This window comes from Ochotona curzoniae, unplaced genomic scaffold (assembly GCF_017591425.1).
Source record: "Ochotona curzoniae isolate NIBS_2020 unplaced genomic scaffold, NIBS_Ocur_1.0 contig_3819, whole genome shotgun sequence".
In the NCBI taxonomy this organism is placed as follows: domain Eukaryota; kingdom Metazoa; phylum Chordata; class Mammalia; order Lagomorpha; family Ochotonidae; genus Ochotona; species Ochotona curzoniae.
This window is the reverse complement of record NW_024466004.1, coordinates 42,251,541-42,323,629: the sequence shown is the minus strand read 5'-3', so window position 1 is coordinate 42,323,629 and position 72,089 is coordinate 42,251,541.

Here is a 72,089-nt window from a genome sequence, read left to right as displayed (position 1 = left end):
TATTTGTGTTGGAAAGATAGCACAGATTTACAGAGAAGGAGAGACAGAAAGGAAGATCTTCCATTCATTGATTCACTCCGCAAATGGCAGCAACTACTGGATCTCAGCTGATCTGAAGCCGGGAACCAGAAGCCAGGAGCATCCTCTGGGTTTCCCACATGGGTACAGTGTCCCATGCCTATGCAGGGGAGCAGCCGGGACATGATCCAATGCCCACATAGGATCTTGGCGCTTGCAAGGCGAGGATTTAGCGCCATCCCACTGCCCCCATTATAGGAAAGTATTTATGTATTTACTTGGAAGGCCGAGTTAAGAGAAAGAGATCTCCCATCTTCACTTCCCAAATAGCCACAATGACTGGAGCAGGACCAGGTCAAAATCCGAAGCCAAGATCCAGGCGTCCCAGAAAGTGGCAAGGTCCAAGCACTCAGGCCATCTCCCACTGATGCAATTCCAGTGATTAAATCTGTGCTCACATGTGTTGTTGGTGTCACAGGCAACAGCATAACCTACTATGCCACAAAGCTGGTCCCAACACAAGGCATTTCATACCATATAAATAATTTCATAATTTTCTTGTACATTAGATATCTAATTTTTTAGAAGATTCTAGAAAACGTAAAATGATAAATGTCTCAATTGTACTATACACCTTAAAATATTCTAAGGATTTATTAATAATAGCAAATATCTAAGATATCTTTATTTTATCTTTTTAGTTTATTTTGATTTCTAATTTAATTTTTAGATATTGTTATTATTGTTATTTTAAATTCAAGAGGCAGACAGATAGGGAAAGGAGTACCACCAAATGATGAAGAAAAGGAAAACTATTATTTTGTTTTAACAATTTTCCTTTTAGTACATAATCTCACTTAAATTATTTAAGTTCATTTTCATGACAACATAATAAGCAGAACACAACTGGTTAAAAATCCAGAATAGTTAAGTGATTTGTCAGTGGTTGCACAACAGGAGGACTCAAAGTCATGCTGGTCACCACTGCTGGTCATCCTTTTTGCTGCCCAGGCATTTGGAATGGCAGGAAAGCATGTTTATTCCAACTGATGTAGCATATCCCCATGAGAGACACCAACAACATGACTCTCAAGCTCCTTTTTTCAAATAAGTAATATTTACATGGGTATAAATCTAACTATATTTCCTAACCCACAGAAAAGTGTGTTTTTAAATGGCATGCAACTAATATTAGAAATAATATAAATCATGGTACATTAAAAATATAATAAAGCCCACGTTTGTTATTTGTATGTTATAATTGTCACTTTTGCAATTAAGATATTTGCTAAAGGATTTATTTTGAATTCCCAAATGTAATTTTATCACATTTGTGAGTTATATATTTTAAACTGCCTTGATTTGATGCTATCTGTGGAATAGCTTTCCATTTTAAAACATGCCAACCTGTCTTCAATTTTATCATGTGGTTACGTAGCAACACTAGTTTAATAATATTATTTAGCTCCTTGTGTGAATTTTATTCCAAATAAGATTCCGAAGTTCTGCTTCTACTCACTAGTTTTTTTTTTCTACTTTGAAGAAAAAAAATTCAATAAAAGTCAAAAACCTTTTTCTTTTATGTATCTGAGACTACATTAACAAAGGTGGGCAAAAATGTTATATTGAGATTTAATTTTTTCTTGGTTTGCACTTAAGATGCATACAATATTGATGTTATAATTTGATATGGAAGGGAAACAAACTAGATTTTCTTCAAGATTTGCTTAATATCCCATGAGCAATTCAAGTACTTCCAGTTCTAACTTCCAAGTAATTATAGCTTAAGATAATATACAAGTTACATAGCATGTCTTGTTGGATACCCCAAACAGTTTTGTGTCTGAATGCTCTCCTTGGCCAAATGAAATTCGTCTTAAAGTTATGTTTTCATCATACCCTCATCTTAATACAACATTATACTTCCAAAAAGCATGGATATGACAATAGATGTCATTGAATAAACACTTCAAAATTTCTTTTTTGGGGGGGATATGACAGGGAAGGAATATGAGGAGCCAAAAACAAAAACAGTTTCACATTGCCAGGGAAGCTAGAAATACGATTGTGAGGCTGGGTGGGCATTTTCCACCTAAGAATCCTATTTTTGTCACCTAGAGATGGTGGTGCACAGGTTTCAATGTAACACTACAGGTGGTGGTTGTGTTTGTGTCTGGCCATGACACTCAGGGCAAGCACGGATGTGTAGCTGCCGTTTTCATTTCATATGTGTCAGTATGGAAAAGCACGAGCTGTTACACCAATTTTGGTTGATTTTCAGGGTCATTTATATTATAGCTTAATTTTACGTAACTCTTAGAGTTGCACATTACAAAAATAATATGACCTTTTTGAATCTGTTTTTTTAAAAAATATGTAGAGTTAACAAGATAAATTTATATCAATCTTCTAATCCAGTTCAACAAGAAGACCAGATATTTTAGTTCCTGATGCCTCCACTCTATGCAGCTGTACAGACACACAGAACCATCTTCAGCCCGAGGCACACAGGGAGGGTTACTCACTCAACCACATGTTCCTGGATTACTCATCATGCAGAGGATGCTCCTTAGTGATTCTGGATTATCAAGAGGTCTAATTCCCCCCACAACTGCTGTATTGCACAAAGTTGCCATTCCAGCATGTTACAACATTTGCAACCCTGCCCTGGGATGAAAGTAAAATGAGAACAAGGTTTTTGGTAAGAGCACATTCCACCAAGGGAGGTAGATAAAAAGCTGCTTTGGGTCTCAAACTATGTGACAAACAGTGAGGGAGGGGTGATATCAACTGCACCTAAAATATCATCAAGTCAAGGGTTACAAAATATTTGCTAAAATAAAATTCAATCACTCAATTTGTTCGCCTGATGACGTCCCCAGTAATAATGCTCAGAAAACAATATAAACTTGCTCATTAGTATACATACTGGAAAATTCAGGAGATTCAGACCCAGCCCCACTTGAAACCTGGCTTTGTTACACATGCCTGTTGAACTTTGGAAAAATACTTCATTAAAAATGTGTAAAGTGCTAAAATTGGCATAACCCATTTGTGCTAGTAGTTAATATAATGCCTTCTAATATTAAGCTTTCATAGATGGTTAACTCTTATAATGTATGTTATTATAAATAATTTTTGCCCTGATGAATGAGCATCAAAGTATCAATTGTGAGGCTTATCATGAGGATTATAAATAGCATTATAAGTGGCTTGGCACAGTGACATACATAGCAAGGTAATCCTCTGTCTGCAGTGCTGCCCTCTCATATGGTGACCAGCTCATGCCCCAGCTGCTTTACTTCTGAGCCATCTGCTTGTGGCCTTGGAAAGCAGCAGTGGATGGCTCAAGCCCTCGGACCCCTGAATCTATGTGGGAGACCCAAAAGTAATTCCTGCCACTCAACTTCAGATCAACTCAGCTCTGGCAGTTACTGATATTGGAGCGAATGAACCAGTGAATGGAAGATCTCTCTCTCCAAATAAAAACAAATAAAACTTTTAAAAAAAGGAAAAAAGAAACAGCTATGCAAGGCATTTGGGAAAGTCAGTAGACAACAGATAGCAACAACTCAGACTTTGGATATGGTCAGGGTAGATTTGAATAGTGGTTGAGAGTTGAATGCACTCTGATATCCTGTGCTATAATTTCTAACAACAAAAAGAAGTCAGCTGCCTAAGTCCATTCTCAGAAATCACTATTACTGGCATCTCAATGCAGAGGACTCAAGATTTTTCTTTAGCTGGTCTCTAGAGTAAAATATGAGATCCAGAGTTAACTTTGAAAGCGGAGTGGTTACATAATAAAATATCTAATCACCTAATAAAATACTCACAGTGTCACTTTTACTGATGAAAAAAGGAACAGTTCATATGTGAATATGGTTATACATTACAGAGCCAAAACATTAACAATTTCATAATCCTAACATGCATTTTTCTTTTCCTTGCTCCTCAGGAGCAATAAACCTAGAAAGCAAAAAAAAAAAAAAAAAAAAAAGACACATTCAATTATTTCTACAATGATTTCTTCCGCTTCTCTTGAGAGTGAGAGACAGAAAGATACTTTTGTATATGTGCTTATCTATCCCTCTGAGTTCAACCTAATCCTATGGTGTTTGAGAAACCAGCCAGCAACACTTATGCACTAGACCAACAGATGATTTTAATTATGTAAATTATTGACACTACCTATACTAACTCTGTTCTCATTAACTCACCTACAGTCGCCTTTCTTGGAATAGAAGTTGTTGATCTCCTGGCTTTGACTGGCTCAGCCCTGGCCGTTGTTGCCATTTGGGGAGTGAATCAAAAGGTAGAGGCTCTCTCTCTATTTTGTTCTCTCTCCCTCTGTCTTTCAAATAATCAAACAGATCTTTTTAAAGGATCTGACAAACTCTGCTAGTAAGAATTAATCCTGTAAGTTTTTATTTCCTATTAGATTCATGACTTCTGTGGTCACCAATGTGTATGTTGTAGTCCCTGCAAATTTAGGCACAACAGACATAATCTCCTCATAAAATATCAAGATTCCAGAGTATTTCATATTCACAGCATCTTCAATATGTGTGTTAATCTCTCTAATAATCTCTGTTGCTGTCATGCCATAAAAGAGCAATCTTACGTGTATTTCCTGCCCCTGTTTGGGGCAGAGGGCCAGTGTTAGCAGAAAAGAACACTCTAAAGCTTAAAGAGATGTGAAGCTTTAGCACTTCAGAAGAAAATCTTGAATAATGCTAAACAAAAAACCATAGCTGGACATAGTACATCACTGGTAAGATTATACACACTAAAACCGTGTCAGGCACTGTTCCCAATCATGGTGCCTGTTTCTTTAGGTTCCCACTGTCATTTTTGTGCCTTAACTGAAACACCAGTATTTCCTACTGGTGTTGAACAAGGACAAGGAGTTGAGGAGATTGAGTTTAAATCTTGACTTGGCTCTTGAGTTTATACGTTAAAGGTTTGCCCTTTCTAAGTTTTAGTCTCTCATCTGTGAAATGGAGATAAGAATTGCTCCAAAAATGAGGACTAAGTGAAATAATCACTACGCAAATTCTAGTACTCAGTCATAGATTAGAACAAGGGTTGTTGGTTTTCTTTTTTCTAGGTATTGTATCCATGTTTACCATGTCTGTACCAAGCTCCAGGGTAAACCTCTAAGCTCAACCAATACTTGCTATTCAATTGACGTAATAATTTCAGTCTCATTCTTGCTGGGGGGAAGTCATGATGCTAAGTTTCAGTCCAGAGATTTTGTTATCTTAAAAGTAGTTCAAAATCTACATGTTTTTTGCAAGTAATGTGGCAATGATAGCCATCACCAAACGATCTCCAAACTGTCCAAATTTCCAGAACTGCCTTGCATGTCATGAAATTATAACCTAAATGGAATTTTAAGAGAGAAACAGAAAAGAGCATATTAACAGTAACACGTTTTGGGGTATAGATAAAGCAGGCATATTCTATACCCCAGAATATAGATATTATAAGAAGTGGTGACATTAAAGTTGGCTTTCAAATAGCTGAGTTTAGAGGACACTCTTTCCAGACTGCAGCACTGATATTAGCAAAGAGGCTAAAGCATAAACACATGAAACCTACCAAGGAAAGTAAGTGGTACAATCTGCTTTGTTCAGAAACGATGTTTTCAAAGCAGGGTGCCCGATCCTTTACCAGAAACCCTTGGAATCAGATATAATTTGGAATTCAGAGCTTTTCAGATTTTAAAGAAGGAATTCTGTTTACATGGTACATAATAAAACATAGCCTGCAGGCTCTGGCAGCACTTAGTAACCAAATATAGTAATATTTCCACAGCAAACATACAATTACTCACACAAAGTGACATGCACAACACATAGTCTTATGTCAATACAGATCAGATTTCACCATAAAATGAATTGTGTAAAGACAGTGTCATGTTTATTTATGGGTAAGTTATTTTGTAACCTGTAGCGGCACATGCTGACTGCAAGGTGAATGGGGAACACATGAAGAGGCCTGATTGCCTGGCTTGGGAGCAGGGAGCATGCTTTTGTTCAGAAGCTGATGATAAATAAATTGTAAATAACTTGCATTTTCAGTTTTTATTTATCTTAATGTCTTTTTGAAAATGTAATTGTTCTTGCTGTTATATCTTACTGCATGGATGTTTTCTCCCAGGTTTTAATTGGTTATTGCAAATAGTTCCTCGTGTTTTAACACCTGTAGAGGGCGATATAGCGCCTACCGTAATGAAGGTAGAAGACATCCTCATCACTTCCCAAAACTCCTTTCTGGCTTATGTTTTAATCACGAGAGGGTCCATGTAGCCTCCATGTAGCCCTTTGCAACTGAAATCTGCTGAAGAGTCCAACTGGAATTGACAACTGTTATTGACTGGGATGAATGTGATCCCTGCTCTCTAAGTGCAGTGAAGCCATTTACCAAAGTTTGCAGTCCATTCGACCACAAGTTCTTCAAAGATTAAACTGACTTCCTTCTGTGGATCTCCACTGAGGTTTTTGCATTTGAAATACAGATGCAGTTTGATTTAGGTAGAAATTTTCCTCAGTTTCCTAGATTTGTTTACATGCCTTCTTCCCCTGTCACACATCCATAAGTATGTCTGTTTTATTTTCAGTCTCTCCATTGAATCTCTTAATTTGGATTCAATCCTGCTACCAAAATAAGTAGCAGATGCTTTGAGCATGAGCAGATGCTTCACCTATGCCTAACATAGTTAAGGTATAAATGTTAGCTGGAATGTAATTACAAAACAGAAGTGTGGGTTTTCTTTGGGTCTGCAGGTACACAGTAGCTACATTGGGGCAACTAAGATGTGAAAACACTGTGTTGCTTGATGCTGTGACTTTGCTATCTGAGGTCCTCTTTAGCACATAAAGGCTCTCATCTGTGTGTTCCTAAATTTACCAAACTCATTTGAAACATTCAGTTCCCAACTTGCTATTTGCCAGTCAGCTTCCCCTTTGCAGCAGTTTTCTCTCATTACATAGTGAACACTTCTTAGGGAATGGCTTAAATATAAACTTCAGAAATCAAGGTACCCAGCTCAACCTTATGAAGTTTTGAAAAATAACACTTACGATCGAAATAAAAATCTAACTTAGAACCTCCAGTCAGGGAAAAAAAAAGGAAAAAATGTGTGAGAATTTGGGAAGATTAAACACTTTTCTCCTTTTCACAAGTATGGTCAGGCTTCAGAGTATTCTTTTTTCTTTTTTGATGTGGATAAAAATAACTCAAGGAAGAAAACATCCAGTGAATTTTTGAAACTGTGTGGGAGGGTATGTGAAGGAGCCCTTTCAAGGAAGGACGGCTGAACTGTAGGCAGAGTTTGAATGAACTCATCTCCTGGTAGATTGCACAGTTTCATTTCCCCAAAGCAGAACAAAATGACACCCAACTGATACGGTTGCTTCCAGTAGAATTCTTGCCGATTTTTAACCATAAAAAGCACATGTTTTGTAACCTGTCAAATCATCTGGTTTTACCTCTACAAGGTAGCTGTTATGGGAGCCGGAGAGATTATCACAAATGTATTCTGGACGAGAAAGATGATAATTAATTCAATAATGGTTGTTTATGAAGTGCTTGCTGAAATGACTGCTAGATTAAATGAGCCTCAGTAGTGCAGTAGAGTTAGCAAGGTCATGTCTAACAAGAAGAAAAAATATATAGATCTTTTAACAGTTTACAGATGTTTCTACTGCAAAAGTCTTATTGTTAATATTGCATATGTCTAAATCAAAAGTTTCGACAAATTGAGGCCACCCTGGAATTGCTCAATGGTAGTCCCCTCACAGTCTTCACAAATGGCAAATCCTCATTAATCCATACAGAATCTACTGTTACGGCACTAATCACATCAAATTTATCAGGCATCAATTGAAAACTTACATGTCACTCCAAGGGAATCCAGAACAAAATTCAAATAACTTTATTCATTCTCCTAAAAACAAAATTCAGTGCTGATTTTAATTGTACTGATTGAATACAACCCATTAACCTATTTATTCCTATGTGTCAAACATGAGAAAGAATGATTCACTGTCTTTCAGTACCAGTTAATGAATTGAAGAAAAATAAAATAATTCTAAGTGAATGCCCTTGTAATTCTGTTCTGCCTTCGAAAGAATAATAATAAAACCAGCGATGATGACTACACAACAAAAGTTCATTCAGAGAAAACATTAACATGAAAAAAAAGCAATGTCTCACTTCTTTAGAGATGAAACTTAAATTCTGGCCTTGTCATGGATTGGACATGGCCTCATTGCCCAGCAGTTATCTGTCCTTTTTCTGATGGAAATTCTTCATAACCTGACTGTGTTCCATTCCTTTGAATTGTCCTGGGCTTCCTAGTTTGGAGAAATTGCTCACGGAAAGCTGGGGATAAATGTGCAACAGAGTCACAGAATATCACACACACACACACACACACACACACACACACACGGGGAGCAAGGTCTCAGAAACACATCGTGTGCAGAATCACATTGCAGATACCTTGATTGTGACTGCCATAGTCCTCATTCCTGTTTGCATAGCTACTGCAGTAAATAGCAATAACACCCTGGTCACCCTGTGTGGATAAAACCTCAAATGCCCCAACTCTGCTGCGTGTTGGGTATTTGTTTGGTGAGAGTCAACTCTGCTAAAAAAGGATTCTATGAATTCCTTGATTTGACATAAATAAATTTTGACTGATGTGAGAGACTATTCCATACTAAGCATCTTGACCAATGCACTGCTCACATTTGCAGATTTATTCTATCTTAGCAGAGGAGTGGAGAAGTGTTATATAAGGGCTCTGACAGGAAAGTAGAGAGGCCAGAAGCACTCTATTAGATTGAGAAAATGAAGTGAAATCTCTGGGTGGACACTTTTGCGCTGCACCCACAATATTATTCTCGATTTGCTAGGAAGAAAGCAATTTATTCTGTCACTTTCTGGGGACTTAGAGCTAATTGGCCTTTCATAGTTATGTGATTCTGCAAATGAGCATAAAAGTGAAAGCTGACAAAAATTCAAACAGGAAATCTGAATCTGCCTATTTTCATAAGTATCTTATAATGCTTTGTAGAAAGGGACGAGATTTTGATTAGAATAGCAAATTTCTCCATGCAAAGGGAAATGCTCCAAATTACCCATCACTGTAACAAACAAAAGATTGCTCTTCATTCAGACTCCTGGATGAAATAAAATGCATGCTGTTTTCTGAAATCCATCCTCTGCTGGCACCCCCCAGACCATTCACAGCAGCTGGTCAGTACAGCCAACAGTGGGTGTGTCTGAGGGTATGACCTCTCCTGCCTTACCACCTCTTCTTTGCACCCCTTACTCCAATCTGTTAAAAAAGATGTGCATTATACATCACATCTCAGAGACAATCAACACAGTGTGTCTACAAATACAGCAGCCAGAGAAGAGAAATACAAAGAAAAACAACTGAAATCTTACTAGAAATGAAGCTGAAAAAGATTAAGTCCAACAGTTACTCCCCTCCCCCCAAAAAAATGTCTCCCAAGATCAACAAAGAATGTTAAGGAATTTTCAAATTGTCTGGCACAGATGACAAAATGAAGGGAAATGAGAAAAGCAAACGTGGGCAAATATGGAGCTCCATTTTCCATGCACAGAATATATAGGATAAATTTGCTGAGGCAAACACACTGAGGTCGTGAATGGAGTTGAATACAGCCTAGGCCAGAGCCAAACCTGCCTCTTGAGTTTTTGGTTTGAAATAACTTTCTCATCAATTATCCCTTCTCTCTTTAGCTCCTTCATAACTATCCTCCTCCATTGCCCTGCTCTACCCGCTCCCTCTCTTTCCAATGACTGATCACCTCCTCTCTAGCTAGCCACATGACAAAATATATCCAAAAAGCTGCATGCCAAGCTGACCAATCAAGGATTTGCACCAAGTAGTTGTGCATTTTGCAGAACTTCACAACAATGAGTAAAAACTTACGTTTCAAAAAAGCAGCTCTCCTGTCTGCTAGCTCTTTTTCCATACCGAGGCACGAAAGCTCCTTTTTTTTCCCCTCTGAGCTTGAGCTTTCAAAGTTATTTTCCACTCTGATGATTACAGACAGCTCAACAGACAAAGAAAAAGGGGATTTTAAAATAGGTAGTCACTACTAATATGTACTTTGCTCTTTTTGACCAGGAAAAAAAAAAGAAGCCCAGGTGTCATTTTGCCATTTCTTAATCATCAATGCTGAAAAAAAAATCACACTCTAGAAATGCAGACATAAAAATGCATTTATACTGATGACATCAGGAAAAAGGGGGTGGGTAAAGAAAAAAAAAAGGCCTATCTTATTCACCAACAATGCCCTGTGTTCCTACAGAAACATGGAGAGCCAAAACAACAGAACGACTACTATCATGAAGTGTTGATGAACGAAAATTTAAACTGAGAATATGATTAAAATAAGCCTGCTATTATAGAAAGTGATTTTTGAAAACAGATTCTAAAATCAATATCTCAATAGCTTCCCTTGCAGGTATGTCATGCTTTGTCAGTTGTGTGTCTCTGTGTGTGTATTTCAAAATATCTGCCTCTTTCATTGTTACAGTTTAAATTGCTGGTCTGCTACTTCTGCTTCTTTGCTTTGCAGTAGTCTTCTTACATTTAAATGGCTGGGGAAAAAAAGCACCCTCCAAATTACAAATATGGTCTCTATAATGCTATTTCAGAAAGTTTAGGGGAAAGTTGACCTAGGGCAAGGCGAAATGTCACTGCTATTAATTTCAGTAACAAACACAAAAAAGCAAGATAGGTTGCTGTGGGTTCATGTTTGATGAGCTGTGCCATCACTCTTCATCTTTTCTCAAAACTGCTTCCTGTGCCTTTAAAGTATGATATTTAAAATTTAATGTTCTTACGTATGGTTTTAAAATATTAAGCAGCTTCCATTTGCTGAATGCTCAATTCAAACTATTCAACTTGCTAGGCTATGTATCGGGTAGTCTGTGCCACATGATTTTTTTCACAAAACTCTGCATTATTTCTTGGCGCTGTGTAGATTCTGTGCTCATTTTCTCCTTATGTGAAGAGTAACTGAGGCCCATGCTGATTGCATCTTGGATGAAATACGAACTCCCTATGAGTGGCAGCTGACATTCCAATCCAAGACTCTTTGGGTTCTAAATTGACACCTTTCCTCAATATTATGCCATCTTCCCCAAATTAGCTTCTTAGGAACATTATCTGTAAAATAATGTGAAGCTAATGGATTTATTCCTTGTAATATAATCCATAGAAGGTTCCAGTGACTGTCCTGAAATGTCCCATAAATGAATCAGCCCAGAATTCAATATGAAATAGAGAAGATCTGTACTACACTCTAAAAAGTGATTGTCAAAGATTTATTAAGAACCAAAGCTTCTCTGGTAAAGGATTGCTTCCCTGGTAAAGGGATGATGTTACCTGCATATAAGCAGCTGAAGTTCTAAGGGGTGAAAGTAACCTAGCATGGACATCAAAGGAGCACTGGCTACAGAATGCCTCACAGAGCTGGCCATGGTGGAGAATAAGAAGATTCAGACATTTATAAACATAGCTGTAAACACACAACAACATTTATTCTCATATTCACAGTTTGATAAATTTTAAACTCTATTACACACTTCCCTGACTTCATAAACATAGCTTATTGCACATAATTTTTTTCTTTCCTTCATGACTTTCAATCACCACTCTGCATTTCAATCACTGTTCAGTGAGATGCAAGCATCCACGTGTTGTTTAGTCCTTGCAAACCATCTGCCTGGACATTAAGTGGCCCCAGGCTTTAGGATGACTAAGGTTCGCCTGCCCTTGCTGTATGGGCTGTTGCATTCTTCCCTGTCAGATGTCTTCACTTGCTGCTTTCATTGTGACTTGGCTTAATTCTAATCTGTTGTTCCCTGGCACGACATAAAAAGCCTTTCTGATCTTTGGCTTATTTGTTCAACTTCATCCCCCAGGGTTTTTTTTTCCTCCCATTAATACTATTCTCTATAATTCTCTTCCAGTAATTCACCAGTCCATATAGCTTCTAAGCACTACACGATGTTTCACACTTCTGTAGCTGCACACTGAATGCCTTTTTCTCTACTTGTCTACTAAAAACTCCAACCTGGAAACATGAATCCTTAGAGTGAAACTTCCCTGGAGGTGTTATTTTCCAAATCCAAGGCCGAAATCAGCAATTTTAGACAACACCAATGCTGGATATATAGAGCTAAGTCTCAATATAACACAACATATAGAAGTAAACTTTTGTTTATAAATTTGTTCCCCCCCACACACACAAAAACACAAGTTCCTTTTTAAGAGCTTATCCACTTTTACACGACTTACACTTAACTCATGGTGTGATATACAGAAGGTGCTCAATAAATACTGATAGATTCAGTATGTACTGTCTTGATTTTTTATAGGGCAACTCACCTCTGGAATGAAGCAATCAAGTGCTGTGAGATTTGCCTTGGATTTCTGAATGGAGCACAGGTTGTTACTTATAGTTAACTAAGCCATAAAAGGCAAACACATCAAGCAGGTTATTAGTACAGGGAAAAATCTCATGACACAGAGCAGCCAGAGGAGCCTTCACGAGAGAAGTGAGTCTTGAACAGGACTCCTTAGGTTGGTGTGCAGTCATCTGGAGCAACCTTGATGGCAAGCGAGTTGTTTATGGAGCTTGTATAAAATAAATGCTATTCATCTCTGTAAAGATGTTATATTGCCTTCTTGGTCTATTAAAAATAAAGTATCTGCTATAATGTTAAGGTTTCTCTGACTTTAGCTGACTCTTCTTTACCAAGGGATTGGAGCCAGGCAACCTCATTCACTCAGACAAGATCAGCAGCAGAGATATACTTACGGTCAGCTGTGAGACAAAAGAAGGTTAAGTTTAGGAATTTCCCTGAGGTCAAGGAAAGAGAGTAAGATTAAGGCTTGGTTTTGTTTTGTTTGGCTTGTTTTCTTGATTTTTGTCTTAAAGTCTAGATACAAAGTGGCAGGCAAACACATACAATTTGTATCTGCTTATGTACCACCCAGTTGCCTAAAACAAGCTGGCAGAGATCCAAATACATGAGCGGTTACTTGTTGCCTTCTAAGGCCCACATTGTAAGAAAATACAATTAGGAACCAGAGCCAAGGATGGAACCCCAACACTCTGTATGGGATGTGGGCACAGAACCACAAGCCAATATGTCTGCCCCTTGGATTGTTTTCTACAGTTCCTGTGCTCCTTGGATTTAGATTAGAATGCTACAGTAAGACTCCAAGAGGTCGTATAACTCAACAGATAATGCTGGAGCTAAGTCTCTGATTTCAGCCTTGATGTCTTGTCAATCACTCAACTTGTAGTCAATATGTAGCTTTTAGCAAACTGAATTTTGTTTAATTGAAATCTTCCATTTACTTTTCTCAGTAAATTTTCCTTTGAACAGAGACTTTGCAATATTACAAAATAAACCAGTGTCAGTTTTCAATTGGTTTAAGGAAAATAAGAGAAAACAATCCAAAGGTTTTTTTGTTTGTTTGTTTGTTATATAACCTTGACTCAAGCTTTGTTCCTCAATGCAATTTTATAATTAACACATTTGAAGTTTCTTACGACATAGAAAACAAATTTAAAAACTAAAACAGGAGCTCATCCAAAAAAAAAAAAAAAGACACTCTAAAAGCCACTGCAGTAGGTCATAAATGAGTGCCTATCAGCAGAGTTGCAAATGTAGAAACCACTCATGTAAAAACAGAAACCAAAGGAAGGAGACCTTGGAATTGCATGTTATAACACTCAAACAATTTGCTTTATGTATGTATGCCACTGTGTCACATACATTGAAATCACAAACCACACTTCCAAGTGACTCACTCTGTAAAGCCATGCTATTTTTGGACACAAACATCTCTTTCTTTTCATCTTTTTATAAGATATTTATTTTCCCAGTACTGAATGGCAGGACTTGGTATAACGTTTTGTTTATCGCAGTTCAGTGATACATTAGCTGTGTGCTACTGACTTGCAGTGGCTTTCATTTGGAACAAACTGCAAAATGCTTTTAAGTTTCTCACCTTCAATTTCTTTTCCTACATTTTCTTCACATTGCTTTTCCGAGGGAACGAATCTCCATGCCTTCTTGATGAAGAAAGACAACCTAATGGCTGAGTAGGCTTTAATTTCCACGCTTCTGGCATTCAAACTTGATTTGCATTGTCATGTGGAATTATTTGGTATTCAGAATAAAACACTGCTTCTTTCTCCTTTTTTTTTCCTTTCCCTTTTGTAGACAACCAACTGCTGGGAAATTATTGTCAAACTCTTAAAATGATTTCCCAGTGATTGCTTGTTAGTACAATATAATTTCTTTCTCAGTCCTGGTCTCCTTTCAGCTCTGTTTTGGGGACCAATGAATGCTCTGCATCTGCAGCTCACACTGCACAACTCAGTGTGGAAACACACTCCAAACACACAAATCGCTCTACTCAATTCTGTAGCTGCACTTAGGGGTATCTTCGTGAATGAATAGGAGAAGGTGAAAATTAAAAGGTGAAAGTAAAAGAGCAAGGTCATAAACTTAAAAATCAAAAGGAAAAATAGGGCACGGCAAGATGGCTTAAATGGCTAATCCTACCCTTTCAAATGCCGAGAGCAAGTATGAGCACCAGTTTGTGTCCTGGCTGCTTCACCTCTGATCCAGCTCCCTGCTTGTAGCCTTGAAAAGCAGTATAGGAAGGTTAAACGCTTTGGGACCCTGCAACCACATGGAAGACTTGGATGAAACTCTTTGCTCCTGGCTTCAGATTGGCTCGACTACAGCAGGCACAACCACTTGGCGAGTGAAATGGCAGATGGAAGATCTTTCTGTCGCACCTTCTCTTTCAATCTGCCTGTTCAAAAAAAAGAAAGAAAAAAAGAAAGAAGAAACTAAATGCATCAAAAAGAGGAAAAAATAATTCAGCCTCTTTAGAATGCAAAACTGAATGTCTGATAATGAAAGATAAGTGATCAGAACTGGAACCCTTGTTCTAAGATGCCCTTGGTGAATCAGGATGGACATGTGGAGAAACAGCTGTTATTCAAGATGGACTATAAAGTGCTGTACATATGAAATGAAATAAAATGAGTTTTAAATGGGACCAACTCATTTGTTTAGTCCCCACCTTCAAGCTCCAGCATCAAATATAGGCAGTGGCTCATGTACCAGCTGCTCCACTTGCAATCCAGTGCTCTGCTTGTGAAGTGGGAAAACATTAAAGGATCATGCAAAGCCTTGGGATCCTGAACCCACATGGAAGAACTGGAGGAGGCTCCTGGATCCTGGCCAAGGATCAGCTCAGCTCCAGCCATGGCAGCCATTTTGGGGGTGAACCAGTGAACAGAAGATCTTTCTCTGCATCTGTCCTCCTCTCTACAAATATGCCTTCCCAATAAAAATAATAAATACATCTGTTTAAATGAGTCTTATAGGAATGCAATGATGTGATTCATTCTGATTCCAGGGACAAAGATAGGGGGAGAATGCAAAGGAATGTGAGGAGTTGAGGAGGGGCAAGAGAAAAGTGGCTAGCTCAAAATGAGAGACGGAAATATCTCTAGGTTAAAAAAGAAAGGAGAGCAAAATGGCAAACAGGGCAAGATATAATTTTCAAATAATTACCATAGGATATACTTAGGAGGCTGCGAATCTAAGAACTTTCTAAGTACTAAAGGTACAAAGTAACCTATTTTATCAGGAAAAAAAAATATATATATATGCTTGTGTTGCTCTCTGAATATTTTCCAGAGGAAAATTTGTTTCCTTTACAGTTATAATGTTTGTTCAAATTTCCCTCTCTTCCCCCTCCCTCTCCCCTCCCCTACCCAATCTTTTTTAAAAGCTGTGAAATCCACAAGTCTTTAGCAGATGCTTGTACCTACGCAATCTTTATCAATCAAAAGAAAGACATGATCATTTCAAGATGTCACATTTGTTTAAGTCCTGAGCTCCTCCAGCTGCTACTTCATAATAGTTAAGAAAAAGTCAGAAGGTATTTCTCCAATGATTCATCAGATATTCACAATAGCAAATAGTTCAATTGAACAGTACAAGTAACCATAGTATCTTACAAAGGAATGAAAACATTCAAAATGAAGCAAACCATCACTAGTCAATTACCACCATATTTCAGTCAGGGTGTGAAGTCTAAGAATATTCCTACCAATCACATTAAGCCAAGGTGCTCAGTCTCTCTCATATCTATATTAAAAGGGAGGTATATTCTGGTGGCCTGCAAATTAGAACAAAATAAGCTGCTTTTCACATGCCACACAGCAATGGCTGCAAATAGAAATTTAAATACTTTATCACAATCCTGCCCTGAGCAAGGAAATCCAAAGATATTAATTGAACCAACATAACAATTTAATCAAATAAGTTTAAAGTGCACTAAATGTGCAACTTACATTTTCAATAAAAAGATTAAAAGGATACATGCCCAACTCTAATCTAGTCTCAACTAGTTTCACACAGCTAGTTGTTCTTACATTTTCATCTGTACAATAGTCTCATATAATAGATACCACATTACAGGTAATAAATTCAAAACACACAAATAAGTATGCAACAAAGCAAGTGAACGACATAACAGATGAAAAATAAGGCAAATTGAGGGTATCACTGAAACTTTGTAAATGCTAGCATTTTAGGGGAGGACCATGTTTTAAAACTTTTGTAGTGGTATCAAGCAACATTAATGAAAAAATTTAAAACAGGCATCCTTTCTTTTAACTTTTAAAAACAGAAATGGGGATTTGGGACAGAGCTTAATGTAAACTAAAAATCTGTTTTTGGATTTAAAAAAAATGTTATTACTTGGAGAAGCTGCAAACACATTTAAGCCCATAACATTATTAAATGCTTGGCCAAAAATTCATTTCAGGTAGGTTTCTTTACATCCAAGTGACCTGAATTTGAACCTGTGTTTTGCTGGCTAAAAGTAATGCAACTCATTATATATAAAGGATGGAGTTTAAATCTCATGGAAAGCTTTCTCAATATCTGTTTTTGCAGTGCATAGTAAATAGACTTAAGTATACTTTTGCGAACACCTATAGCTTATAACCATAAGAAGCATGTGCATGCAACTGTTCTATTTCATAGAATATTTGAGTATATATATCATAATTCTTTACACATTTTGTATACATATGCATAATTCAAAAACCCAATGACTCTATTTCTAAAGGTTAGCAAAGAAGGTGTGATGAAAGCTACAGTTTTATTTGCCCTTAGTGTTATGTAGTGCTTCATGGAAATCATAAAGTCCTTTGTGTAACTAACAGCAAGATCCGTTAGATGGACTTACCCTAAGAATTATACAAACACCAACTTCCATGGCATTTTTTTTATATCAAACCAACTCTAGTTTAAAACGCTTTTTCCAGTTACTAAAAGGCATGCTCACTTAAAAGATCTGAAGTCCCACAAAAGTGCTGCAGTGTGTTATTTCCTGGAAAATTCAGAATAGGATCTGTCAGGTGTATCTGCTAGCGTAACAAACATGTCACTGAGATTTGCATTGGGAATTAAAACATTCTGTAGCCTGACAAAAGGCTGTGTGTTTTTAGCAACCGTGACGAGTAGAAGGCATTGCTATACCTAGACATTGTGAGTTAAAAACCCCTCATCAGACAGCTTGAAAAAGCACTTTAATCTCATGATAGAGCTTCTCTGAGTGGCAAACCATGCTACGCAGAACCGCAGCGGCGTCTCCAACACAGTCAACCAGGCAAATCTAATTCTGTCTCCTAGCGCATTGTTTTACATTCTTGGATTTATACCCAACGTAAACTGGAACAATAGATGCAACGAAGTGCATGTGTAGATGATGAGAAATGTCATCATCCCTTAACGTTGGATGTGAAACAATAATATTTGTGAGGTAGTGCTGTGGTCACTATGTAAGCAGTATTATATCCATTCGGGAGCGTATGAGATAAACCCATAAGACTCACCCCCATATTTAAGTAAAAAGAACTGCATGATGGAATGGGGCTAAGGGTTTCTCTATTATAAAGCACACCCTCCAAAAGTCCCCTTAAGTAACTGAATTTCTTGGTTTCAAAAGAATGCCTAGTGAATGTTTCTCACAAGATTTTGCACATCAAAATGAATCCATGCACATCTTAATCATACATATGTGATAACCACGAGGAATTATCCACATAAAATGGAAACACTGTAACCAGCCTGATTTTGTTTAAATGCCACAGGCTTCATTATTTTAGGTAATTAATGGAAAATAGACATCAAGTTAACAGGAACTTCATAAAGTTCACTAACTTAGAAATATTTCCATCATTTAAATCTATACATATTTTTGACACACAAGGCAGTATAAGGTTTACTTTTATAAAGATCTGACAGACAAAAAAAAAAACACAAAGGGTTTATCATGCATGAACAGAATTCAACTTGCACAAGTAGGAAAAAGATTGGCCAGCAATTATTGTATAACTTTATAATTTTAAACACGATGTCCACTTAAATTTTCTATAGAGGACTCCCTTTTATTAAATATCTGGCACACTAGATTCAATTCTGATACCTGAAATATAATTTCCACCTAAATATATTTACTCCAAGCCTGTGGAACTTCAGTGAACCACAGACATCATTAAAATACGGTTTTAGTGTTACTCACTTCTAAAAGACAAGGAAAGCTATAAATCCATAAGCTGCCATAAGCTATCTCTCAACCCAGAATTTAGCACTTTTGGGGTTCACTTTACTATATAATATTAATATTTTCATCATTCCTTATTCATGCTTCTTATTATGCTAGATTCTCAAAATCAGAAGCACTGACATGTCTGCTTTTACAATAACAGGCAAGAATTGAATGCATTCTTCCTGTCACAAACTCACAATCATGATTTTAATACTCAACTACATGCTTGGGTAGAATTTATGATCCCATTTCCAGGCCCATGAAATGGGGCCACAGAAGTGATATATCCAAGATGAACATTTGAGCAAACCTCTTACTGATGTCAAACTCTATTGCAAATACTTGGAAATGTTATAGTTCATTGTACTCATTGTTTATTCTCCAAAACGTAAGTGGTTTCTGAGCTCTGACCCCAAATGCCATTATTTTGTGGGTTTTTTTTTCTATGAGACTTAAGATCTTATATTTTCTTATTTCCTGTTTTCTTCTAAGCAGAACAGACAGGAGATGGGAAAGTCGGTTTGTAGACCAGTGTCTGGAGACATGTGACTCAGCTCAGTCGATTTAATCCAACACTCATTTATTGACGGGAGTTACCAAGCTGATGGGTCTTTGAAGGAGGAGGAGTTCTCAGGATCTTTACTGAAACAGACAGATGACAGGAATGGTGAATAGTGAATTGTTATTATAGTGGAGAAAGTGAACTGAGAGGTGTTAACAGCTGCTGAACTGGGTGTTGGGTTATCATTATTTTCCTCACAGGGAAGAATTCTGTGTAAGGAAGAAGAAAAGCAATTCGTGTAACTGAAGAAGAAGCTAAAAAGCATATTTTTAGTGACACATTTTTCTTAGCATTCACTTTATTAACTTTCTTCAAATTTAAAAAGTCTAGGGTTAAAATGTGTATTCATATTTAAATAAAACATTATACGAAGTCAATAATTCAAAGGGAAAAATATACCTTGATGTTTTAAAATTGTGCTTGTAAGTAATTGGTATTGGATCCGTTTAACTTCAGTCTGATTTTTAATTTTCCCATTTCCCTGTGAACTAGTTTCAATAATTAACCTTCTGTGACATTTGATTTTTTTATCCTTTATATAAAACTCTTATTTATAAAATTTTCTTAAGGATAACATGAGCTGTTACATTTGAAACAATTAACACAGATTCTGGCAATAAATAAACTCTTAACTAGTGATGTATACAATCATTTGTGATTGTCTGCTTGCTCTACAACAGAAAATAATCTGTCTAAAACTCTGATTGGATAATGCATACAATAAGCAATAAATCATAACTTACAGTTTCCTTCGCTGAATCCTCTTGTCAGTAATATGACAATCTTACTTTTAATAGTGTAACCAAAACCTGCCATCACAAAGCAGTTAAATCTGATGAATTAAATCAGAAATTTTCATGTTCCTAATGTTAGTACAGAATTGCCCTTTAAATTGATCTCTTTAGCTTCAAACTTTCTCTTAGAAATATCAAAGGCCATCATGTTGGATCAAGATAATGTACTAAAATCAAGATATATTTCATTCTTGAGAAATACTTCTAAAAAATAACAAGGATTTTTACAAAATAATCACACAAAAAAGTCTATCCTTTTCCTTTCCCAGTAAGAATACAAAAGCAATACCATCATATAAAGAAAAGAGGCAGAATCCACAAATAAATGGACTCTAAAGAACAAAAGATAGCTAATAGTTCAAGATAATTCAAATAGCAGGCTTTGATGTTCTTTTTTAGCTGCCCTATTAAATACTTTTTTCACATTCCAAATGTGCCAAATATAGAAAGCATGTACACAAAAGAAACAATAAAATGCTTGTTCATCTAATAACAGAATGCCAAGAACAGACAACCTATCCCACTACAAAGTGTAACTGAGATTGCCTGCACCACAGTTTATGATCAGAAACCTTGAAGGAAAAAATGCCATCAAATGAAATGATGTCTCTAGTGTGAGCTCATGGTCACAGCAAGGCTGAAAGACTAGAGACATAAAGCCCTATTAATTGTACTTCCCAGGGGTCACCAAGCAACCCAGTTTGTCTGGAAAAATCCTGATTTACGGCCTTTATCTGTTGTAATTATTATTAGAATACTTTCAACTCCAAAAGTGCCCCAGTTTGGACAATAAATTATACATTTGCCCTCGGCTTATCCCACTCCTTTTCGCTTCTTTCTCTCCCTCCTAGCAAAATGAAGGGCAAGCTATTTTAATTCTTCAGGGCAGGTGAGAGGGAAGGAAAAACCTTACCTTGTTTCTAAGCTCAGCTATTCATTAGATTACCTATCATTTTCTCAAAACAGGACAGAGTTCCAGTCTGAATTGCACCTGACACACTTCTATTTGCCCAGAAAACATGCGAGTGGAAATACCCTTACCTTCCACCCCAGCCCATGCTCTCTTATGAATTTCTACCTAATTCTACGGCGCAAAGTTCAGTCTGCTTGCTGAATTGTACTTGAAAATTTCAAGGCATTATATCTTACAAGAGGACTCCTTAATATAATTGCTGCTTCTTAAAAAAAAAAAAATCAGATGTTCAACTTAGGTTATAAAGCCAAGAATAGCAGTTCATAGCAGCTGCAAGAAAGGCTGAGTACCTTACAGCAAGAGGCCCTTAATCAAAAAGCAATCTTTTGGGATGAGTTAGTAGTGCTTTGCCTCTGGCACTAACCAGATCCCTTACTTTCATTGTATATGTCCACGGGAACCTAATGATGAAATACATTAGATCTTCTCACAAAGGGAAGTAGAAACACACTTAAAGCATCGCCTTATGGGAAGACATGGTGCTTCTAAAGCAAGGTGGGGTGGAGTGGGGCAAGGAAGTTCTGCAGCAATGACGACATGCAAACAACAATGCATTTTGCAAGCAAATGTCTCGACTGGAATGGGCAGATTCTCCCCTTCTAAGAGTGTTTCTAGGAAACTCTCATGTGGAGACAAACAGGACAGTTTGCTGCTGCCATGAGAGGGTTAGGCTGCAAATCTCCGTTAAAAACAAAACAAAACGAAACAAAACAAAAAACTCACCTTAGTTATGACAGCGTCCTTGTGTCTACGAAGACATAAGCAATGTATAGTGCCTTGGAATATAAGAATGTACAAATCTGCATCATTGGCACATAGAAGACAGGAATTTGATTTAATTGAGTTATTTTGCTTGTGTTTTACTTTCACACACACATACAGACCTACAGATAATGCTCGTATCTATACATACACAGATGTTTGATGTCTCTGTTACATACCTCCCCACACTTACACACACATGCACATACACACATAGCTTCACACCCATCAAGGTATGTAGTACATTTCCGGCACAGATCTCACTTCCCTTGTTCTTGGTCTCACGACCCAGTGCAGCAGGATGGGATGGCAGGAACAGGACAGGAGGTAACAGCTGAGACCGCCTGTTGCCTTCAGAAGAGCTGCTGTCACTCACTGGGTTCTGTCAGCTTCAAGCCAAACTGGTGAAAGCAAAGCATGAATTGAGGTGAAAGGGGATAAACAGGCCCTGTTTGGTCCCCCGCCCCCATTTGTTTTGTTTTCTTTTTAAACTTCACTGATTTGGGGAGGTAATTAAGTGTTTTGACATAAAAGATCTCCTGCTGGGTGATAGCCTACCCAGGGAAGGGAAATTAGACAAAAAGTACTAAGTAATAACCACAAATGACTTTATAGCCCATTCTGTTTGAATGTCAGCAGAACTTGAAAGTAAAATTTGCAGAATATAATCAGCAATGACTCCCCCACGAATAATCAGGAATTGACTATAATTAGCCATTTGCAAACTTACCTGCCACTATGATTTCTTATCTCAGTGTCAAAAAAAAAGAAAAGAAAAGAAAAAGGGAAAGTGTAGGGGATCTCATACTGTCCTAAAAGCTCAAAATGATGAATGACAGAAACTCCCAAATATCAAAGGCATTTATTATCTTTACAAAATTTATTGGCATTGAATAAACTTGGCAGTTTCTTAATGACTTTGCCAAGTGGCACATTATTGTGACCTGTTTCAAGGCTTCTGAAAAGTGGTGGAAAAATATAACCATATTGCTGAAACAATGATTATATAAATAAAATTATATTGGAAAAGAACTGACAATAAAAATTAAATGCAACAAAACGCAGTCTGTCATGCTACACATTTCAGAGGATGTTGAATATAATATGCTAAATATAATAATGCTGAACATACTGCTTGTTTCCTTAAAAATGAAATGTTCACTTTCAAGAACACATTGAACAAGAAGCTGAGAAAAAGTAGTAATTGTTTTATGCAATATTAATTCAGTTACAATGACTTTCTCCCATCTACCCAGACTAATGAGCTTAATCAAACAAGACTCTGCTGAAAATAGATTCATGGGTTTGAAGTCACAAAATCCAGCCTTCCAATATGGAGATGTATTTTTTAAAAGAACCTTTTTAAATTTCCAAATTATAACCTAGAAGAAAAAGTCTTTTTGTCTATCAGAAACCATGCATATTTCCCAAGAGGGGAGTGTTTCTGTATATTAAGAATGAGCCAATTTTACACAGAAAGGATGCAATTACTGAAAAATTTTGTAAAGAAAAATAATGCAGTCCTTTGCCCACATGATATTTATTACATTACTATTCCCGAGCCTGCTGAGCATTGAGAAACCCTGGGTAAGCCACCTTGATGGTTATTAAGATACTATGCTAAAAAAAATATTTCTCTACAGGAGGTATTTATAAGGTAGCCAACAGTATAAGAAAAGCATCACAATGAGAAAGAATAAAAAAAATAGCAACAGAGTCCAAGCTGGATACTCCTCTCCTTATTAATTTATCACTACAACATTGCTTAGTTTCAAAAATTTGTTCTTTAGAATTCCAAGGGTTTTAGCCAAGTTACAGACACAATTTCCAGTTATATTTAATTTCACAAATACATATTGCACATTTGGACTGTGCAGTTATGTTCAGAAATCTAAATAGCAGTTGTTGTCCAAGCTAAGGGTTCCAGATATTTGCAGATAAAAACCATCAGGAACAAAAGAGTAAAGACACAAATTTTTGTATAAAACACTGATATTTAATTATAAGTCAAATCGGGGTATTCAAAGTGTTACACTATTTTCAAGTTTCAGTGATCAGATGTTCACTCCAATAAAGAAAATGAGGCATGTTATGGGACAATCTCCTTAGCTAAGCTACTTGTCCTTTCTTACCACTCTTATCAGGGCTGCCCACAATCGCGTACACTCTTTGTTCATGTTAAATGCAGCCTCACATCAAACAGTTTTGTCAATAACCCAAGAAGAGAATGGGACTCAAACTCAATGGGTTTCTTCCACAAGTTCTACTCAGCATTTATTTTTGCTAGGATAACAGAATCTTTCAGGATTGAGCAAGGGAACCCAGAGTTCTGGGGTGTGCGAGAATTGGTTAAGTAGAGACAAAAGTTCTCCACCAGCCATGCAAACATTTTCATTTTCCCTGACATTCTGTTCTCCCCGCTCTACTTTTGTTTTCCTATTTGATTTTAAACTCATTCTCTGGAGACTTTCATGTGTCTGTGCAGATCTGGCGGGCGGGCTCAGGACAGCCTTTAGAATTTTATCTGCATAACAGGCTAAAGACATAATCATGAGAAGGAATTTATCATTATAAGGAGAGCATTAAGCCACAGAAACTATGTCCAAAGACTGTGCTTTAAGGTCAGAGAAGTGAGGCTTTTTTTGTTTGTTTGTTTTCCTCCAGATGCAGCAACGGAGCCTATTGCCTGGATACCCCAGGTCCTAAGCAGACAGAACCGCTACTGGGAAGGTTGAGAACTGTTTCTTCTGTAAGAAAACCCTACCGCACAGCTTCCCTGATTGGCAACAAGAACAGAAGTGAAAAAAAAATCATCATTCAGAATTAAAGTTGCATCAGCTTGGGCACAGGGAAAAAATAGTCAGAACAGCAATTCTATTCAATCCAGCAGCCAATCCATGACCAGGCCAGTGCTAGGACTAACCTGGGCGTTGGAGTTCGGGGAGGTGGAGTTCAGGTCATTGCAACAGCACTAGCGTGAGCCATGATCGTAGCTTCAGCTCCCTCTGCAGACTTCTGTGCAAACAGCTCAGAGACTTTGCCTGTCAGGGAGCATGAGTGACACAACACAGCAGCAGCACCACAGCCCACACTGCAACAGGACAACAAGTGAGAAACAACAAATATGAGACACACAGCCAGAAACGCGGCGATGGCAGGAGACAATTTTAAACCGAGGGCATGTGATTTCCGCCAAGGAGCTCTGCCACCTTCCTTTAACTGGGTTAGAGTTCCCTCCTATGGGGTTTGATAACAACGGCATGCGCTTCATCGTTCTCTGCCTTCATTGTTTCACACATGTGTCGGCATGCCCCACCAGGCTGTGCTTTGCTTCTTCAATTTAGGAAAGGTAAGTGAAGGTAGACAGACCTTCTGAGCTTAGCACAGTCACCGATAAGCACTGACAGCCAGACAACTGTTTATTGAATGCATCAGTAACTCAACATGCAAAGTCTCAACTTCCCTTGGAAAAAAGTCTCCAGGTAGACAGGAATGTAGTTCATCTAATTCCATATGTTTATCAGTCACACATGATCTTTTGGGCTTCTTGGCAGAGAAAGTGGAGTTCAAACTGAAGAAACAGATAAGGGAGGGCAAAATACCTCTAGTGCATCCTTTCTGGACCTGGTTTGCTACTTTTTAAAAAAATGAAATGTTTGTCTTATTTGCCTGCATTTTGGGGGTATGGGAGGGAAGATCCTTCAGGCTGTCAGTAAGACTGAGTTCATGGAAGTTCGAGAAGGTACATGCAGGCCTGACTGAGCATCTGCTGGGACTCTGACAGCCAACAGATGCCTGTGGTTTGCCATGTCTCTCCAGCTTAGGAGGACAGTTGCCTTAATGCCTTGGAGCATTTTCTCTAGGTAAATATTTATGCTAGATTTGGAAAGCAATTAGGCATCACCACATTCTCACGAACCGATCCTCGCCTCACCCCTTTTAAAATAAACATTCTCACAGGAAGCTACAGGGTGTAGGGGATGCTTCATCCTGATGGGGCAGAGATAAGATTAATTTTAGTTTCCCTCACAGACCGCTAACCAAATATATGAACCATGTCGTTTTAACTGCACCATGTTAAGCTGTGGGCAGAATCACATCAAACACAAAGTTTGTGTCTCTTGTATCATTAGGAACGAGGCTGCTTCTATATCTCCCCCATGATGATAAATGATCACATCCATGGCAAAGGGCTGGTCTGCCTAATCTTTTATGACACATTTCGCTCTGCTGAATGTTTTGCTATTCAGAAACTTTAAAGATCACACCATAGTATATGTTTTTGAGGTGAAGAAATTTCAGGCAGCAAATGAAGATCTCAGTTTAGAATTACACATTTTGAGGGGCAGGTTGGTAGAGAATCTGTGAGGCCAGCAGGTGAGGCTCTCAACAAAGGGTTCCCATGCTAGTAATTGGTCAGAGACCCAGGTTTAAACATCTTAGTTTAATTGCACTCATGCAAGGAGATTGTGGCAGCCTTGGTGCTATTTTGTCCAGTAGAAGAGTGTGGATCAATTGAAGGAATCTATGACTTATAGTGGTATTCCAGCCCCTGACTTAATTTCAATTGAGTCAAGCCATGTTTCTTCCTGTCTTGACACTAAGTCACTACTCCTATAAAAAGGAATTGATGCTAACATTGCTCGGAGCAGTTATGAGAGTTCAGTAAAATATAATCTGTAAAAAAAAAAAAACCTTGAAAATTTTAAGACTGCCATAAGCATCACACAAAATGAATACATTTATGTCAGTGCCTTATTCTACATAGATGTTAAAGTAGATTTTAAGACAGAGAAATTAGTAAATACAGCATGCTTGTCATTTAAAGATGAAGTACCTGAATACTTGACTGCATTTGTCTCATGTTTCGTGTTAATCCAGATGTTTTGGGTGCTTTGAAACGGAAATAATCTTTTCCTTCCTGATGCATTTAATTTCTCAGCAGACTGCCAGAATTGTGGGTGACTGTGACATGTCATATTAACTCTTTCCTCTGTCAGTTCAGTTAACATTTGCATTGGATATTCAAGTGTATCCATTAATTTCTCTTTAAGGGAATTCTATCAATATGCAAGGTGGTAGTAGTGATGAAGGTGTTACTTCAGAATAATCACCTTAGGGAAAAAATTGAAGAAATACATTGAGCATGACGGAGAAAGCAATGAATAAGCTGCAGATAGAAGGAGCTACTTGATAAAAGTAAAAATCTCAGGAGAAACGAGAGAAGGCTTTGAGTCCATGCTCACTGACAACTCTGCATGTAAAGTAGACCTTTCTTCCTCCAAGAAGCACACGCTACCAGGATCTCAGCTTTTTGTCATTAAAAGCCCCACGTGCACCCAGGAAAGCTATGCTGTGATGGGTAGTCTCCAGGTGTTTATGTGTGCTGTCACATGGACTCTGCTTCTTTCTCCTAAAGTGTGTGACACATTCACTCACGGCAGAGTCCACAACACACACCATGTATCAGCTGGTGGCGGATTGCCAGCCTTCTGTGGCATTTCCACTCTACCTCTCGAATTCTTTGCTTCTGGGAATTCTTAGGTCAACAAAACTATCCCCAATGATTTGCCCTTTTCCACAGATTTAAGGTTATCAGAGGTCCTGCAGAAAGTAAGAGTGCAATATTTATTTGTTCAAATAATGAGCAAACTGGATGGAAAAATCTGACTGATATCAAGGGGAAGCCACAGCATTATCCATGATTTCAGGGCAGGTGGATCTCAGTTTTTGTTGATTTTCTCCAGCATCCCAATGGTAAGTTTTAATAAGCATCATTTCCTCAAAAAAAAAAAAAAACGATACAAAATTTAAAGGAAATAATATTCTTCAAAAAGGCAGTGTCTCCTTTCACAGATCAGGTTCTCAGAGTATGCCACTGGGATTACAATGCTCATTTAGGGGCTACCCTAGCCCTACCCTAACCCAGCCCCCAGGGAAACTAGAAGCCATACTTTTCAGTTACTATAAGAGAGGGATCACTTACAGTACACTAACGACCAGTCAAATCCAATCTATAGCCCATATTTGCATGGCATTTGAGCTAAGAATGGTTTGCACATTTCTAAACAGTGATATGTGAAACACACATGAAATTCAAATTTCAACATCCATGAGTCAGGTTGTGTTGAACAAAGCCACACACCTTCACTAACGTATTGCCTATGGCTGCTTCTGCGCCTTAGCCCAGCTGCAGTTGTGACAGACACCGTATGCTCTGCAAATCCTAAAATGCTGTATTTAATGTATGGCTATTCACAGAAAAAGTCTTCCAGCCTCTGTTCTAGAGTACCACTGTTATTCAATAACTTACATGCTTTTACTGTATACAACGTGAAACTCCCAATAATTTTCTGTGTAGAAACAAAGTTGTTCTCTACCTGCATAAGGTTATTTCTGGAGCCCTGATATTCAAATAGCCTCTGACCACAGAAAGGTTGTGACTGCAGATTTGTTTCTTTTTACATCAGGGAAAACAATACAGGGCTCAGTTCCAGCTCGTGTGGTGGCTTTGTATAAATTGGGCACAGACTGCCCTGTGAACAGTGAAGTAGGGAAAACAACTCATGTCCCCACACAGACCAAAATCTGTCTCAAGGGACAGGGCTAGATAGATTGTCAACTAGATCCCAGTTTCTATTCACTCTTGGCTGAATGCTTTAGGGCCGTGCATGAACGTCACAGCAATAGCAGTGATACTGAACTCTTCCACTGTGACTTCATGACATACAGTGACATTAAGGAATTCTGCACAGAGGAAACATGCACATAGAAAGAACTTTAGGACAGTAGACTCGAGCCCGACACAACAGTGCAGCAAGCTATTCCTTTACCTTGTGGTGCCAGCATCCTGTAGGCGTGCCTGTTTGTGTTCTGGCTGTTGCACTTTTGATCCAGCTCTTTGCTTGTGGATGCTGGTAAATCAGTGGAGCATTCCTCAAGTCTTTATTCCATGAACCCTCATTGGAGACTCACAAGAAGCTTCTGGCTCCAAGCTTCAGCTTAGTTCAGCCCTGGTTCATGCTGTCAGTTGAGGAGTGAACCAACAGGTGGAAAATCATTTTTCTCCATCTCCTTCTTTCTCTGCAAAATCTGCCTTTAATAAATAAATTTTAAAAACAATTCAAAAATATTCTGGGCTTGGTGCAATGGCTCAGTGACTAAATTCTCACCTTGAAGTGCCAAGATCCTGTATGGGCACTTGTTCTTGACCCACCTGTTCTACTTCCTATCCAGCTCTCTGCTTACAACATGGGAAACCAACAGAGGATGGCCCAGAACCATGGGAGACCTGGAAGAAACTCCTGGCTGCCAGTTTCAGATCTACTCATCTGTGGCCATTGTGGCCATTTTGTAAGTGAACTAGCATATGAAGGATTTTTTTCTTTGTCTCTCCTTCTCTCTGTAAATCTGATATGCCTTTCCAATAAAATTAAACAAATCATAAAAAAAAAATCCTAGGCTCAAGGTAGGGTTTTAGGTGGAATCTAAGAAAAATGAAGCAACCCCTGTCAATTTGCCAATGGCAAAACAATAGTAAAAATCCAGATATCCAATCCATTCTTATGAGCACATTGAATCACACTGTATTTTTAAAGAATCAGACTTATTTAGAAACCAGTACTAGGGAAAGCTGTTCTGAATATATGATTTGATCTTTTTAGTTCAAACACATAGACTACCAAGCAAATCACAATTTCTAGGCCTTTTCAGGCACAACCTAGTAAGAAGTATCATTTCAGCCTATTAGGGCAGAATTCACACTCCTTCAACTGAGTGAAAGCAAAAAAGTTGGTGAGTTAAACGATTATCATAATGTAGAGCCTTTTACATCACAGCGCAGGTTAAGGAACTGGCCATTTGCTTTCTGCCCAATGAATAATAAACCACTTCTCATATTCCAAAGCAGGATTGGTCTTCTGTGTTCTCCTCAAAAGGAACACTCAGTCCCTGGCAGGGTGTCCAGGGCAGAGCCTCCTCAGCAGGCTCCAGACAGCAGGTATCACAGGCTCTCACCAAGGCCAGTCACATTTTCTATAAACTTGTTTATTTCCATAAATAAGCAACTTATGGCAGTTAATGAAAACAGCGTCTGACCCAGGCAAAATGGAAGTAATTTTGGTCTCTCCCATGACTTCTTATTTCTGGGCTGCTATTCCGATCACCTCTCTCCTCCCCCTTGGAGGCAAATAAACCTCTGTTGGTTACAACCGGCAGAGCACAAAAAAGAGCAGTTATAATACACAAGTGGTCAATGAGGCAGCCTTTAAGGAAAAACACTGCTGATAAGATAAACAGCTTGTGATGTCCTTAATTATAATATTTCATACTCATTTAGCCATCTCCACATCACAGAGCTAACAAAGTGGATTTCAAACAGGAAATAAGACTCCTTCCCAGCAGCCCAGAGGCCTAATTATAAAATAGCAACCTACTTTTTCTGTAGTGAATACAGGGCTCTTTTTTTTTTTTTCCTCCTCCAACAGAATTGATTGAGCTCATTACCAGGCTGCTTATGAAGTGATTTGAAATGAGGCAACATTAAAGCATTCCACAAATCCCTTGTACTTAGTCATCCTGACATTTTATTTGAACTCAGAGCATTGATACGAAATAACTGCGACAGCTCCACACTTCTGACTCTGACAGGAGGTCTGCAATCCAAATAAATAAATAAATAATGATAATGTATCACCTAACTTTGTTAATCATCACAACAATGATCTGTTGGAAAGGACCAGGCATCATTCGGGCAACACCAGAGGGGCTTGGCTGCGAGGAACAAGGCGAGTGCAGCATGTGTTCACCCGGAGGATCGGAGCCACATTAATCAGTCAGCGAAAGGACCCAAGGCAGTGTACGGGTGTGTGTATTTTAAGAAAAATTGACAGACAGGCTTCAAAGCAGCCAAAGCACTGAACTCCCCACATGCTATCAGTCGTACTCCAACTGCTGTTCTGTTCCAATCCGAGGACAGTTACCAACTGAACCTCACTAGGTTATCACTGAGGCCAATACAGCATAGTTACAAACTGTACCTGTAAAGTTTCAAAGAGAAAAAAAAAAGTCTGCAAAAGGGAACAAAAGTCCATGGAAGTTGCCTATCTGTTCTCTCAAAACGTGGCTCATTTTTTGCCTGTTTTGGCCTTTTCCTCCATCTTCCTGAACCAGTGATGAATCAGAATCTAAAGAAATATCTCCCTTTAAAGAGAAATTTTATTTTATAGCTCACTAGGCTGGAGAAGTATGGTGACGTGCAGAACTCCATAGAAAAAAGTGTCAAGCTTTTAAGAAGTATGAATGGTGTGTGTAAGAGTGTGTGTGTGTGTGAGAGAGAGAGAGAGAGAAAGAGAGAGAGAGAGAGAATATGCAGGAGAACAGGGAATACCTAGCTTAAAATAACAATAAATCCAAATATATTTTTCTGTTTTCAGAGTGAAGTTGTCTTTTTAGTTACAGTTTTGTTTAGTTCTTACTTAGAAAGTCACAGTTAGAGAGAGAGGAGAGATTTTTTAGTCAGTTGAATCACTCCCCAGCTGGCTGCAAGGGCCAGAGCTTAAGTGATGCTGAAGCCAGGAATTTCGTGGCGGTCTCAAACATGGGTGTAGAGGCCCACGCATTTCACCAGTCTTCTGTTGCTTTCCCAGGTCATTATCAGGAAGTTGAATTGGAAGTAGAACAGCTGGGACATCAACCAGCACCTATATGTGCTGGGGTTAGTCTGTTACACTTTGCCAGCCCTTGAAGGTGTCCTTCTAGCTAGAGCGCTTACTATCCCATGCTACATTTCTTTCTGAAGTGCACAGTCCATCAGACATACTTAGGTTAAGTCTGGCTTTTTCAATATGGAAACAAAGAAGGAAATTAAGAGAAATGTGGGGAAATTCTGATTTTCTTAATTTAGGATATAAGGGAATGCACAACATGGCAGGAAACTCTGGGATAGCTGTGTTTAAACAGAATATCAGAACATTAGCGTTTTCTGTCACCTATAACATTTCATCATTGGTACCTGAATTTCCAAACCACTTCCTTCACTTTTTAATTGTCACTATCTGGAAAATCAGCTACTATTAAAAATTGCTTTCTCCAGAATACATTTTAACAAAAATAAAATGTCATAAATACTCATTGAGAAGTGCTTTTCTAGGTGTGCAGCCCTAGAAATGAAAGAAACCAACATGGGGGTCAGCACCTCTCGTACGGAATAAACACCCATCATGTGGATAATCCATCATGCTGATACGTGACAAGTGCATTTCTAAAAAGTGTGAGTCACTTCCTGAAAAGAGCGGTTTCTTTTGTCTAGTTTGTCCGCCCAAGCTCATCACATCCAGCAGCTGAGTTCCCTGGTCTCACCAAGTTTCACATTAGTGAGCTCCAGGTCCTCCCACCCTCTTACACAACATGCCTCAGATGCCAGCGCCACTCAGAAGCACATCTCCTCTAAGAACCTTGGTATTCATCACTTCTCCCATTTTCTCATTCCTTCTGTAATTACTATCCTGATTTGATCTTCATCAAATGTTTTACTTCTTTAATCAGTCACTTTCCTCCTCAAATTCCTTTAGTTGTTTGTAGTTTTTCTTCATGTCCAGGTATGGCTCAGTATCATAGGCAATCTTATCAATCATGCTGAAGCTGTGTGGTGTAGTGGTTAGGAAAAGGACATTTGGAACTAGAGTGCCTGAAGCTGTACCCGACCTCTATTACTAAAATAACTATATATGTGTATATGTGTGTGTGTGTATTTGATCATATCATCATCGACTTAAAATCCCCAATAGCTTCCATATTAAATTTTTAATGTATATAATAGTGTCTGGCACATTGAAGGATTTATTACTTCCTTGGGCAAGCAGTCTGATTTCTATGCCATTGTTTACCCTAAGTGGGAAGCTGTGTAAATTTCAAGCAGAAAAGTAACATGATCACGTCCATCTTAGCTTTTTCTATGATCAGATATATGATCGTCAACCAATGTATTGATCTCTCTATATACTTTGGTTCCCTCGATTTTGATGTGAAGACAGTACTAATACTTCCTTCATAGGATCAATAAGTGTAACAAAAGAGAAATAGTAAGTGACAAGCAAATCTTAGCTGGTAATATCAGGAAGGTATGCTTATGATACAATTTCTTGAATCCCTGATAATTTCTTTAAAAGACTATATTCTCTAACTTGAAGTGACCAGTTTATGGTCACCGTCCATTCTTCACCATTCAGTCATTCGCAGAAATATTTAATGAATTAATCATAAATATGAGGTTTTACCAGGTGTAGTGCTAAGGTAAAACAGATGTGATTTCAGCCTTCGCACTCCCCACTAAAGTGCTGAGCAGAAAGACGGTTTTTCTCATTGGTTGAGACTCACATTGCTATATTCTTTTTGATTCATTTCCTTGACCTTTCTTCCAGTTCTTTCTGTAGACTCACCTTCTCACAATGTCTTAATATGAAAATCTTTGTTTCTGTGGTGTCTCTCTCATCAAAGACTCCTGTCTCAGTAATTCTGCTATTACTGCTCTGAAAATTATTTTCTTTTCTAATCACTTCAACTTTTCACCATATATGTAATCCAATTTAATATTTCTTACTGTCTCCTAGACATTACTTTCCAATTTCTAAAGGAAAGAATATATTAAAATTGATTTTTCATTTTTAGTAACTCAACTCCACTTATCAGATGCCCCAATTTTATCTCATATGCCTGAGATCAAACTCTCAAAGTCATATTTTAGTCTTTTTATAAGATTTGTTTAGTTTTATTGGAAAGGCAAATCTATAGAGAGAAAGAGAAACAGAAAGATCTTTCATTGGCTGGTTCACTGTACAAAATGGCTGTAACGGTGGAGTTGAGTCAATTGGAAGCTAGGAGCCAGGAGCATCTTTTGGGTCTCCCTCATGGGTGCAGGATCCTAATGCTTTGGGCCATGCTCTATTGCCTTTACCGGCCTCTAGCAGGGAGCTGGATGGGAAATGGAGCACGCATGGCACAGACCAATGACCATTTGGGATGCTTGAAGGGCAAGGATTGACCATTTAAACCATGTGCTAGGCCTTTTAGTATTTTCCTAACCCACTCTTTTTGTTCTTTGACCAATTATAGTGATTCCATTGCTACAAAATCATTTGCATCTGTACCTGTTTTTTTCTTTTTCGTATTATAGCTACTGATCTGATTCATACTCGTTTTATGTCTCTTCTGAATTCTATTTGTCTTCTAACAATCCCCAAGCCATAGCCCTCAGTTTTTCATTCATTGCCTATCACATGCATTACTACAAAATCATCTTTCCCAAGATCTACATGAGCTTTTTACTGCATTTTCTTCAAACATTTAAGGGGTCTCCATTCTCCAACAAATTATGGTTAACACTCGTAACCGTAATATGTAATGCTGTATTTGCTCTCACCACATACTACCTTCAAAAATAAGGTCATACATTTTCATAACTCATTACAGTTTTAGAAACACTTTATACTTATCATTTTTACTTAGTCAGAATTCATTAGCTCTTACAATGTAGATATTATTATAATATGAAAAGCCTGTGTTCTTAATAAATCATAAAATCCCCACAGAGAGGAAAACTAAGAATTGGAGATATGAAGTTTTTTTAATCTACATAAGCATTGCTGAGCAAGAATATAAGCAAATTTTGTGAAAGAATTTTGATTTCACAATGCAAAACACCATATATTTTATAAATAATTCTAATTATTTTCCTTTATGAATTATAGAGTAAAGAATATCAAAACTATTTGTAGGCTGTAAGTTAGAAATCAAAGAACAGAGGATGGGTGCTTTGGCTCACTTTGTAAGTCCTCCACCTCCAACACTTCTGGCTGCTCCACTTCCCATCCAGCTCCCTGTATATGGCCTGGGATTATGACCTGGGAAAGCAAGGGAGAATGGCCCAAAGCCTTAGGACCCCACATGCACGTAATAGACCTGGGAAAAGATTATGGCTCCAGGCTTTGGATTGACTCGGCTCCAGCTCTTGCATTCATTTAGAGAGTGAGCCATCAGATGGATGGTCTTTCTGTCTCTCCTTTCTGTAAAATCTACCTTTCCAACAAAAATAAGTAAATCTTTAAAAAAGAAGAGAAGCAGGTTAAATTTATTGCTTTTCACAGTCAGCATATCATATGAAAGTGTCAGTTCTAGTCTGGGTTACAGTTTCTTGCAAACCAACTTTTTGCTAATGTGCCTGGAAAGGCAGTAAAACCTGATGATGTGAGTGCTCTGGCCCTTGCCACCCACGTGGGAGATTAGGATGAGCTAAAGAATCCTGGATCTTGGCTTCAGCCTGGCCCAGCTCAGGCTGCTTCAGGTATTTGAGGAGTAGAGTAGTGGATGAAAAACCTTTGTCTCTTGCCTCTTTCTGTGTGTGGTTCTGCCTTTCAACTAAAAAAAAATTAATCATAGAAAGAAAATAATTGAAAGAAATTAAAGTTAGTATACCTGGATACAAGTTTTGACTTCCTATTAATTTTCTATATAAGTCCATTAAATGCTATGCTGTTTTATTTATCTGCAGAACAGTCTTGTTATTCATGGCACATATTCGCTTCACAAGGAAATAATGAAAAGTAATGAAATTATATCCATCTTAAGTACTCAATTCAAATAATATACTTATCTTCTTTCATTTGAAGCATCAAAGCTTTTTTTGATAATCATTAGGTGCCTGTATTATCCCTGCTTCTACAGATAAGCAATTGTAAGACAAGTACCTTTTTCAAGGTCATATACAATGTCATTCATTATGAGATAAAAACTTAGAACTAACTCAGCCCACACACATAGGTAACATTTTCATTTCAAAGCAATCCACAAAACATCTCTGGATGAGGAAAAAAGAGAATGTCATAATATGCATAGGTTATATTCCTAAATAAAGCACCCCTATATTTTATTGGAGTAAAGAGGACAGAAGCAATAGCTCAAAACATAATTTTTTAAAGTAATAATAATAATTTTGGAGCTTTTTGCTGAAATTAGATCTTCTAGCTTGCATGGCTTTATTTCCCATTTCACTGTAAGAGGGAGGAAAGAAAATAAGCAAGGAGGGGAAGGAGGGAAGGAAAGAAGAAAAAGCACCATTAACTATGTAATGAATAATAGCCACAATGACAACAATATGCTAGCATCATCTCATTGCTAGAATATGAAAAATTTCACTCTGTTTTGTGGTCAGCAGAGTCAAACAAAGGGGTTTGTAGTAGCAATGAAAGCCACATACAGGCATTCTATTAATAATCAAATGATCAGTTTCCAGTGAAACACAATACAAAATCTTTGCAGCTCAGAGTTCAGAAAAATTTCTCCCTAAAGATTTCCTGCTGGTAACTTAGAAGCAGTACAAGAAAGCTATGCTTATGTAAACCGGAATTTCTGATCACTAGTTCATGCAACATTGAAGACAGCAGTCAAAAATGTTTGAAATTATTTTGAACATTTTGAGCTCATTCAGTATAAAAATACATCATTTATGAAGATTCACATTGGCATTTCATTAGCAAAATTTAGGAAAAACAAAACTGCCCAGGAACAGAAGAAAACCAAAGTTAAAATGAATGAACAATAAATTTCACATGAAATTAAGACAGCAAAGGCCTACTGTCATGAAAGGAACATGCAGCATTCACTGAGGTGTGTGCTCTGATTGGGCTTCCCAGCAGGTATTGCTGACTTTATTCAACAGGCAGATCTATGCACAATGATCCTATTTAGACCCATCACTTGAACACATACTCCACTTGAATCTATAAAGACACTAAAAGTATTAAAGACTTACAGAATAACTCCTTGTACTCAGTAAATACTTACATCTAGGTCTTCTCGTCTATCACCCCCATTTCAGAATTCAAAGTGGAAATCAGTTTGCATGCAAAATCGTCACTGTACAGATTTATGTGTAGTATCTTCCTAACCGTCATATATGGAATTGAAAATAAAATGAATAATCCTTATTTCCCACTTTCTCTTATACATTTTACTTTGCACCTATTAGATTGGCTATCATCACTATGAATGAGATTTTGAAATAGCTTTTTTTTCCTAGTTAATTGAAAACAGGGTAACCACTTTGGCCATGTGTCTTACAACATCACGTTATATAGCTTAAATATATACATTAAAATTTATTTTGAAATATGAATATTACTTAAACAGAGTAGCACAGACTGTGTAAATCACAGGAAGGTTTTTTTTTTTTTACTAGATCCAGAAATTAGAGGAAATAAATTCTGCTTCTGAAGAACCCTGTAATCTTTCTACCATGGAAACTAACTCATTGTCCAATTTGAGATATGAGTCTGCCAACATTTACAGTTACAATACATTTTTTTAAATGAGATTCATTCTGGTAGAAACATTATTCCAGTTTGACACACTAGCTAACAAGACTTAAGTCCTAATACTACATTCTTTGTATAGTTGCAAAAATACATGTTTGCATTCTAAATATTGTTTTTGGTGTTTACAGCTGACACACAGATTTAAAGAACATTTTCTGCTACAATTTTTTATTCCTTCAATGTTTTCTCTTAAGAGAAGTCAGAGCCACTTGTATGGATTTGAGCTTTCGATACATGGGTTTCTTAAATCTGTAATGTAAAGGTCGGGACAGTGGTGTAGCACGCTAAGCCTCCACCTAGGACATCCTCATCTCATAAGGGTGTCAATTCTAGTCCCAGCTGCTCCACTTCTTATTCAGATCCTAGCTTATATTTTGGGAAAGTAACAGAAAATGAACCAAATGTGGTCTCTGTGCCCACATGGGAGACTTAGAAGCTCCTGGTTCCCAACTTTAGACTGGCCAAATCCTAGCCATTGTGGCCACGGGGGAGTGAACCAGTAGATGGAAGATTCTCTCTCTCTCTTCCTCTCTCTCTCTCTCTCTCTGCTTCTCTCTGTAACTCTGCCTTTTCAATAAAAATAAAACAATACGTTTTTAAAACTCTGTAATTGTAGAGCTATATATAAGGCATAACAACATCTACCATAGGGACAGAACTAAGAGTCGATGTTTTATAAGTCCAACCTTTACTGTGATAGAACAGTGTCTTAGTTAATGAAGTATAAACATGTTTACAAAATTAATCTAAACTTTTCTATGAATTTAAACACTTTACAGGGCTAACTAAAAATGAATATATCTATTACTTAATATACACAGGTCTTCTTGTACAAGTATTAGTCTTGACTTGTAAAGATTCTTTTGTAAAATCAGATATTTTAGAAAATATCAGAAACTTTTTCTAATTTTGGTACATTTTAAAGGTTGTGAGCTATATCACTAATCACCAAGAAATACAGAATTTTAAAATGGTTATCTATAGAGGTGTTAAGTAGTTAAAAAATCAATGAGTTAAAAACCAACCAACACACACCAGCCATCAGTAGGATTGATGTGGTAGAATGTCCTTCTGGCAAGGAATCAACAGCGAGGTGGTTAAAGCCAGGTCCTTCGGTGGTTCAATGTCACTGCAAAGATGCTGAGATACGCAGATGTCAGTGGCGTAATGGAATTGTGTGTTTTCTTAGCCCAAGTCTCGCGCACATTCTCAACTTCTTGGGGGGGGGTCAGCAAAGAACAAAATGCTTACCCACTATATTTTTGGTAAAACACAGAAGTAGAAAGAGTAAAAGAGATTGTGAGCTTAGCTGATGTAGTGGGATACCAAAGTGAAATGATAAATGCAAAAGCAATTTCTCTTTTTGAAGATGATAAGTCACACAATGAATAGATTTTGTCCAAAATCACGCTGTGCCTGAATCAGTGACCCATCCAAGACCTACCTACAGGAATAAAGACCACTTTCTATTCTTTTGTCTTCTTTTTTCAAGTTATCTCTCTCACATTTTTAAACCGTACAATGTTTCATGGCTTGTTGAATGGGTTGTTGAATCCCCTTGCTTTATCCAAAGTGAATCATTGCACAATTGCTACGGAAAGTGACTGGGATTACTGCTGAAACCAACCAGACAGCCTGTGCAGCAGGCTCAGGACTTGGAGGAAAGTGCTCAGCACAGTCTTTGAGCCAGGCTGAACAACAAAGGCAGTTGATCTGTGCAAAAGCTGTGAGGAAAGCTTTCTTTCAGTACACCATTGCCTACCAGGAAGGGAGGGAGAGGGGCTACCCAGGCAATGAAGGGAAAAGCCAGAGATCCTCAAAGGTTCATACATATCCTTACTCACTAGGTGTCAGAAGCCTCAGGGCTTTTTGTTGTTTTGTTTTGCTTTTTATGGTAATTACAATGGCAGCTCCATCTGCCTCAGTCATGATATGGCCTGGAATATTGAAGTGTCTACCTTGCATTCTTCAGTCATCATCTTTCCACCAGTTCTCTATCCCTCGGTTCACTGATATCTCAATAATTGGTAAGACAACTAAATTTGTCTAGCTTGCAGAAATAAGAAAGAAATGTTATTGGAGGAGGAAGGGTGCTTAGGTAGGTAGCCAGGGTCAGACTTAACACTCAGTCGTAGAATCCCCTTTTATATTAGTAACACCACTCAGTGAGAGGAGTACTTCTTCAGGAATAGGAGGGGTGACTTCAAAAGGTCATGGAAAATGTGAGTTAATGAAATACTTCCTGCATTTTAGAAAAATTTATGCACCAAAATAAACTTCTCTTTAATTATACTTTGCATAAACTTTCTGAAAATACCCTTAAATGTATATGGCTGCTACTTTGTACCATGAATAGCTTATTTCTAATAAGGAAATTTAAACATAACTTAAATGTGGTAGAAAAGAAAGCATTTGGCATTTCAAAAATTAAAAAAGCACTATTATACTACTATTAAAAGCAGTGATTTGCATTTCAAGTGACCTAGGTTCTTTTTTTTTTAAAGATTTATTTTTATTATTATTTTTTTTATTGGAAAGGCGGATATACAGAGAGGAGAGACAGAGAGGAAGATCTTTCGTCCAATGATTCACTCCCCAAGTGAGCGCAACGGCCAATGCTATGCCGATCCAAAGCCAGGAGCCTCTTCTGGGTCTCCCACGCGGGTGCAGGGTCCCAAAGCTTTGGGCCATCCTCGACTGCTTTCCTGGGCCACAGCCAGGGAGCTGGATGGGAAGCGGGGTAGCTGGGATAGAACCAGCACCCATATGGGATCCCGGGCGTGCAAGGCGAGGACTTTAACCACTGCGCCACCGCGCCGGGCCCAAGTGACCTAGGTTCTAACAACACTTCCTAAATTTACTGTCTCTGATCACACCCGGACATACATCCAAATCCAATCCACAAATGAAAACAATGGAATGGAAAGTGATTATCCCAGTGTATGGTAAGTATGGCCAATTGAAAGAGATCAGAAAAAGACAAAAGAATAGCAATGTAGTAAGTATTAAACAAATTTTACTGGAAATGTATTTTATTTTGTTTAGTTTTGAAAAAACACATCGAGGTGAGTTGTGTAATTAAACCATTGAAATATCCTTGCCAGTCAGTAGACTATGTGCTCAGTCAAATCAAATCAGACCATGTAACGCAGGTCATCTGAATTCTCACAGCCTGTCATTCCCAATCATGCATCCCTGTAGAAGCTCCTCCTTCTCATGCAGCACACAGAGCCTTCCAGCACCGCATCCTTGCACTCACAGTCTGACCTTCACCTTCAAGACAGATTTCACTGCACTTGAAGGGCTGATGCTGTGGGAGTCAATGTTAACCCAAAGGTTTTAGAGCTATTCTCCCTCACCAACTAAATTTATGTGTCCTCTATCCCCCATCACATTTAGAACATGAGACTGTAGAACTAAGAAGAGGTTTGACTAAATGGAAACCCTCATCACGATCTCCATAGGGGCCTGCCTGTCTTTTACATTTGTTCTCTGATCAAGAATAAAGTATTTCTCCCTTCTTTCTATCTTAAGGGAATGTAAAAACAAAGCCTGGTTCCCAGCTCTGCACCACCAACTTGCTTTTCAAGGCGTTTGTACAGTGCCCAGACTGCTGCAAGTCTCTGTGCATGAACCCAGCCCAAGAGAAACAGTCACGTGGGTCCATGTCTCTCCTTCTCTGCTCTCTCCATGCCCAAGAGTTAGCCCTACAGTTTTTAGCATGATATTTGCATCAGTTGTAGTATGAAGTTTTTTTAATAGGATTTTTTTCCTTTTTCCTTGCTTGCATAAAACTCCTATTTTGAGACCTGGAATAGGTATGATCTTTCTCCCATCATATCACTCTTCTAGAGCAGAAGTGTCCCCTAAATTCTTCCAGAAGTCTAATGGCTATATTGTATTCATTGCACGTCTTTAATGTGTTCTAAATGTTAATGAAGTGGGATGTGCCTTCAGCCATCCCTAAATCCAGTATTGCATACTAGCTTCTCAAGATTAGCAGAATTTGCCAGAACTGCAACGTGAGGCCACATTTTGAAAGACCTAAGACCTAAAATTACTACTTCTGTACTACAAATACATGCAGGGCTCACTGCTGATAGCTTGAGTTTTTTATATTATTCATGTGTTTGATAAGTAGAGACACAGAGGAAGACAGCACTTCCATCCACAGACTTAGTTCCCAAATCCCTATAAAACCCGAGGTTGGGCTAGGCCAAAGCTGGAGGACTTCAGCACTGTTTCTCATGGTCTATGTTAGCAGGAGGTTGAAGTGAAGAGCCAGCCACAAGAACTGAACATAGGAGGCCTGGCATCTTAAAAGCTAGGCCAAATGCTTGCCTTCATAAAGCAATTTAAAAAGGAAAGCTCACAGGCATTTAAAGTTGAGTTAGGGATCAAAACACAAATTATATCCTTTGTCCAAAGTTTGTCTCATTTTGACAGAGGGACTTTGATGCCTTCATGGTTCTCTATTCACTGAAGAGTCACTGCTGTTATTTCTTTCTGTAAGCAAGACAACTGCTCGTTTAGAATCCCAGCAATTAAAAGCAGAAGCATATTTTCCCCATTGTGAAGGAGAGATTACAATTTCTTTTCACATTTTATTTTCTTATTCTTTAATCAACCTGTTTTATATATCTTAGGCAATAAAACCACTACTGCTTTGGGAACAGTATTTTGCATTTTAATAAGCCTTCTTTTAATATATTGGTTGGGCAGTGTTATAAACAGACTGCTTACTTCTAGGGGAGGGGGATCAAGCATGATTGCCTCGAAAAAATAAAGAAACAGCACACAGAAAGTATTTTCAAAGGAGACTGTCACAAAATACATCAATTTCTGTATAACTCCACATTTACCAGAGTAGTGTAAAAGGACCAAATGAAAGCTTACAAACACAGGATTCTTAAGGTGACATTTGTCATGGTCATACATTTAACGCCTGACACAATCTAGAGAAAATTCTTCACCTTTCCTCCAAGCTGTTAAGTTTCCTTTGTACAGTATGAATCTATGACTCTCATTATGCGATGTCTTGATGAGGATGAGGATGAAAGGAATGTCTTTCCTGTAATTACACTAACATTCAGGGAACCCCCGTGGATGATGCAAAGAAACTCGCCACATCATTAGACCACTGACCCCACATAACTCTCCAGCTTCTCAGAAAATGCAAAGCAGAAGGCCCAAGTCAGGGAAAGGCGGAGAGAAGCTAACTGCCTTTACGGCCATTAGCTCTTCAAAGAATGTCAAAAACACAAGGGAAGGAGTATTGAAAGCTTCCATGGTACCAGGAAGCCAAGGGAAGCTTAATTACTCACTGTTACAGAAATGAAGGATAGCGTTCTGCCAAAAGAACTCACAAAGATGAGAGACAGCTCTGCCCTCTTCTGGGCAGCCCCCAAAGGAAAAAAATAAGAGAGTTATTATATTTTTTGCATTATTATTGTGTGGCAGAACCACCTGCTACTGTGAAAAATATACAGTGTAGAGTAGGTTGTGTGTTAAAAGAAAAGAGTGCTCATAGTGCTCAGTGAAAAGTTTGGTTAAGATCCAGTCTATTCGTTAAAGAATGTAAAAGTTGGGTCCAGCGCGATAGTGTAGTGATTATGGTACAAGCCTTTATTCGCCAGGATCCCATATGGCCGCTGGTTCTAATCCCAGCAGCTCCACTTCCCATCCAGCTCCCTGCTTGTGGCCTGGGAAAGCAGTCCAGGATGGCCCAAAGCTTTAAGACCCTGCACCTGTGTGGGAGACCCATAGGAGGATCCTAGCTCCTGGCTTCGGATTGGCTCAGCTCCAGCTATTGAGGCCAATTGGGGTGTGAATCATTGGACGGAAGAGCTTTCTCTCTGTCTCTCCTCCTGTCTGTACATTTGCCTTTCCAATAGAAATAAATAAATCTAAAAAAATAAATCAAACGAAAGTTATACATGGCTCAAAACGAATTAAAATGCGTTGGTTAATCTGAGAGACAGCGAGAGAACGAATTAGATATGAGTACAATGTTCATGAGTAGAAAGAGAAGAATATGAAGAACAATGAATTAAGGTCAATATACCAGAAACTGAACTGAATTAACTACACCCTGAAGGCCAAATATGATCGCTGTCTATTTCAGAAATGAAGTTCACTTTGCTCACGGCCACACCCGTTTGTTTACATGTTGTCTAGAGATAGGCATGGTAGATTGCACAGCATGAAACAGCTACAGTGTGTGCCATGTGACTTCTTACATAAAAGCTTGCTGACCTCCACACCAACGAAAGTGAAAGATAACAGATTGCCAAATAAGATCATAAATTATTCCAGTTAGAGTCAAAAAACAAAGAGAAAAAAAAGTCATCTCTAATTAGCCGACTATGCATTCACAGAGAGCAAACCACTGAGTGATAAAGTAAATCTTCCACAACCACTTCAGGAATCCCAGGCTGCACCTTCAGAAGATTAAATACAGATGTTTCAGTAGGAGAAAAAAGCACGTTGTTTTCTCATGAAGTGGGCTAGTATCAAGGTAAAGGAATTTCACAGTTATTGTGTCCCTGCTGTCTGCCAAGTCCTGGGCAGGGTAGGCACTGGGGATTCCAAGGACTACAGCAGATTTCACAGCTAGGAAAGAGTCACAGAGGAACTTAGAACAGCACATGAGCCTGGTCACACTACTTTTCCAGTTTCTTAATAACTGACACAAACAGGAATGCTTCTTCTTCCTGACGAATCCCTTTGTTCTCTCCTTTGTCATAAACAAGGGTAGTTGGCCTTCCAAATGTGCTACTTCTCCATCCAAGATTGAATCAATTGCGAATTGGAAATACTCCAAAAAAAAAAAAAAAGAATTGCATCTATATTGAACATGTAAAATGTACAGACTTTCCCTGCTTCTATTTTTTCACTGAAGAATGCAATATAGTAACTATTTGGATAGCACATACACTGTACTGCATATTATAATTAGTCCAAAGATTATTTGGAGTATACAAAAGGTGTTCATATACTTCATGTAAATGGAAAGGACTTTATCTTTGGATGCTGCCACCCATGGCAAAACGGAGGACCAGTCTCTGGAGAATCCAATGTACAAATGTTACTGGCTCAGCAAAGCCTTCCTAATGAGCAATGTCATTAAACACAGCATTTTAAATTTTTTTCTAGCATTTAAAATTAGAAAGTACCAACCAATATTCCTGTAGAGAATGGATGGTTTTCAAAGGGTATTTTTTTAATTGACTTTTCAATTGAACTCAATAATTTTGTTCCTATCTTAGGGTACAGTTCTCAAGACAAATTGTGCCTTGATTAGACATATCTTTAAATTGTGTTTAAAAACAAAATGCAGTTCTTTGTGGCTAAATGGGCACAACTGGAAACTATAATGCTAAGGGAAATGAGTGAATCCCAAAAGATTAGATACCACATGTTTGCCTTGATTTAACCTGTAATTTTTTGTTTGATTGTTGGTTATTTTTTGAACCTGTCATTGATACTGTCTCAACCCAGATGTTTCGAAGAATGGAACTTGCATTATTTTTAACATATTGTCTACCCATTACTATGTCAATTAATTCCATAATGTTGTATATTGATACTGAGGCCTTGTTGGGGCTTTTAACTGACCGGATCTTTACTCTGTTAGACCTATCTTCAGACCATAGAAGGTCTCCCCAAGAGGCCACTGAACTTATCTGGACAATAAGACGCTGAACTTTATGCTAGGCATGTGTTTGCAAGCAATGAATCTCAACTGAACTTGAACTATGGTTATGCAACAAGGTGGAGGAATCCACCATGGGGGGAGGGGTATGGGAGGGGTGGGGGGGATCCCCAGCGCCTATAAAACTGTACTACATAATACAGTGTAAGGAACAATAAAAAAAAAAAAAAAAAAAAAAAAAAAAAAAAAAAAGAAAACATAGGATGGGGAGGGAGTAATTTGCAAACTCATTGTTGGGCTGAAGATCGTTTTTTAAACAATGGATTACCTTTGATAGTTCATGCATTCAAATGCCTTATATTTTAACTGAAGTTTGGCAGGAATAAACGGAAGGTTCTGAAACAGATCTTTGCTGTTTTCCTACCCATATTTGACATCTCACCTCATACGATTGTGGGAATAATTTGCTTCTCAAACTCCAATTACATTGGCTACACCCTGAAAATATAATTGTTCTGTGATACCTATTAAATTTCAAAACTTCTCTAACACATTATCACCCACACTAATTGGCTCCCTCCTGATCCACTCATTCCATCTCTCACCACAGACCTCTGTGCTTTGCTCCAGCCCAATCATACCCTGTTTGTAGAAGTTCAACTTGACCTCTGGATATTTGCATCATTCTGTGTATTTTCTTTCCAAAATCCATCCTTCCCTCTACCAGAGCCAGAATTAACACCTGTTTCTTTCAAGAACTTTGCCATATATTGAAATTATTCCTTTCAAATGGTTCCCTGATGTTTCCCTCCTTTCTACCTGAATGTTAACTGAAATGTAAGTCCTCATTATGCTAATCCCCCCAAATAAAAGTTAATTCCAGAAGACAGCAGCCCTAACATTGATAACCTCCCTCGTGCCTGCCCCAGTCCTGTCCACAGACATGCAAATCACATCTGACTGACAGGACAGTCTACGCTGCACCATTACAGCATTTTCACCTTTCCTGAGTATATTTTCTCTCTCCTCCTAGTGATTCTTATCTGTTTGATGTTTGTTGTGCTCTCTAGAGCTCCCAACACATTGCTGACATGAGACATGGATATGAAATCATTATAACAGGGGCACTTACACATTTTGCTGCAGGATTTTTTTGTTTTTGATTTAAGCAATTTTTCGTGCTGCAATGTCTCATCATCCATCATGTTTGATAGCAAGCCATTGCCTATGCCTTTTCCTGATTTGTACAAGAGCCCAGTGAGATATTCTCAGACTGATGGAAATATTCAAGGACTCGAAATAAATAGGTTCCATCAATATTGGTGATTGCAGACGAATTCAGATGTGTTTTCATGCAAAGTATAGCAGGCTTTGCTTGAACTTCATGTCAGATTATTCACATTATTGGTGATCCACAGCAGTGATGGACACTGGCTTTTCAAAATATCTTTTAGCTATTACCTATAAATGCTTGAAAGAATTCACAAATGCAGATACCTTGTTATGCATGCTGCTTCCTGAAACTGCCTCTGAGACACCAGATGGCACAGCGAGAGTTATACAAGTGACAGATGATAAAGTGTATCAAGCAACATAAATTAACCTCATCATGGCCATAGTATCAGACGCCACTGGGAAAAGCAGGAAGACCGAGGAGCAGCCACAGTATATTACCCACAGGGATGGATATACAACCCATCTGGGGTCCCTCATGTGAGGATGCTGGAACCCCAGATGGTCTGTGAATTTTGAACATTTGTGTATGAAGGAGTGGTTTAATTTTTCTGGAAATTAACTGACACTTTGGTCAGAAAGGATGTGGTAGCCAGCACCAAAGCCATGTTTTACTCAGCTCAGGCAACCTCCATATATCATTAAAGGAAATATCCCTAGACATCCCAAGCCAGCGCACCGTGACAGCTTCCAGGCCAAACAAGTGGGTAAGGGGCCTGTTTCCTAGATGCACTTCAGGCCAGAGCTAATGAAGCTTACTGCATGTGGCGCCATTAAATTCCGTGAAGACATCAAGGGACATCAAAGAGGGTAGAACACCGACCACTACCAATTTAAATGAGTGTGCACATATTCACAACTACCTTTAGAAAGTACACAAATAATTCCTAAAGAACCATATTTTTGCCAACAAAACATTATGATTTAGGTCTATGCTGAAGACATTAGCTCTGTACACTGCACAGCATTTTGCTGAGCAGTTCTGAAGAGAAGCGTGTAAATGATACAAGGCCATCTTACCGTAGGCACGCAGAACAGTCTTAACAAATAAACTGAGTGGAAAGAAAGAGAGAAAAGAGAGAAATTAAAAACCAGAAGAGTCAAAATGTTATTTAGAGCCAGCATGGAGGAAGGGCTGAAAGGAGACAGGACAGTGTGGGTTAGAAGATCAGAGCAGACACTGAGGAAGGTAGCAGGTTCAAGAGCAGCCAACTCAGAAATGCCGAGTCTAAGAAGTGCTCCAGTTCTCCACCACGGCAATTAGTCGCCGGGCCGGTGTGCTTCTCTTCCACCATCCTGTGTGACTTGAGATCACGTGATAATGTCTCCAGCCCTAATTGATTCCAAATGAAACAGAATTCCCCTGCTTTCCTGCACTTATTTCTTAGACAGCATGAAGTCAGTGAAAGAGACATGGCACATGCAGAGCTGCTTCTTTTCCCTGTTTCCTTCATGAGGAAACAAATTGGTCAGAAAAAAAAGATGTAAATTGTTAAAGATAAGTAGATCCTAAGCAAACGTCTATTAGATTTTGTCATGCCTCTAATGCTTAACATACTATTTTCGTCTATTCAAAGTCAATAAATCCTGTTTGGATTCGATTGCATTTGACTGGTAAAAATTGTCCCAAAATATAGAATATGTTAAGACTTACTAAGTCAACTACCAGCTTAGTTACTTGATAGTTTTATGTTGCCACTATCCAAACAACAGGTGACTCCAGTCATTGCCTTAATCTCCTCAGGCTGCTGTAACAAAACAATATAGACTAGATAATTTAAACAGGAGAAATTTATTTCTCACAGTTCTGGAAGTTGGAATGCCAAGACTAAGGTACGAGCAGTAATGGATCGCAGATAGCCAGCACTCTATGCCCTCATATGGTGAGAGACAGTACAGCAAGCTTTCTTGTGTCTCTTTGTATAAGGATGTATGTATCCTACTAGATTAGAATCCCACTTTCAGAACCTTAATAAATCCGGATTACTTCCTTAAAGCCCCAGTCTCCAAACGTAGCCACATTAGTAGGCTACAGCTTCAACACTAAGGTTTGGAAGATACAAACATTGATCCTATAACAGTCAAAGTGAATAAATGTAAGGGTTTCAAAAAGTTAAATTAAATGATAAGCTTATTTTGGCATGAATAGTAAAACTAATGCAAAGCTTTTTCATAAAACACATTTCCACAAGCTTTCAGAAATATCCTTACTTTTCCTTAGGTCATTTATATTTTATACCTGTGTACAAACACAACAACAGTTTTTTTAAGGGTAGACTGTTGGAATGACTTTTCACTGAATGATTTTTCTCCGAGGAGGTGAACATGGACGGATACGGTTGCTTTAAGAATGGGAGGATCGTAGCCTTGGCTTTTCAGCGGAGCCTTCCTGAGAGCTGATAAGTCAGCTGCCTTCGCTCAGCTGGACATTTTGATCAGCGCCAAGATTGTGTCAGGAGTTTTTATGTAAATTCCAGAATTTTCATCACAGATTTAATGTGCTAAACCTCATTTTGGCTGATGCCTACAGTTCTGGGTCTTGATGTTCACAGAGTAAATCCTGGATGCCTATTTTCTCAAACAGAGAAAGACAAAATGCTTTTCATTTCTGTCAGAGTAGTACAGGATTGGCCCATTCACTTCCAAGGGCTTCTCTCTCTCTCTCTCTCTCTCTCCTTTTTTTTTTTTTTTTGAATAAGGTACATTGATCATATTTCCTAATGTTCTCATTTTTGGAAGTTTTTAATACAGTTAAATAAGAATAATCATAAATTTAGATTTCTAATTTTAAAAATAGAGCATAAGTAACCTCACACTCTCACAGAAGACAACTAATGGCATCTATTATTTGAGCTTTGCAGAAAATCATTGTAAAGCCGTAAGCTGAGCAGCACCCCACAGACCTATCCTGTACACAAATTTCTGGAAAATGATTAGAAACCATAGTGAAATTTGACCTTTCTCATTTATAGGTTATCTTTCTTCTACTGGTTTCCAATCTCATTTATCTTCAAGCATTTTTGAAGACCTGCAATATCCCTATAGGGCTTCTTGTTTGTAATTGATAAGAACATACACAACATTCTATAGGATCTTGCCATAGTATACCTCAAAAATCTGATTAATTCATCTGACTAACTCAACAGCACTTCTACGTCAATTTTAAAAAATGTACTTATTTACTTGAAAGAGTTACAGAGAGGTAAAGACACACCCCCCCATACACCCTCTCTCTCCCTCTCTTGCTCCCTCTCTCTCCCACTCTCTCCCTCCCACATATGCATACTCTCTCTCTCCCTCTCTCTCCCTCTCTCTCACACACAGACACACATACACACATACTTTCTTTCTCTCTCCCTCCCTCTCTCTCTCTGTCTCTCTCTCTCTCTCTCTCTCTCTCTCTCACACACACACACACACACACTAAATCTTCCATCCTCTGGCTCACTTTTCAGATGGCTGCAATAGCCATCAATACATATGTGAATGCCAGGAGCCAGGAGCTTCATCTGGGTTATCCACATGGCTGGCAGGGGCCCAAGCACTTAGGCCATCTTCTGCTTTTTTTCTTGGGGCGTTATCAGCTGCAACCTGCATCTGAAGTGGAGCAACCAGGACACAAACTGGCACCCATGTGGATGCCAGGTCATCAGCTTTATATGCTACGCTACAACACTCACCCATTCCATGTCAACCTGAATAAAGAACAGGGGCTGTTTATAGGTTAGAAGGGATTTCATGCTCATCAACACCTGATTCACACAGAAATTTGGTAAGATAAGTGTCATTATCCCCACTGTATCCACAAGGAAGGAAAGAAAACTCTTTTAGGCCAGCTGACTGAAAGTTATAGCTGCTAGAACCAAGGTCTAGATGATAGCAAGTTTTCTTGCCATTAAGTAGTGCTTTCCTGATCAAATATAGCGGTAATGATTTAAACTCAAGAGGAAAAAAAGTACACATTTTTAGAAAATGATTGCTTAAGATGTGTTAGACAACCAGAAAACATTTCCTTCCCCACCATCCAACGTTAAAGGAGAATGTCACGAGAAAGTCACAAATGTGCCACTTCCTGTCAGCCAGCCTTTTTGCTTCCAAGTGTCAGAGGCGACTTTAGGTTATCTCCAACAGCAGAATGGTCTTATTTGCAGAATATTCACTAAGAGATAAAGCCCTCCACAGGTCTCCATTGGATTGGAGGTCTCTACCAGAGTCCAAGCACTGCCCAGTAGCCTCACCAGTCTTCCACCTTGACACAGTCGTTCTCGCCTTTCTGTTCCCTTTTGGAAGCTACTATCTTTTATAGTTTGTTAACTCCTAATTTTAGTTCCTTCATATCTTGAATATAGACATTACTTGGAGTAGTAGACTGAGCAGTGCATGGCCTCTCAAGATGCTCACATTCTAATCTCTAGAACCTACGCATCTCGCCTTCTATGGCAAAAGAAATTTTGTAGACATGATTAATTTAATGCTTTTATGATAGATTATTTGAAGTTATCCAGATAGCTTCATTAGGATTCTTACAAAAGCAAGACAGATGATAGAAAAGATGAAGGCCGATGTTGAAAGCAAATCTTTACAGATAAATAAAGGCACCAAGGGCCACAGAATGCCAAGATTGCAACTCTAGAGTTTTTAAAGGGCAAGGAAACCTTCTAGAGCCTCCACAGGAATTGTGCTTCTGTGAACACTTGCTTCAGTCCAGTGAAACCTGCTGAGATGGCCTAATTTAGTGTGTGTGTGTGTGTGTGTGTGTGTGTGTGTGTGTGTGTGTGTATTTAGACAAATCTATAAAAAGGGCTATAGTAGGATGATCCCACAATATCTATGAGTTATGGTTGAGAGGATGAGACCATGTGGCTTGAAATCTGACTTCTGAGAGAATTTCTTCTCAACAAGGTCAGTGATGGGGCACAGTGATATAGATGGGCCTGGGGTAGGGGCACATTATACTGCAACTCTTGTATTAAAAAGTACCTGCTACGTTTTTGTCTGTAATATACAAATGTCAAATGGCTCCATCTAATGGACTGGCCCCCGTTTATTGTATTTATGTTTATTGTTTTTAATGTTTACATAGTTAATCAGGATAGGAAGAATTGAGGATTAGGGGAAAGTGAGTGAGACCATTGTTTCTTAATTTTCGTTTTTTACTCTTGTACCTGGGGGAGGTGGGGAGATAAGCGGAGAGGTAGCACTCAACCTTCCAACCACCTCAGTACTCAGAGATGGGGAACAGCCACCCAATATCCCAGGGTCCACAATGCAGAGCATGCTTTGACGGTTATGCTTAAGTGGTTTCAACAATTCTTAAATGTCGTTGATCTCACTGGTCCAAGGATGAGGAAATTCTTCCAATGTCCATTGGCTAATATAGTCCACCTTAGAGCTTTCATTCACCAAAATATTTGCTGTCAATGCTTGGCTGAAGAAAGTGTCCAATTTGTGCTGCTCTCCTTCCTCTGCTATGGCACCAGATGTCCTCTGCAGGACCCAATGGACTGCTATATCCTTCATGTGCATCTGGGCATGCCATCCACTGCTCCATCTTTTCCACTGAGGAGGCCCAGGTCTGACCCATGCACTCTCCAATCTGTCCGCTGATCCTGTAATTTTCCCAATGGTTGGAGTTCTGAGTCCAACAATCATTTGGAGGGATCCCCAAAAAGACCTTGTCTGAGAGGTTCACAGACCTGACCCTTGTGTGTGTTTGCCAATATGGTGTTTGGCTCAGTCTGTCACCCACATCAGCCTGTGCACACACTGGTAATTGCAATTCCTGGATTAGTTCTGTCTCCAGCCCTATCTCTTACACAAACCAATGGATGCTGCAGCCCAGACCAATCCAGTGCACTACACACCCAGATGTCACATACACCAGTGGGCACTGCAGCCTAGGCAGAATGACCACAAATAATCACCCCCAGCCTCGCCCCCAGTCCTGGTTCCTGTGCTTGCCAGTATGTGTAGCAGACTAGTCTGGACTAGTCCAATCTGTCTGTCCCACATCCCATTCAGTTCTCTTACACATCAATGGGCCTTGAAGTCTGGTTCAACTGAACAAACTCCACTGTCCAGCCTAGACTCATGCTGGCAGGTGCCACCACCTGTCTAGCTGGGCCCACCCCCAGCCAATTAGATTGAAAAGAACCATTCTCATTATGACGTAATCCCAGGAAGAAACAAATTCTAAATATCCTACTGGGTCTTTAGTCCACAGCCTCTTTTCCCTGGATGAAATCTAAAAATTGTGAGCTCCTCTGAGCGTGCATAGACTTCCATTCATGGTTTGAGTTTTGAAGTAGTCTTGATTCTAGGAGTGAAATTGAGATTCAAGGGCTCAAGGGACTGAACAAGTCTCTCAAACAAGGATGCAGTAGAAGTCCTTCTCCAACCTGAAAGTTTCCTTGGAACAGAAAGCACTAAAAGATTCCAAGAAGGGAGTCCCCTCCAAGGCAGCCAGACCACCTGCCTGTTCATTGAATCTACTCTTCAAAAGAAAGAGCTGATAAATAAATCATGGATAAGTAATTACCACATTTATTTATCAAAGCATTTAAGGCAAAACAAAATGTTCTAGGGAGGGTACAAAAAACTCATTTTTCTAAATCTAAAAGGTCAAATTGTCAATTACTTTCTTCTCCTTTTCCACTCAAGGGCACATTACAACCATTTCCTTTTGTGATTTAACAACATGCAATTAGTTCATGCAGAAGATATGAAAGCAAACTGTGTCGCTTACAAAGGTCAGTGTATACTACTTTTAAAAAGTGATTCCGTCTTCATCTTTTAATATTACTAACGAGATGAAGAAGGACACCACATAATGATCACAAATCCATTTAGCAAGAAGAGCTCATCTATCAGTTTCTTAGTATGTTTTCTTCTTCTTTCTCTAATTTTACTTGGATTTCCTATCCTGCTTTTCTTTGCTAGACTGGTGAAAAGTTCATTTTGTTCACCTTCTTAAAAAATGTTTTTTTGTTGCAGTTTGTAGTCTTTCATTTCGATTCCATTTATTTGTTGCTGTGATTTCTGTCATTTCTTGCTTCCTTATCATTTTTATAAGTCCTTGAGATGCATTATTAGAAAGATATTTCTAGTTTTTGTAAGCACCTGATATTATAAATCTCCCTGTTTTTGCTGCATCTCATGAGTTTTGATGTTTTGTTTTTATTTTAATTTCTGAAAAAAAGTCATTTTCTTTATTGCTTTCCTCAATGGTTTATAGATCATACAGTAACATTTTGTTCACGAAGGTTTTTGATTTTCTGTTTCATTTATTCAATGACACGTTGGTCATTTAGTAGTATGTTATTTTTCCTCTTGTTGCTGTAAATGTTCTATTTTTATTCCTGTTGTTGATTTCATTTTGTGGCTTTTCATTTAAGGGCCTGTGTTAGTAACTGGGTAATAGAAATTATAGTATCAAGGTATGGAGATACAATGCAGTATGCACCTCTATTTCCAAATCAAAGATGAAATCCTGATGAAACTGTTAAATACATATATATGTATATGTATTTAAATATATATATGTATATATATAAATACATATAATTTCGTTTTATTTTTACTGCAAAGTCAGAAATACAGAGAGGAAGAGAGGAGGAGAGACAGAAAGGAAGATCTTGTGTCCAGTGACACAAGATGTGACACTTGTGTCCAAGTGACTGCAACAGCCTGTGCTGCATTGATTCAAAGCTAGGAGCTCGGAGTTTCTTCCACGTCTCCCACATGGGTGCAGGGTCCCAATGCTTTGGGACTGTCCTTGACTGCTTTCCCAGGCCACAAGCAAGGAGCTGAATTGAAAGTGGGGCTGCAGGATTAGAACTGGCGTCTATATAGGATTTCAGCATGTTCAAGGCAAGGACTTCGGCCACTGGGTCACTGCGCCAGGCCCTAAATATATCTTCAATAGAATACTGAACTCTCTGCCATTGTCTATACCAACATTGTCAGGATATATTTAAATAACAGGATGATGAACTTATGGATGTTTGTGAAGTATTATACTACTTAAATGATATAGGGGAAATTAGTGGAAGGAGAGGAGTTGGAGAAGGAGAAGAAAAATTCCAGATCCTATGGAAGTATAGCATAAATTTTTTAAAAATTAACAAAAAAGCTATTCTATATATTATTTACATTTGTGTGACTAATAATGTTGATGCAACCAAAAAGTCATTGATACTCATTTGTTAGTCATTATACTTTTTTTTGAAACATATATTGACTTTTATTGAAAAGGCATATTTACAGAGAAAAGAAGAGACACAGCAAAAGATCTTCCATCTGCTGATTCACACCCCAAGTGACTTCAATGGCCAGAGCTGAACTGATCCAAAGCCAGGAGCCAGGAGTTCCTCTGGATCTCCCACATGAATCTTGGATCATCTTCCACTCTTTTCCCAGGCCATAAACAGAACTAGGTGGGAAGTGGGGCAGCTGGGGTAAGAGGTAGGACCCATAAAAGATGCTGACAGTTGCAGGTGAAGAATCAGCCAGTTGCACCATCATGCTGACCTGTCATTATATTCCTTAAGAAGAAGGAAAATTCTATAAGTGTTAGGCTAGCAAATAATTTAACTTAATGAGAAAGATACATCCATTTTAATTTTTATAGTGTTATTGTATAGAAAAAAGTGTTAAACTTTTTTTTAGGATAAATTTCCAACTGGAAGATGTGAAACCTATAACACAAAGATAGTTTTAAAAACACCAAATTGTCCTAAGATACCAAGCATACATTTGCATATGTGTAGCATTTATTTAAACACACATGTTCAGTATATTTACACTGCACAATATATATTTCTATAAAATGATATATTTGTGAATAATAATTTATGTAAAATACAATTTTATATTTAAACAAATATATGTATATATTCATATCATATATGTCAATGTATAATCATAAATAGATTTTTAAAGAACAACAAATTTGACTGTTATTATGAGAGTTAAACTATATGTTTTTATATCACACTATTTCATTTTAGGAAATTCAATAGCAGTGGTAAATAAAAATAAAGGATAATTAAAATTTTCAACCTATTTAATTACTTCAAAACTTCCCCTCAAAGTTTTTCCTTATTATGGCTTCATATTAATAGCTATTTAGGTTTTAAATCTCATCATTCATTTGTATGATCCTAATTAGCAGACTAACTTATATCCATAAATTTAAAAATTCAAAATGAAGGCAGTTGAAAAGAAGATTTGCAAAGGGCTAGTCAATTCTTGCATTAAAAAAACAGAATATAAGAGGAAAAATGTCAGTAAAAATTGATTGTAAATTCTTCTGTTACTATGAATACACACTGTGAGGACACACATTCCCATAATGGTTTTTTGTTTTATTTTATGTATTTAAACAATTTCTTCTGTTCTTAAAAAAGATTTATCTTCCTACTGTGTTCTTCTTGGCAAGCTTGATTTATAGCCTCTGAATATAAAGGAGCTAGTTTTAGATGACCCTGGAATATGATGTCAGCCAAGAGAAACCAAAAATCTGCATATTGAGGATTAATTGTTCTCATAGTCGCAGAATAGATATAACAGTCTAACTTGTTTGCATAATACTTCAGTTTCCCCAATGACATGCTTACAGATACATATTTATAAATGTGTCCTATTAAGGCACTTGTGAAAATAACAACTTAATGTCACAAAATAACAGCATGCAGCTCACACAAGCTATTACCTCCATGCCAGTTAATGATCAATTCCTCATCCCCCAAACAGTCACTGATTCTCTTTAAGTCCTGCCCCCTCAGGTGCTTTCCACTCTATTTTTTGTATATCCCCACCTGCTCAGATTTTATATAGCTCTACGTGTCTAGTTTGTATTAAGGAGAAAAATAGAATAAGCATATTGAATATGCTTTCTCAAAGTGCATGATCTAGTTCTGCTCTGTGAGCTCCTACTTTCCACAAGATTACCCAGGCATCCATGCCCTTCTGTTCTGCGAATCAAGATTTAGAGGATGTGAGGATGTCTGCTATAATGAACAGAACACTTCTAACATCTGAGTAAGACACTACATTATGCACAGATGATCTTGAGAAAGGAAACTCCAGTGGCCTTGGGATGCATAAAGTACCACTCAATGACTTCAAAATTAGGAAGAAATATTCAGTGAAAGGAAGAGTTCACAAGAAGTCAGAGCAGAAAATATGAACCATGATTTCTGAGTTGATGGATCTAAAATGGCACCCTGGAGAAGGATGTGTGTGAACCCTCAGAACAACTCTAGAACAGTGTTGACTCACTTAAGAACAGAAGTCAGAAAGGCTTGTGCTTAAATATTTTATTTTAAAATATGATAAAAATATAGATATGAGCTTAATTAAAATTATTAACATATGTCAGAAAAAAACAGAATAATCCAAATGAATATATCTCAGTATCTGCTTTGTGGTAATAAATATGGGGGAAAAAAAGAAATCAACAAAAAATGATATCTTTGAGTAAGGGGAAATTTATTTTTAAAAACAATTTATAGTAAATCATTGGACGGAAGATCTTCCTCTCTGTCTCTCCTCTCTGTATATCTGCCTTTCCAATAAAAATAAAAATAAATCTTTAAAAAATGTATAGTTTATAGATTATAATAATATATGGGGAATGTATTCCCTTCAAGTTTATTGTGTACATATGTATATATGTGTGTATACATATGTACGTATATGTTTGTGCATATATTGTCTGTATATAATGTGTATATATGTGTGTGTACTGGTCCCTCGAAATTCTAACGGTGTACTTTCTTCCTTATTAAGCCATATTTCTGGAAAAAATTGAATTAGTGTAAAATCTTTTTGTTCTAACTCCCTGTCATCACCATTGGAATAGGTATTTATAAAATGAAGTACTTTAACACAAGAAAGTCTATAAAAAATGATTCATGTAAGACTGTGTGCAAGAAAAACATCCTTAGCAATTCTTTGCAAGAAAAGTTTTCAACATTTTTCTAGGAATACAACAAATATCTTTTCAGATTCCACTTTTCTAAATGTCAAACTTTAAAGAAGAGTATCTAATTATACACTATTTATGTTATAGTACAAGAGGAACAATTTGACTCTGAAATAAGAAAAGGTCCATTTTTAACTACTTGAGAGCATTGAGAACCTCCACTCACCACTGACATTCCATTTACACACCACACTCATTTTCATGAGAAAAATGGTGTGCAAGTGCTTGTGTATAATACTGTTTTTAGTCTCCTACAAAGCAAATGCTATTTTTACAGTATAAATGACCAAAGAAATGAATAGTTCTCTCACTTTTTGCATACTGAAAATGTGGTCATTATTAGAAAATGTCACTGTAACAGAACAAATAACAGCCCTTAGACACGTATTACATTTTAATTGTTTGCCATTTAGAGAAGTACTTAAATCTCACTGTTTTCATCATCACATCCAGAGACCAGAACTTGTGTTTCAGCTTTCCTATGAATAGTTGGTAATAGGTTGTCTTCATTGTAGAGGGAAGAGCCTTTTCTTGAAACCTGAATTAGTCTAAGAAAAAAAAATCATCCTAATTTGTAGAAAAATATTGAAAATTCTCACGCTGGGACTGTATGGATGGAAAACAGATTTCTCAACCAGGTCCTAGGGAGAAATGCGTTCTTCCCTTCCTCACTTTCCTGCCAGCTGCCAGCCAGGATCAGCCTTCCTGTTTGCAATAGCAGATTTCCTCTCCCCAGAGAGATGCACGGAGCACAGAACTATCTGCAGCCAAGATTCTCTGCAGGGTTAGGGCAATCCTTGAGATGAATGGTCAGCTCTTTGAGCGGAGCAGCACCGGTTCTTGAGACACCATCTGGTGAAATGTGACCAAACGATGCTGAAACCAGGACAGACAGGACAAGAACAACACTACAAGCTAAACCTGGTGATGATGGGAGGCTTTATGCAAATGTGATTGAACGTGTTGCTCAGTTGTGACCCTTCCATCTGATACAATGGTTCACAGATGGACTTGAGAGAGAATATCATCAGGTTTTTGGATGCAGGACAGCTATCACTATGACGCCTCAGAGACACTAAGAATGGAAATCAAAATAGGGGCAGGGTGTTACCAGGCTGCAATTTTGCACATGGAAATTATCAGTAGAAGCAAGATCATCTAAAATGACTAATGTTTTAGTAATCCCAACACCATTGTCCATTCCTCTATTATGAGACACCTAAGGTTTTGCTAGTAGACCAGTTAATAGTCGCTTCTCCCTAAATGGTTACCATGCAATTTGAGTGTTGGTTTGCTGAATTTCTTTTTCCCAATTCTTTTCAACATCTGAAAAGCTGTAGATTAATTATTTAGTTACGAATCCTTCCCCACCATCATCCATTAGTATAGGGAATCTAGAAAAAGAAAAAAATACTTAACCCAGAAAGCACCACAGGTTGCTCACGTGTAGTATATACATAAGGGAAGAACAAAATAAGTGCCAGGAAGCAATTCTCCAGCAGTTGGAATGAGTTATAATTGTGAGGTAGTTGGAAATTAAATGCTAACAGACAGTGAGAGTAAATTGGCAAACCTATAAAAAGAACCCAAATAGCACATGGCTAGGCAATGAAAGAAGATCCCTTAACATGTAGGAAACAAAGCAAGCAATCCCAAGGGTAGGACTTCACCCCGGAGAAAAAGAATAGAGAAAAGAGACATGTTACGAAGAATTATCTTGTGCCAATTTCCTTGACAATGAAATATTTTCTCTATAGAAAGAGTACAAGAAAGAACTCATGAGGGCCATTGTAGACATACTTCATTCTGCAACAAAGGAAACGGAAAACATTTCACTAGAAATCTCTTTCTCTCTCTCTCTCTCTCTCTCTCTCTCTCACACACACACACACACACACATGCACACACACACACACACCCTCTGCTTTGGGACTTCAATTGAAACACTAACATATTGAGTGATAAGTAATGACAGAATCACCTTAGATATCTTAGTAGCATAGCTTCAAAAATATTAAATGCACCTAGAAATTCAAACCCCCACTGTCTATTTTTCTACAGTTCTATGACAGAAATATAATCTTTGGTGCTTCTCAGTAAACCAGCACACACAAATTTATCTATATTTTTTCTCCTTACAGGTTGCTTCAAAAATGAGAGGAAAATTGACTAGCTTTATAGCAAAGGGTTTGGGGAACAATCCTTTGCAATCACTGAATGGAGCAATAAAATCCAGTGTTCGCATTTACCCAAACATCTGAAATAATGAGCTGTGCCTATAGGTACAAAGAAGATATTGTGCTGCTTGATAGAAAGTGCAAAACACATAATTCTTCCAAAAAGTGTATAAACTGCAAAGAATCTAGGAAAAGGAAATACACAGAAACTGTAATTTTGGTCAGGACCGAATTTATTGAAAGTAACCTCAAAGAGCATGAGTCAATTCTCCCTCGTTGTTCAGTGCTTTGTTTTGGAAATCAGTGTGGATGACTCAAAGGCAAAACACATCCTGTGGAAGGTCAATGTACTTGTTTGTTTTGTTGTTGCTGTTTTTGTTTGCTGTAGTTAAATAGACATGGCAAGAGGATCACTGTCGTAAGAACTAAACAACCACTACAAATCTGATTTAGGGACCGAGATTTGCATGTCTGTTCTAGAAGGGAATGCGAGGACATACTCCTAACAGACATACACGTTCACTTTAGGTAATGGAACAATAACCAGAGATACCTGTGGCTAACACTTATTGCCATCTTTTCTGCATGCCAGACAGCATTAAACTCAGTGTATGGACAATTATTTTCATTTTCAAAATAATCCTGTGTGCAAGACATATCACTCACAGACCAGTCAGCAGGCAGAAACCATGTCATTATTTTATCTGAGATAATTTAATAGGAAGATTTCCTAATTATATATTGAAGAATGAAAAAACAAAATCAGAAAGGAAACAGAAGGTAAGAACTACCCCCAATAAGGCAAGGAGACAGATGAGTTTGCGATTATTAAATTTTAAGAGCTTGAACAAAAGACTTTGAGGAGTTAAAAGTGAGATTTCTAAAGACAGAAACACTGCCTGGCTGATGCTAGTATTACTGATGAAGTTCAGTGAAATTGCAACTGTCTTGCGATACGAAATCATCTTATATTATGATAACAGTATGTCACCTTCATTAGGGTGAAAAGAATCGCTGGTGTGAAGCTAAGCAAAACAGAAAGGAAGTTCAAGATGTGTCCATTCTTCTTATTCCCAGTCTTTCAATAGTGTTCTCTCCTAATAGGTCCTAACACAAGGAAAGACTACAGAGCCGAAATGTCCCAGGCTCAACGTAAGAGGGTACAGTACAGAAAGAGGGTATGAAGACAAGAAGTGATAGTTATGTCACCAGCATAGGAGGTGCAGGCAAATATTCTTATTTGACGGATGAAGGAACAATAAAGTGTCTTGTGCAAAGTCTCACAACAGGTAAGAAATGGAGCTGGGTTTCAAGCACAGCTAGTTTGCCTTTAGAATTCCTTCTGTCATTCCTGGAGTTGCCTCATGATTCCCATCATTTGCAAGCGAAAGTTGACACAACATGGTACAACATGAAGCCAGTTTCTGATTCTGGATAAGCCACAAGGTGTATAAATCTCAGTAAGTCATTTCACTCTGTAACTGGTGAGAGTCATTCCATGGACCTCAGTAATATCCACTACTGATACACGATGATAGCATTAGGTAATGACCAAGTTTCCTAAAATTCAGCAACTAAAAATAGAAAAGAACCAGTCCAGGAAAAGCATAATCCCCAAACGCTTGCAAGTAATTTGTGATATGGATTGTAGAAACTCCAGCTGATCATTATTCCACAGAATCGGTGCATTTGCAAGTAATTTGCTGCAATGACTCTTTTTTTTTTTAATGCATCAACTGCTAAATCTTCCACTTAAGCTTACTTCAGAAGTGTTTAGATGTTTTTTAGCAAAAAAGACAGGCAGCAATAGATAGAAGTCCTTTAGTTTCAAACAATCATATTAAAGACTTGCTATGTACCCTATTGTGCAACATGTTAAAAACAGAAAAACACAGCAGAACAAACCAAAGAACAAATGTTTAAATTCCAATGTGATCTTAGCAGGAGACTGTGAGCAGTTGTGACATTAGGTAGTCATTTTTCAGGCCAAGGTCAGAGGTGGGAAGACTGTCAGAAAAGCCTTCTCAGAGCAGGTGGCTTCCAAACTGAGTTAAAGAAGAAAGTAGTGGGACAAGTGAAGCAACATGATGTAGCACACCATCAGGATTGGGCAGAAAAATCAACACAAAAGTATTCAAAGCTGATAAGGATGTATTTCATTACATATAATACTACTATCATCAGAAAAGGCACATTGGAAAAGCAGAATGTAGTGCACTTATAGATTTTTTTTTTTACACTTATAGATTTTAAAGCAGTTCAGACTGTTATAGTAAGGTGCCAAGCTAAAAAAGGCAAAGCAATGGCAACAGAAAGCAGAAAGGTAGCAGCCCAATTTTGAAATCTTTCCATGTTAGGATAGAGTTTTGAGTTATTCCCTTAGAGTGGCCATATGCCAGGATTTGCAAATCAACAACAAAAACGGGACAAGCCACTGAAGCCTGTTACCACATGAATGATCTAAAAAATTGCACTAAGTGAATGAGTCCAAATTCATATGGTATAATCCCTACAAATGCTAAGACTAGACAGAAAGCCAATCAACAGTTACTTGGGGTTAGTGTTTACAGTGTGACTAAAAACTTCACTAAAGAGAATTTAGGCTTTGGCTCTAAAATCAGATGAATTAGAATGCACACACAGCACAAAACACAAATGTAGATAGGACTTAGAAACTGGTACATCATTCTACAAATCCAGTCTTGGGCCCTTGGTGCTCCAGCCTACTTCAGGAAAGATTCTGTAGAGCAATGTAGTGGAGGACAGTGATTCCCAGCCAGCTTTCCACTGTCAGGAGCTTCTGGAATCTCTCTGAGCTTGGAGAAGCACCTGCGTTTTCTATTCAATCGACTGATGTTCAATATCTAGCATGGCCACTTCCTGGCTACTTTTAAAAAGCTGCTTAGCCTCTCTGAGTTGCTAGTTGTTAATATACTGAAATGGTGATGATCATTCCAACAACCCCAGAGGTTGTAGTGAGTAAAAGACAACAATACAGCAAAGTATGTACAGAATTCTATTTTGGATTAGACATTGTTGGTGTTATTTGAACTTGTCAGGCTCCAGATTTATCATTTATAAAACAATACCAGCAACACAGAAGTGCCTTTACTGTATTAATATGCTATGTCTTTCTCTCAGAATATCAGCAAAATGGTAGGCTTGGGCCTGGCGCGATAGCATCATGGTTAAAATCCTCACCTTACACGCACCAGGATCCCTTGAGGGTGCCAGTTCTAATCCTGGCGGCCCTGCTTCCCATCCAGCTCCCTGCTTGTGGCCTGAGAAAGCAGTCAAAAATGGCCTAAAGCCTTGGGACCCTGCACCCACATGGGAGACCCAGAAGAGCTCCTGGCTCCTGGCTTCAGATTGGCCCAGATCCAGCTGTTGCGGCCACTTGGGGAGTGAATCATCGGATGGAAGATCTTCCTCTCTGTCTCTCCTCCTCTCTGTATATCTGCCTTTCCAATAAAAATAATTAAATCTTTTTTAAAAATATGCTATGCCTTTCTCTTAGATTATCAGCAAAATGTTAGGCTTCCCAAAATGTTTTATTTGTACAAAGTTCTCATCTTTCAAAGTAGCTCAATAGAATTGTTTGCTCATCCAATGTGAACTTATTTAGAGCCTACACTTAGGTTATGCAGTGCATTTGTTCTATGTGTAGACCCAGACTGGAAATGAGAGAGATAGCCCAATTGTAATGCTTCCATGTAAACATTCCAAGTATTCCAAGATGAAGTCAAAATAAGGTAACTCCTGGGAATCAAACAATTGTGTGGTGTTTTTGACAACATGCCCCAGGAATCAGAGTCAAGTATATGAATATATTCTCAGTAGCTCTTCAGGTAAGGGTTGTGTTTGCTTCAAATAGCTCAAGCATAACCCTATTTAATGATTCTTTGACTTCCTCAACTGATCTTGCCTTTGTTAACTAGTTCCATTAACACAAGTCACTTTGCAGCCCACACCAGGAAGTTGGAAGAGCAAAGTTGGAATTGGACTGATTAATTCTTTACTTAATTCTGCACTCTCTTTCCAACTGACCTTTTCTTAGTCCCATTATTACAATTCCTTTTAAGAATGAACATGCTCTATGGAACAATTAGCCTTCTCTTCTTTTTATATTTAATTGACTCTTTTATAAGTACTCTGTAAGAAATCTGCCCCTTCCCATTCTTTGGTAAACTTGAAATGGGAAAGTGAATTTAGTTTCTGAATACAGAGAAGTCCCAGCACAAATCATCATCGCCCAAACTACTTTTGTTTGCTGAGATGAATAAAGAGCTCTGTGGCATTGCTTCGGTCCTCAAGAGGATGCCAGGCCAGCTCTGAAACAAACATTCTTCTTTAATGAAAGCACTGATGACCATCACCTTGGCATTAGAAAACAACAAATCCTTACCTGATTCTTCAAAAGAATGGGCTAGCTTTAGAACCTAGCACGTACAAAGTTAAAATGCATTCTATTAATGTGTGTGTGTGTATGAGAGAGTGAGAGAGAATATCTATTTCACTTCTAAACTGATACAGTTTGCAAGTATGAGGATATAGATACTTTGAAGATCAGCCATTCAAATCCTGGGGAAAAATTAGGAAGTGTGGGAAGTATGGCTTTGCAAGTGGAAGTCTAAAGCAAATCTGCATAAGTCCCGCATAATTGATAATGAAACACTTACTGATCTTGCAAAAAGTGCTAATGAAATGGCTGCTTTCGGCTGTACTAACTATTCAACTATTGTTAGAATGTTAACAATTTAACTTTTTAAACTTTGCACACCTAATGATTTCTTTTTTATTGATTTGATGAAAGTACTCTTGCTGTGCCAAAGTCTTGCTTTTGCAAAATGATGATGTTGGCAGCTAGCCTGTGGGACCTGCAGCAACTTTGACCATATTTGAAGGGTCTTATGTTTTTTCTTACACAATTTCCCACTCTTCTTCACCTGAAAGATCTTCATATATTTTCACCATAATCCAGGAAAGCGCCTGACAAACCCAATTTTATAAAGGTATTTATAATCGGTAACAGTTTCCACGTTACTGTTCAAGGGTATTTGTGTCTTAACAAAAGCCTGTATCTTAGGCTATAGCCATAGTTGTTAGAAGAAGCTAGATACAATTACCTCTGAAGTTATTTTAATGAATACTTAAGCTTCCCACTCATTGATTTTAAATTCCAAAGATATGAACTTGAAGACTTCTCCTTCTGTCTCTCTCACTCCCTCATACTCCTTCTTCACTGTGTGTGTGTATGTGTGTAGAGTGTCCTCACCGGATGTAGACTCCTTCAACATGAACTTGCCCACATCTAGACCTGTAGGAAATCACTCTGTCCTCTATAAATTACCCGGTCTCTGGGATTCTTTTAAAGACTACGAACAGACTAAAGTGACAGTTTTCTCAGAAACTATTTTCTTATGATGAACATAAAGAGAGTATAAAATTCATAATGACATATAATAAATGAAAATTCATAGTAACATCCAAAGATAATTCTTAACATTGTGATACATTTCCTTCTAGTCTTTTTTCCATGAAGTATTACAAGTTAATATATATAATCATGCTAAAACTCTTTCATAAGTCTTAGCATGTCTCTGGATACCTTGACAAAAATATAGCTGGAATGCTAATGTATTCTTCCACTATATGGATGCAATTGATTTTTACCAACTTAATCTCTATGGTAGACATTTAAATTAATGACTGAAGCAGCTCAACAGTTAACATTCACACCTCACATAAGAGTCTATAAATTCAATTCCATACTTTTAATTCAGCATCCCATTAAAATGCATCAGGTAAACAGCTGGTGATGATTGAGATATTCAGATCCCGAACACCTTTTTAAAAGAATTATTTAATGTTATTCATTTGAAAGGCAGGGTCACAGAAAGAGGAGATACAGGCATATCTGTAATATGCTGCTGCTTCACTCCCCAAATGGCTGTAATGGCTAGGGTTAAGTCAAATGAAAGCCAGGAGCTAGCAGCCTATATGAATGCAGCAACCAAGCACTGAACCAACTTCCGCTGCCTTCCCAAACACATTAGAACAAAACTTGATTGTAAGTGAAGAATAACAGGAAACAGTAAGTGTTGCATGGTTATCTTTGGGCAAAAGCAGTCCCATGATCCATTCTTTGTGGTCATGTTGCAGCAATAATTAATTAGTTGATCTGTTCACCTAAACAGAATAGATCTGGTGCCTCCTGGAAGAACAAACTATAGTGTAGCGTGGTTAATCTTAAATAATTTATAATAAACGTAAATATGGCCTAGAAGGGAAATAGTGGGTACCTCCCTTGGGGTTACCACTCACTGGACAGCACGAAAACCAGGACAGAGACAGAGGTGGCTAGACAGAAAGGCACCTGCCAGTAGGTGTGTAGGCTGGATAATAGGTTGGTTGGGTTTAACTAGGCTTCAATGCCCATTGACATGTGCGAGAGCTAAATGGGATGTGGGACAGACTGGACAAGCCTGCGGTACATACTGGCAAGCATGGGAACCAGGGTAGGGGGCAGAACTGGTGGGGGTTATGGGGAGTCATCCCAACTAGGCTGCAGCTCCAACTGGTTTGCATGACGACCAAGTATGAAGCGGGTAGGATCGAGCTGGACTACAACACCAGTTGGTTCACAAGGAAGACAGGGCTGGAAACAGAACGGACCCAGCAATTGCATTGACCAGCATGTGCATAAGCTGATTGGTGTGACAGACTGTGTTGCAGTCTGTACTAGCAGACTCACACAAGAATCAGGTCTGGGATCATCACAGATGAAGTTTCTTTGGAGATCCCTCCAATGAAACTGCTGATCTTAGAACCCCAAGCATCAAGAGACTGTCAGCCAGTGGACTCTGAATAGGTTTCATTGCGATTGGAACTGTGAGATTGGTAGCAATCCAGAACTGATGAACTATCAAAACTGCTTGAGCTGGACCCTCAGAGCACGCCTCCTTTTGGAGATCTGGGATGGGTGGGAGGTTGGGTGGGGCTTTTCCCTTTGTTACTCCCCTAACCCCAGATTCAAGGAAAAATGATAGTATTAGTGTGGAAACAATGGTATTACCCACTTTCACCCTGTAGCGCTTGACCCTTTGTACCCTAATCAAATAAGTAAGATTATTAGAAATTAATTTTAAAAAATAGATAAGTAAAAAAAAGTAAATATGATCTTGCCAAAAGTAGAGCTCAACAAATATGAGGTGACCAGACCTCTTTTTTTCGCAAATTTCTTGGGGCATAGAACTTGCTTTGCTAACACCAATGTTGCAAGCAAACCAGGATGTCTGGTTACCCCAGTCAAAACCTCAACTTTGTTGCAGGCATTGTAGTGCAGTGTGTTAAACTACTACTTGTGAGACAGGTATTCCATTTCAGAGTCCTAATTAGTCTGCTACTGATTCAGATTCCTGCTGATGCTTCTGTGATGGCACCAGATGATACCCTGGCTAAGGTCCCTGACATCCACAAGGGAGAGAATGAAGTTCCTGCCTACTGTTTTCAGCTTGGCCCAGTTCAGATTGTTGAAGGTAATTAGGGCATAAACAGTAAATGGGAGCTTTCTTTTTCCTTTCTTTTCTTATCTGCTTCTTTGTTGTCTTCCAAAGGAAGGAAGAGAAGGAGGGAGGGAGGGAGGGAGAGAGGGAGGGAAGAAGGGAGGGGGGAGGGAGGGGGGACGGAAGGAGAGAGGGAGGGAGGGAGGAAGGGAGGAGGGAAGGAGAGAGGGAGGGAGGAAGGAAGGAAGGAAGGAAACAAAAAAGAAAAGAAGAAAGAAGGAAATTTGTGAGCATGCATTAATATAATAGGATACAATATCCAAATGGCACTAATTTTTATGGTTTTCTTCCAGTTTCACTGCTAGAATATGTTAAAAATTCAGGTATCATTACTCACGTTTTACAAATTATGAAACTACACAAGGGAGTTTTAAAAGCAGAATAAGACCTAGGCATGACCAGCAGAGGCAGTAACAACACTTTGCTTTCATCTCCCGGGCCCTTGAGAATCCACACTGCAGAACAGTGGTTCTGAAGAGTCAGCCCTCCTTTCACTTGGCTGCATCCTGTAAAGTATAACCACTTGCAAACTCACCTCTTCTTTGTGGCCTGCTGGCTTTCCAACTCATTTAGGAGCTATCTCTTCACTTCTCATCTGCTGCTTACATTTACTAAAAAAAATCATTAATGCCAGGCAATGAGGTAGAGATCTAACTTAAGAGAAAAAAAAAATAATGAACTAGCAGGGGGATGGAATTACTTCAGAGACGATGCCGTCTGCTCCCCCTAATGCACAGTACAATGTTTTCATTTCAATTAAGTGTGATGGTCAGGATAGGGGCAAATGCTCTCTCACATTCTGCCTAACACTCCAATACATGAAGGAAAATACTTCTCTTTTAGAGTCAATAAAGCTCATAATATCAAAAGCCAAAGAGTACAATTCCAATCTTTACCCCTGCCTTTACTTTCACATTTCATGACTGTAAGATAACACAGCTGGAACAATGTGCTGGTGATTTTTAAAGAACATGGTTTACAATCATGAAGAAAATGAAAAGTCTATTCTCATGATCTTGAATTTCTTCAAGATGGGATCGCTTTGTAACTGATGAGTAACTTTCTTGCATTTACATTTTTGAAGTGAAACTAAACATTCAGAAGAAATTTAGGTAATGCAAAGGAAATTCAGTTGACATAACTGTGTTACTGTATTTCTTTCTATACTTGGAGAAACCTAAATGTTTTACTTTGAAATTTAACTCATCCACTTGAATATTACTTTTCTACCACCTCCGTAGTTCTGCGGTTAGAACAATAAATACATTGGAGGAAAAAAAAGTCTCTTCTCACAGAGCTTCCAAGCTATTGTGCTGGCATAAATAAGTAATGAGTTCCAAAGAAAAAGAAACCCATTTGGACTGCTACTTGAGGCACCACTTCCCTGAGATGCTGAAACTTGAGCAAATCTGAATGAGATGGCAGAGTGGAACCATGTGAACACCTGCCCAAGGCACAGGGCCCAAGAAACACAAGGACCCAGAGGTGGGAATGAACTGTAAGTGCAGGGGAAATACAGGCAGCACTCAAGAGCAAGAATGCTACACAAAGAAACATCACAAGTCACATTGTAAGTGGGGTTTGGGAGGTAGGTCAACTAGATGCACGCACTCCCATGTCCATTTTCCAACCAAAAATAACATGCTCTTGATTGTGCTACCTATACTATTTTGTACAAGTTTAACTACAGATGCAGTCCATGCTAGGTGGCCTATGGTTTCTTAAATTAACATTTCACTAATTTTTTTTTTTTTTAAAGATTTATTTTTTATTATTTTTTCATTGGAAAGGCGGATATACAGAGAGGAGAGACAGAGAGGAAGATCTTCCGTCCGATGATTCACTCCCCAAGTGAGCGCAACGGGCCGATACTATGCCGATCCGAAGCCAGGAGCCTCCTCCGGGTCTCCCACGCGGGTGCAGGGTCCCAAAGCCCTGGGCCGTCCTCGACTGCCTTCCCAGGCCACAGGCAGGGAGCTGGAAGGGAAGCGGGGCTGCCGGGATTAGAACCAGCGCCCACATGGGATCCCGGGCGTGCTAGGCGAGGACTTAACCACTTGCGCCACCGCTCCGGGCCCCCATTTCACTAATTTTTTTACCCTTGTATATATTTTCATGCTATTTGTATAGAGCCCGACTCCAACAGTGTGATGTGAGAAAGAATTATTCATGTGGTTTTCTCTTCTTCCTGAAATGTTTCATATTGTTTACTATGGAGTACTCTTTACAATGATTACCACATGCCACTTGAATGTGTTGATGTGTCACTCACTACTCTTCTGTTTTAGATTCTTTTGAATGCTATTCACTTTTGGCAGTAATGGCTCTCAGGGGAGTTGAGTTTTAGTCAAGATAGCTTAGGCCTAATATGACACAAACTATCTTCATCTGCACTCACAACTGAACAATTTTTCTGAGTTAATTAGTCATTGATTGCTAAACAACAACAGTATCATGCACTTAGCAATTTAATGACAGACCATTTCTGGGGATCATGGGTCTACAGTCAAAACTGTAATCAAAGGGGGTCAGAAGCATCTGAGGCTCAGCTATGGGATAATTAGCCCGTGGGTTCAAACAGCTTCTCAGGAGAATTTCAGTCTTCAAACATGCAGAATTGAACCCCTTCAGATTCTTGCTGGTAGCGCTCAGAGCCCATCTTCAACTCTAACAGATTCCTTGTGTTTGGTGCTTTCCCAACACAGCTACTGCTGGGTTTCTCAAAATCAACAAAGGAGAAGCAGACTCCAACAGGATGATTACACTAGCTGTATATAGTATTATCAGGCAGTTGTCTGTATCCTATCACCTTAACTGTACTCTAGTCATCAGAAGCAAATCACAAGTCCCAAAGGGGAGGAATAGGAGAAAGTTAGGAACATCAGTAATCAGAGCTTATTATAGCCATTCTATCCATTATAACTGGGCATAGAATTCTACATGAAAAATAATTATTTTTTCATAACCTTATACACATCAACCCATTCTATTTTAATATTCAACATTGTTGCGATTTTGTTTTTCATTCTTATATATAGATACTATTTCTTTTTCAAAAATATTTGTTTATTTTTACCTGAAAGGCACATTTTTACAAAGAAAGAGCTATACAAACAGTATTCCATCTCAAATGGCCACAAAGGTCAGACCTGAGCTGGTCTGAAGCTAGGATCCAGGAACTTCTTTTAGGTTTCCCACGTAAGGAAGCTATCCTCCACTTTTTTCCCAGACTGTAAGAATGGAGCTGGATTAGAAGTGGAGCACCCAAGATTGGAACTGGCACCCAAATGGGGTGAGGATGAAAAATTAGCCTGAAGTGCCACCATACCAGACCTTATGTGAACTATTTCTTATCCACCTTACCCAAATTGAAAGTCTCCCTTTTTTGTCCTTAATATTCTGAGCACCTATGTTTCTGGATATAGATTTTGGTTTATTTATCTTATTCCTTGTGGAAGACATTTGGCTTGTTAATTTAATCCTTGTGTCCTTATGAAGATGATCTTGTTTTGGTTTTTTTTTTTCATCATTTATACAATCCTTTATTATTCCTTAGCTTCCATTTTTGTTTTGTGTCTGAAATTTTTTCTATTAACAGCATTTTTGCTGGACATTTTCTACACCATATATTGTTTCTGGTAATTATTTGCTCAATAATTTTATATTGTTTTTAGTTTCTTCGTTTTATATTGGAGCTATTCCTCAATATGACTCTTGGCTCTGTTCAGCTCTACTTACTATATCTGTAAGTGACATACTAAAAATATGAGTGGTAGTTCTATATGAATGGACAGAAAATATTGGCTTTAAAAATTGGGGTAAAATCATTATTAGGTAGCTTGATTATACCTGGTAACACTTAGCCCAGAAACTCAGTGTACTTGAGATGGGGATCAGAATTGACCGCTTTGTGAACAAACTGTAAGCAGATCCATCTACCCTGACGAGGGCCCGTGCATTTCTGAGGAACTTGAGTGCTGTGCTTTGCTTTACGCACCTTGCTTCTGATTCTCATCAGCCTCTGACAGTAACTCTTCTCAGCTTCTGCTAAGGAAACCTTCTATACATTTTGACTTCCAAAATTGTGTTCCCTATCTTGCGTAATGGGTCTTCTCTATGTATTTTTCGCTTTAGAGTTGGTGTCTTGTTTTGTTCTAATCCCTTATTGTCATTTTACAAATAAATGCACATGTTCAATTGCCACATTTATGCACCAATCATCGCTGACAACAATCAAATAATTCAGTGATCTTGACGGTAGTGAGATTCGCGCTACCTGACAGATGTTATCAGAGAAAAAGGACATTTCTCAGGAAATTAATATAAGGAAATCATCTGGGAAATTGTAGTGCAGAACTTTAATAGTCAATTGGAATTCTCACTATGATACTGATAAACAATTATATACCCTGAGTGTATAAATGAATACTTTCATTTTCCTGAAAACACTAGTGTATTTAGTATTTACTAAAAACTATCAGCAATGTCTTGTCACTTGCATCTGAATGATGCTCTGTCTACTATAGCACTCCAAGGTCTGAATGCTTGATAAACCCATACACGTTGCAGCCATGTATGTCCTCCAGTGTCTTATTGTCTTAAGATTTCTTACTTAAAACTTTATGGTATATCCCTACTTGCAAAATTGCCCAAGTTTGTCATAGGACCTTAAACTTTATTGCCAAGTGTCAAAAACAGACCATTCCAAATGAGCAATAATTTGAGTTTAAAGTATGCACAAAATATCTAAATTACAGCTGGAGTAGCATACAAAATAATCTCCTCTGAATTTGCCCACATTCTAATACATGAATGAAAACCAAAAAGGAAAAAGTGCATATTATGAAAAAGCTACACATGAATTTCAAGCATGTCCTTATCAAAATAAATTTTTGCTTTAATTTTGCTTTCTGACATTTTAAAAAGTTTTCAGATATGTGATGTGACAAAAGAGAATTAAGGTTACAGATGTAATAAATTGTACATATGCTAGAAAAATAGATTTTAAATAATATATACATGGACCAAATATAAGCACAAGCATCTTTACAAGGAACAGGCAGAAAAGGCCCAACAAGATGGATGTTGTTGTGATAAAAATTTGTCTGGTCTTTGCTAGTTTTGAGAATGAGTGGGTGCCATCACCAAGGACTAGCTTCTGAAAGCTATGTAGGCCTGAAAATGGATTCAACACAGGAGCACAGACCTGCTAACCCTCGGACTTTGGCCCAGTGAGATCCATCGCAGACTTTTGGTGACCAAACTGGTAAGATAACTA